Source organism: Panthera uncia, chromosome B1, assembly GCF_023721935.1.
Source record: "Panthera uncia isolate 11264 chromosome B1, Puncia_PCG_1.0, whole genome shotgun sequence".
Lineage (NCBI taxonomy): Eukaryota > Metazoa > Chordata > Mammalia > Carnivora > Felidae > Panthera > Panthera uncia.
Genome location: NC_064811.1, coordinates 182,187,424 through 182,259,512, shown reverse-complemented (window position 1 = coordinate 182,259,512; position 72,089 = coordinate 182,187,424). Strand labels below are relative to the sequence as shown.

General features: G+C 37.2%; 1 long non-coding RNA gene across 1 annotated transcript; it reads left to right on the top strand.

Moving 5' to 3' along the window:
* Window positions 1–22,417: 22,417 nt before the first annotated feature.
* On the top strand, window positions 22,418–66,296 carry LOC125923443 (uncharacterized). The gene is made up of 4 exons (XR_007458041.1): window positions 22,418–22,520; window positions 26,910–27,067; window positions 62,926–63,008; window positions 66,027–66,296. It is a non-coding gene; the product is annotated as an uncharacterized LOC125923443 (long non-coding RNA).
* The last annotated feature ends 5,793 nt before the right edge of the window (window positions 66,297–72,089 follow it).

The window sequence follows — 72,089 nt, the reverse complement described above, 5'->3', positions numbered from 1 at the left end:
CCTACTCCCCTTTAGTCATTTTTCCTACCCCCCCCCCAGCTCCCTCCCCTCTGGCAAGCATCAGTTTGTTCTCTGTATTTATAGGTCTAATTCTGCTTTTTGTTTGTTCATTTGTTTTGTTTTGTTCTTTAGAGTCTACATATAAATGAAATCATATGGCATTTGTCTTTCTTAATCTAACTTATTTCACTTAGCATAATACCTTCCAGCTCCATCCTTGTTGTTGAAAATGATATGATCTCATCCTTTCTCATGGCTGCATAATATTCCTGTGTGTGTGTGTGTGTGTGTGTGTGTGTGTGTGTGTACACAGATCACGGCTTCCTTACTATTCATTATTAATGGACACTTAGTTGGGTTCCATATCCTTGCTTTTGTAAATACTACAATAAGCAAAGCGTTGCATATATAGTTTTGAATTAGTGTCTTCATTTTCTTTGGGTAAATACCTAGTAGTACAATTATTGGGTCATATGGTATTTCTATTTTTATTTTTTTGAGGAACCTCCATACCGTTTTCCACAATGGCTGCACCAGTTTACATTCCCATCAACAGTGTATCAAGGTTCCTTTTTTTCCACATCCTCACTAACACTTGTTATTTTTTGTCCTTTTGATTTTAGCCATCCCGACAGGTGTAATGTGATATCTCATTGTGATTTTTATTTGCATTTTCTTGATAATTGGTGACATTGAGCATCTTTTCATGTGTCTTTTGGCCTGTTTATGTGTCTGTATGTCTCCTTTGAAGAAATGTCTATTCAGGTCCTCTGGTCTTTTTTAAATTGGATTATTTGTTATTTTTGGTGTTGAGTTGTAGAATTTTGGATGTTAACCCTTAGTGGATATATCATTTCACCATGTATTAATTCGAATCCTGTGTTTGTACTAAAACACAATTTATTTTTAATCTCCATGCTATTCCTTCAACTGTCTCCAGTTTCTTGATGAAATCTGACCCATTTGTCAAGACCTACCTTAAATGATATCCCTTTTATAATGTTTATTTATTTGAAAAGAAAGAGAAACAGAGTATTATTCGGGCATGGGCAGAGAGAAAGGGAGACATGGAATCCAAAGCAGACTCCAGGCTCTGAGATGTCAGCACAGAGCCTGACGCAGGGCTCGAACTCACGAACCATGAAATCATGACATGAGCTGGTCAGAGGCTTAACTGACTGAGCCATCCAGGCACCCCAATGATATCCCTTTTATAAAGACTTCCCAAAATTCATTCTAAATCAGTCACTCCCTACTGGGCGCTAGAATTTTACTTATGCTTTTATTTCATTGTGTTATTATATCATAACTTATAACATATATCTTTAAAAACTGTGAACATCCTCACGATATGAATTGAACTGTATCTTACTCATTTATACCTATCCTGAAATTGTTACTCAAAAAAGTCTGCACACATTATAAGCAAATACATAAATAGACAACTCTGATTTCCTTGCAATTAAGAAAGTTAATCCTTCTTTGGCAAAGATAATAACTGCCTCACATTTTTCAATGTACTTGTGGAAATCTCTTATTAACTATGTTTTTGTAAAAATAGAGCATTATTAGGTGAGGGATTTATACATTTTGATGTATAATTACATATATAGTCACTTATATTTTATCAAATGACCTTTATTTTCAAATAATTCTTTAAGAGAAAATTAATTTTTAAATCTCTAATAAATATTACAGTGTCCTTGGGCTGAAACCACTAATGAAATTAAGTTCAAAGGTATTACTTGTGACCCTAAAGACTAAGAAGATCTAATAAAATGTAAGGAGTACATAATTTAAGAGAGTCCACTTCAAATTGTAGACAAGAGTTAACTATGTTATCACAAACTTTTATATCAATAGCACTATGATAAAATGAAAAATTTGGAATATTTGTGAATAAGGCATAAATGAGCAGTTTCAGTTTGGAATGTGTAGTCTGTTAAAAGTACTGGTTCTGCTTAATATATTTGGTGATAAAATTTTTTAAAATTCTGCATAATTTAGAAAGTAAATTCAGTGTACGTGCAACAGTATTTTCCTTTGAGACAATCTGTAATGGGAGAAATTCCACTGGCAAGTCTCATGCAACATTAAGTCACAGGGAACATTCTAAAAAGTTACAGTTTTTAAAGCAGCCATTGGGGCTACATTGTCATAATTAAACTTCTTAGGCAGTTTTGCCAACATCTTCAGTGTTCCTTTTTCATAGTAGTATTTGTCATTTATAAAAAGGAATTTCACCCTTTCTTTCCTGTGATATAGTTGGTCAAGGTTCATGGTCAAAATAGATTGCTCCCAGAATTACTGCAAGTGGTCTTTGGACAGCAGCAGAGTTATACGGTAGACTTATTTATTTATCGTATATATCGCTCTACCCATCTTGAAGGAGAAATGCATGTGCTGGTCTCAATTTTGATGAATGAGGTGTGGTGCACAGATGGAGAGAAGGTGAGTATCTCCCAAAGCCAGACCTCGGAGGCTCATAAATTATTTATAAAATACTTCAGTGTGCTGCAGCAGCAGTGGTCAGGGCTGGTTTCTAATATGGTCACAAGAGCTCTTTAATCACACCCTTCGCCTCAACAGAAAAAGACTGGCATTTAACAGAGAACTATAAGCCAAGAATGGGATACAGTATGACTATGAGGGTAAATCTCCATTTAGAACAGGAGTCGCTTATCATTTACAGACCTTGAGAGTTGACGGCCAATTTGATGCACCTACACAGTAAGAGCAATGACATCTGAAATTTATCTTGTATTTTCTCCATAATATCCTGAAAATAGTTTTAATCTATTGCCAGCCCTTTATAGATCTTTATAACAACAAGTAGAAAATGGGCATACACTATTTCTATGTTCCATATCAGAAAACGATCACCATTTTCCTGGGTCAAAAATATGTAAGTTAAAAATTTTTGGTGCCAGGCCAGTAGTTAGAATTTACCAGTAACATCTTAAAAGTTAAAAAATACAGTGAGAGACTAAGAAATTGGCTAAGAAATTGAGACTTAAAGTACTCTAGTATCTAGAGGTCTTCTGATCCGAATCCGCAGATAGATGTAAATAATCAGATTATTATTTATATTCCCTAATTTATTTAAAAACTTAATTCCTTTATAAAATAAGGAAAATATCAGTGTGGTCATGCCATAGTTGATAGAATATTTAGGCTTCCCCACAGCAAGTGCAGGAAACAAATGAAATAATCATTTGCTGATTACAGGCTGATTCAACTGCTCAGATTGTTGATGGTGGAGTCCAGTTTCAGGCAAGCACTGCATTCCTTCTTGTTTAGATTCTACCTTAAAAGGTTCATTTGAGTGAAAGCATAGGTAAAAATTTCATCAATAAACATACAGTTTATTGCTTAATGGTTCCAACAACCATTAAGAGAGGTTTGATTAGCTGTGCAATCTCTGCCCAAGGGAAGGTTTGAAGTTTTCTCCTAAAATGACCACAAGGAGTAGGAGTCCCCAGGAGTCAAGAGAACACAGTCAACTCTGTACACACTAGTAAGTTGTAGGTGGAGTCAGGGAGCAAAGAGTTAAAATTGCCTTCTCTGGGGATCTGTCTTTGAAGTTCAAGGTCTGGTGCAATACAAATGGCCTGAGGCTGCCTCCTCCAGAAAAATCCTGCAACTCTAATGTCTCAGAAACAGTTAAGGTTCCAGGGTTGCCTGGGCACAGTGCAGCCTGCAGTTGATTTGGGGGGAAAAAAGGTATTAATTATGTCAGCTTCTGGAGGGCAAGGATCTTGTCTGTTTGTCATATGTGTAGGACACTGTCCTGGCATTTTTGTGACTGAGGAAATATTTATTTAATGGATAAAGGAATAAAGGAAAGCAATTTGTATGTTGCTGCTTTTCAAATATGCCCAAATGACTGGTTGATTTTCTAGCTAATTCTAGCTAATTTTCTCATTGATATTATTGAGCTCATTAATAATTTAGCATCCCAAGCTCCTAAGCTTTAAGAACATATATTTGTAATATTGCTTATCTTTAAAACAGGGATTAATAAAGTACTCTTCATTTCTTTAATTAAAAATTCAGTCCCTAAACATTTGATGTTTTTCTGTAATTGGTCCATTTCCCTAAAAATTTACTTCCCACTAGCGTAGCACAGTGATTCTCAAACAGGGCAGTTTAGCTATGTCTGGATACATTTTCACTGTCACAGCTTGGGAAGAGAGTGTCCTCAGCATCTAGTGGGCGGAGGCCAGGGGCCCTGCGACACAGCTCCAGGACACAGGACGCCCCCACCACAGAGTCCTTCAGCACGAAATGTCAGGAGTGCTTTGGTCGGGCAGGAGTGCTTTGGTCGGGCAGAACTAGAAATGAAAGGAAGTGGAAGCCTACTCATTTTCTAGGGCTGCTGTAGCATGTTACCACAAACTGGGTGGCTCAAAGCAACAGAATTTACTCTCTCACAGTTGTGCATCAAGGTGTGGGAAGAGCTGTCCTCCTTCCAGCACATAATCCTCTCTTGCCTCTTCCAGTGTCTGCTCGCTCCCGGTGTTTCTTGGCTTCTTTGGCTTGTGACTGCATTACTCACAGGTTCTGATTTCTGTATCTGAGGTTTAAGTGTCTGGGCCTTTGGTGACGTGAGATAAGGTTGTTTGCATGCAACCTTGGATCCACAGATTCCTCCAGACTATGTAGTCCAAGCAGATATGACCTCTCCCGCACTCGGGAGCAGTGTCCTGTTAAAGATTGTGCAGAGCTTCTCTTGGCTCCTTGGATGAGGTTCAGAAGCTAGGGGATCTATTGCACATTTCTCCATCTGAGATTATCTCTCACTTATTTCTTCCTTTAAACACTTACCTATTTCCTCTAGGTTAGACTTTGCAAATAAGGTAGTGAGAAGGCTTACTTATTTCATGAAGTTTCCTTCCAAAGAAGCAGTCTTTGAATTTTTTTAAATTAATGCTATTATTTTGCTTTAGTCATTAAGTTCTTTAATTTTTCTTCTTTTTTTCCTTAGTTTCTTCTATAGTTTGATATTTCAAACATTTTTTTCTTATTTATGATAGTCTGATTAAAGCTAAGACATTTGTTGAGTGTAGGTTTGCAAATATCTTACAGATATTTTATACAGTTGTTTATATTATAGTTCTTTTAAAGATATTCTGTAACTGTATACTTTTTGACTTTATTGATATAAGAAAGCTTTTCAAAAAAGTTATTTGCGTTATTGGAGTTTTTTTTTTTTTTAACCTCAGTGCATTTTATTTAGAGAATATTGTTTATATTTTTGTTTGTTTTTTGTTTTTTATTCTTTTGAAGTCATTATAGTTCTTGTGGTCTGAAATATGGTCCCCTTCTCTCTCTTTTTAATGGAGATGCAGTATTCTGTATTTTTAAGATGCCAAGTTTGGTATCTGTCAATTAAGAGAACTAATTATCTTATTTAGGTTTTCATAGCCTATTTTTTGCTTTCTTTGGCAGTCAGTCTGATACAAGTGATTTAATTTCTCCTGGTAGCATGCTTTTGTGTCTTGTATACTACATATATTTTGTGTTAAGGATCCTGATGCTGTGTTATTTAATCTCTAGAATAACTGGTATACTTTCATTGTGAATCGCACACTTATTTTTTTCTCTCATTTTGTTACTTCTCTGCTCTTCTACAGTTATTAAAAATAAGAGAATAAGTGGCCCCAGTCAAATCACACACCTTTCTTATTAGTAATATCACAGCTATATTGATATCATTTGTAGTGCTTCTATGCTTCTCCTGTCACATTTCCCACATTCAACTTCTCCCCCAGTCAGAGAGATCCAGTGCTCATTGCCAGGCCCTTGGCTGCAAATTCACATGTCATGTCAACATGTGGTTCACTGATGTTTGTCCTATAGTAGATGTCTTAAGCAGTTCCCATGGAAACAATGTTATGTTTAAGCATTCAAAATCATTGTTGCCTTTATACTTAAATAAAACTATGGCTTAGTAAAAAACTATTCCTCCATTGCACTTTCTCATATAAGAGTTTTGTGGGTCTCACTTCTACTGGTGTTGAATGCTGCCCCACCTCCCACTTCTGTGAAGACAGATTCAAGATGGCAGTCAGGCTCACCAGACACAAATAGGTTTTAATCTGATACTGCATTTACGTAGCTTTATAGAAGGATACAAGACAGGGGACCCAGCTGGCACAGAAACTATCTCATTGGCAAACACAGCATTGCTTTTTGCCGTCGCCTCCATATAGGCCATGTGTGGTGGGCACAAACAAAAGTGAAGGTTCTTGGGGGCATTTCGATACTGGGAAGCCACTACCTTAATTTCCCATCAGTCTTTTAAATTTTTAAAAGTTTGTTTGTTTGTTTGTTTATTTATTTATTTATTTATTTATTTTTGAAATAGAGAAAGCATGCGAGCAGGGGAGGGATAGAGAGAATGGGAGAGAGAGAATCTCAAGCAGGGCCTACACTCTCAGCACAGATCCCGACACGGGGCTTAGACCCACAAAGCATGAGATCATGACCTGAAAACAACAGTCAGCCGCTTAACTGACTGAGCCACCCAGGTGCCCCTTCATCAGTCTTTTAAACTGTTACAGACACAAAAGCACAAGCTGCTGCCAGTTAATAGCTCCCTTGTTTCTGGGACAAAGGAACATGGAAGATGAGTAAGACATTGCACATTTATTTTAAATATGTAATTTCCAAGTGTGCCTGGTAGTTTTCTTGCTGTTTAAGAATTGATCCCAAAACTTAGTAGCTTGAAACAAAAACCATACATTTACTCAGGGGTCTGCTGAATAGTTCCAGTGGTCTGGGCTGGGTTGTCTAATTCTAACCACACTGGCTCATGGGTCTGTGATCAGCTGGCTCTTTGGTGGAACACTGGCTAGTTCCGGATAGCCTACCCACGGGCCTGGTGGTCAGCTTCCTCTGGGCTCAGGCATGATGATGACAGGGCCATGAGTCTCATCACCGAGAAGGCAGAAGAGACCTCACTCACTTGGTAGCTCAGAGTCCTAATTGCAAGGAAAGAGGACTGGTTCACTGAACAAGCAAGCATTCTAGACTCTGCTTGTGTCACATTTACTAACATCCTGTTGGTTAAAGCAAGTCACGTGGCTCAGCCAAGACTCAAGAGTGGAAGGACACCTCAAAATCACCACACCAAGGAAACAGTAATGCGACAAGACATACCTGGAGACCGTTCCCAGAAGTGACATTTTATGACTGCTATGGAGATGCTGAAGACCACTTGATTCTCACCCTACCCTCTTCCCGCCACACAATGAAACACTATTTTCTTGCCTAGCTACCCAGGGGATTCTTTTCTTAACTTAAAGGTTTACCAATTTTACTAGGATATGTCTTGGTGTGGATCATTCCCAGTTTACTTGGGACACGGTGTTCACTTTTACTATTTTATGCAGATCTTGTATTCCAAGACCATCTTCATTTACTGTATCCTTAAACATGCGTTTGTTCCCTGATTTCTTTTTCTTTAAGATGAGGTTTAGGCTGAATCCCTTTTTCTCCTAATTCCCACTTATTTTCTCTCTAATCTTTTTATTTATTTTGTATTTTTTATTTTTACTTCCCTTAGTTCTGTTTTCATGCCCCTTACTATATTGTCTGCAATGTCTATTTTCCCTTAAGCTACTTCCAATATTGCCATCATTTGTGAGATTTTTTTAGTTTTTCTTCCACTTTTCTCCTGAGTTAACTCCTTCAGATTTCATCCTCTGTTTTCTTTCTTTTTTTTTTTTAAGTTTACCTATTTATTTTGAGAGAGAAAGTAAGCGAGGGAGGAGCAGAGAGAGAGGGAGACAGAGAGAATCCCAAACAGGCTTTGCACTATCCAGACAGAGCCTGACATGGGGCTTGATTTCACAAAATGTGAAATCATGACCTGAGCCGAAATCAGGAGTCTGACACCTCACTGACTGAGCCACCTAGGTGCCCCTCATCATCTACTTTCTTACCGACTTTTCAGTGAGCTTACATATTCCATCCTTTTGCCTTTTTTGGCTCCATGAGATGACTGATTCTTTAGGTGGTATTTTTTATTACTGTTGTTAACCAATGGCAAAATATTTGGTTACAAGTTTCAGCTACATTTCAGTGATCATATATATATTTTTTCCTGGTGAACTTTCTTTACCTGCTGTATTTTGCTTCTGTTCTCTATCTGTTATGGGTGAGAATCTGCATTGTGTGAATGGAGATCTCATCCTTTGGATCCCCTTGGAGATTTACATGGGGATGTGTGCTCTGAGTAAAGGCAGCCAGCAGAAAAGTAGCAAGCACAAAGCTTGCCAGGAGAGCCTGGCAGTTTCCAGAGGTGGAACAGTAGGCCCCTAAGTTGTTTTGGGATTGAATATTATTTGGTCTCTCTGGGCTGGGAGGAACTCCAACATACAAACAGGGCTTTTGCAGTCATTTGGGAGATGCCTCCCGCAGGTTGGGAGGGGGAGTTTGTGATCCTACCAGGTTTATACCAGACCCTTCATGACAGCCTTTTTCCGTCTGGTCTGGAATGGCTGCTCCTGCAATGCAAATGCATTATAAATGAGTCTAAGGGTTTCCCTGGGGCAGGGGTGGAAGAGGAGAGCACGTGTTCTGCACCTGTGGATTTTGGTGTGTCAGCCCCAAGGTCTTGGAAGCTACAAGGTCAGGATGTTGTGCCTCCAGGCTTATAATGTGTAGCTTACTTATCACCGTCCTTGCCTCCAGCTCCCGTCTCCTTCATTCCCTTTCAGGGACTCGGGACTCTGTGTTCCTTCCGCTGCTCACGTCTAGCTTCTACCTAACACATCTGTTACACACTTTTAAAAATAAATCCTTTATAATTAGTTCTGGTTACTCATTTTGGAATATGTTTCGTTTTTCCTGGATCAGCTCTTCATCGTAGGTGGAAGAAGATATTTTACAGGGAGGTTAAAGCCATGATTGATTTTAGTTTTAGTTTTATTAAGTTTATTTTTAATCTTCTGCTTATTTTTTATTGGGGTATACTTGACGTATAATACTGTGTAAGTTCCAGGTAGGTTGGAGGCATGATGAGGATGTGGAAGAGCCGCCGAGTCGTGTCTGACGTGAGGCAGCTGTGCCTGTCCTGCAGCTCCGAAGCCTGGCTGTGTGTTTGGTCACAAGGCGGGTTGCTTGGTCCTCCTCCTCCCTCAGGGATCGTCCCCTTCCTCTAAATTTATATATGTAGATGTGATTGCATGTTTAACCCTATCTCTGCTTCTGGAATTTCACCCAGGACCAGCAAATATCGGTCGCTGGTCCATGCTTGCCATTCCACTGTTTAAAGCAAGGAATTCACATTTTGCCTTTAGGATGGACACATGGGAAAGCTATTCTTTGCCGGCCCCGACTTTGGCTCTCTGCTTCCGCCCACAAGCAGCCCTGGCCAATTTGCACTGCACTTACCGCCCTAGTTCTATTTTATGTTTTGGTTTTTCACCACACTGTTGTTTTTGATTGAAATGGACTTTTCCTCTGTTTTTAATTCTGTGGGTTGTTTTGGGGGAAATGTTATCTATATCTTGTCTTCAAATTACATATATACCCCTTGTCTTTTTTTCTCCCTACTTTGTGAGAGGTTTCTCAACTGCTTCCAATTCTTTTTTTTTTTTTTTTTAAGGTATCTGGGGATGTTGTCAGAATTGTATTTTCTAGGAGCACATCTCATTCTGATTGCTCTTTTTGTTCCTTTTCGTTGTGTGCCCATGTATGCGTGTATGACATATGATACACATAGAGAAAGGTACACAAAATTTAAGTGTACAGTTTCACAGGTAGTAGTAAAGCCGACAGCAGTAAGCACACAAGTGAAGAAATGAAGCACTGACACACTTACACAGACCCCAATGTTTTCCTCCCCATCAGAACACCCCTTACACTCACTAGGCAACTACTTTTCTTTCCTTTTTTTCTTTTTTTGCAGTTCTAATTGTTTTATCTCAAAAAAGAGGCCGTATTTTCACATTTATGTATCACTTTTGTCCTTTGAATTTTAACAGTACTTGTTCAGAGTGTTTGTTGTATGAAGTAATTGATTTCTCCTAATGACATTTGACAATTTTCTACAAGAAGGGAAAATAAATTACCTTTTTGTTTTCTTTGAAATATCTGTTTTATCTTTTTAAAAAATCTTATTTTTGTAAAGAACCATAAACAGAAGCCAGATCATTGGAAATAATCTGGCTGTCGTGTTCCTTCTTGTGGAAATAAAAACAAGCAAAGCTTTAAAAAAAAAAAAGAATAAAGTTAAAATCTTTACATTGGAGTTTTTTTTTTATTTTTTTAAATATTTATTTTTGAGAGAGAGAAACAGTGTGAGTGGGGGAGGGGCAGAGAGAGAGGGAGACAGAATCTGAAGTAGACTCCAGGCTCAGAGCTGTCAGCACAGAGCCCAACACGGGGCTTGAACCCATGAACCTCATGGCGTGAGCTGAGGTCGCACACTTAACTGAGTCACCCAAGTGCTCCTGCATTGGTTAGTAAAGTAAGGCCTGTTGGTTTTGAATTCAGCAATGGTTTTGCAAAGGTAAGTTTCATTGGTTTTGGAAATTTACATTAGGTTGTGTACACTGGGATCTCCTCACTTGCAAATGACCTAGCCTAGTTCACTTATCCTAGTCCACTTCCTAGTGGATTCTAGTGTATACATGAAAGATTCTTACATTTGAAAGGCACTGCAACAGTCAGGTAAGCCAGTCCTCTTGTGTTCCAGATGAGGAAGCAAAGAGCCAGAGGGGGTTAGGTACTCACCAAGGCCTTACAAATGCAAAGACTTCCAATCCCCTGACTCATGGTGCTGCACTCATCCGGCTTCCCAAGTCAGTGTCTGTCACACTTGCTCACCTCTGCATTTTTAATCACCTGCCAAGTATAAATATAGCTAAAGTTGACAAGTCCAAATTTGAACTATTTTATTTAATTTTGTGTATGTGTTTAAATCTTGATTCATGTCTTCCATCCATTTTATTATTTATTTTATTTTAATTTAATTTTATTTTATTTATATTCTCCAATTAGTTAACATACAGTGTAGTCTTGGCTTTAGGAGTAGAACCCAGTGATTCATCACATATAACACCCAGTGCTCATCCCAACAAGTGCCCTCGTTAATGTCCATCACCCGTTTAGCCCATGCCACCACCTACCATCCCCCCAGTAACCCTCAGTTTGTTCTCTGTATTTGAGTCTCTTAGGGTTTGTCTCCCTCTCTGTTTTTATCTTATGTTTCCCTCCCTTTCCCTATGATCATCTGTTAAGTTTCTTAGATTCCACGCGAGTGAAATGTCTTTCTCTGACTGACTTATTTCACTTAGCATAATACACTCTAGTTCCATCCATTTTGGGCAACTACTTTTCTGCCCTTAGTGTAATCATTTCTCAATTTTGTTTCTAATTTTAGTGCCTATGTGCATTACTTAATGATTTTCTCTCCTTCATATCTTTTCTTGTTGTGGGTTTGTCTTGTATCTTTAAGGATCTTAGAAACAGTTTATAATAAAAAAAACAAATTTTTGTTTCTGCAGTATCTCTTTTTCTGCTGGGTTCCTTTCATCTATTTGATTTTGTTCCTTTTCTATTACACATTTGTCTCACATGTCAACTGATCCTTAGCTTTCCATTCATAAATAAGCATTATGCACTAGAAAATGTTTGGAAGTTCAGTATGTGAGTGGGCTTGTGGGCAAGTGGATCCTTAGTAAAATGATCTTTTTCTTGTTGGGCATCATTGAACTCCAGTGTCCAGAGTAGAACCTCCCCCTTAGGGGTTATGTCTGACTGAAGCCTTCTAGGGACAGAGCAGGAAGGTGCTTACTTCCATTATGTAAAATGTATATTCTCACTTAATTTCCTAATTTTAGCCTCATATTTCACCCAGTCCACCATGACACCTGGTGTTCTGATGAGGCCTCTTCTGTTAAAATTTTCCAGAAATGGAAACCTTGCTCTTGCCTGGAGACCTGAGTGTATGACTTCTTTGCATCTAGACTTTCAACCAATCCCCAATTTTTAGCTTCACGTCTTCTGACCTACCAGGTGACTCCAAGTTACAACATTTTCTAAGATTCTTTGGGTGAATCATACTTCTTCTCTTCTGAAACTTAAATTTCAGTTTTCTTTATTTTACTAAATCAATTACCACCCGTCCGTTAAATTCATAAAAAATATTCACCTTCTTATCTCCTATTACCACTTCTCCATTCTTTTTTGTGCTTGTGGGTTTATACATATTTAATTTCCTTGCTCTCCTTTTAGTTGATTTTCTTGAGGGAGAGCAGATAACATATATACTCAAACTACGATATTTAACCAGAATCTGAGCAGGGATAGTTCAAAGAAAATTTCATGTAAGATTTTCCCTTTTTCTTCCATCCTTTTTCTAGAGGCTCTTTAATATTTTTATTATTTATAACTTGTGTATGTGTGTGTATGCACTAAGATGGAATATTAAAATTTTTCCAGTTCCAGAGTAGTAATATTGACCTATTATTTTAGTAGTCAGACCAAACTTTAACATTAAACTATGTTTGGAAGATATAACGATGCTCTTTTAAATGAATCAATAGAGAATATATTTCCGCTGGTAGATATGATATTTTGCAGATGATATATTGTAGAATAGATACCTTCAACAAAAAAATGACAAACTTGTAGAGTTCAGTTACTTTTATACACTTTTCTCTTAATCTAATAAACTCAGTTTATTAAGATTTTGGGATTTACCGATTACTAGTCTGTCCTTTCCTCCCAAAGCATTTGTTACACTGCCTCATTTTATTGTTTTCAATTAATGAAGTCCAACTCTAAAACCACCATTTCCTCAGGTGTTCGCCTCCAGTACTATCCTCCCCACTGTCATCTTCATTCTGTCTGTTCAACTTCTCTTTTCAGGGCCATCCCAAGTTAAGGTTATTAACCTCACATCATGCTTCCCCTTGCCCGCTCATTTTGTCTGGCTTGGGTAATTCCAGTGTAAATTGTTTTGGTCACAAAACCAACTCCTTGCTCAAAGCATACCTTCAATCTGCTTTTTGTAGTAAGCAGTCCATCCTGGAAGGCATTTTGGAATCTTTCTGTGTCTGATGACACCTGCCTCTGCCATATCAGAACACTGCCTGCAGCTCTTGATCTGAATTGCAGTGAGGCTAGCAAGAATAGTTTTCTTGGGTCACCTGGGTGGCTCAGTTGGTTAAGCATCTGACTTCAGCTCAGGTCAGATCTCGTGGTCTGTGGGTTTGAGCCCGCATCGGGCTCTGTGCTGATAGCTCAGAGCCTGGTTCAGATTCTCTCTCTCTCTGCCTTTCTCTCTCTCTCTCTCTCTCTCTCTCTCTCTCTCTGCCCCTCCCTCACTCTCTCTCTCTCTCTCTCTCAAAAATAAATAAACATTAAAAAATTGTTTAAAAACTTAAAAAGCAAAAGAGTGGTTTTCTCTTCTTTGATTGCCCATGTCTCTTAATTATTTTAAAGGTGAAAGAGAATGGTAGGTCTTAAAGTACAGAAATAATTTTTCTCTAGTTTGATTTTAAAATATTAGTTCTGGGTGCTTTAGGACCATTTAGCTGGAAATATTGCTTCTAATTAGAGTGTATTTCCCCCACCATAAACAGCCTAGAGAACTCCTTAGGGAGATGATCTGTTGTGGAAAGAGTGTATTTTTTGAAATCAGATTGTTGTGGGATTAAAATGGGCCCCATCTCTCACCAGCTGTGATAAAGTAAGAAACTGTCTTTACTTATTTATCTGTACGACATGGATCCTATCTCCAAGCGTTGTTGAAAGGATTAAATGAGGCTATGTACTTAAAGTCCCTGATATGATAAGAAGCACTTCATAAATAGTGGCCATTTTATCATCTGTGTACATACTGAAGTTTTCTAGGATATTCTGGGATTATATCCTCTATAATTCAGTACTGCTTTCCTATATTTAGTCTGATAACACTTCCCTGGGATGCTGAAAAAAGATTTCAGGACTGCCCGAACCCTGCTTAGATACTTTTCAGCTGTTATGGCTCTTAATAAAGAAGAAGCAGCTTATATTTTTAAAAAGAATTAGCTCATTTATTTTTCCAGTTTACTCTCCCTGAGGGAAGAGCCCACAAATCTTCCCTCATCTACAGCTCCAATAACCACGTGATAGATCAGTATGTCTAAGTCTAGGAGGGGGGCTAGGGATTCGGCAGAAATCAGGGCTTCCTGTTTTCCTGTGTTCCCAGACATCAATCATCATATAAAATCTTTTTTTTTTTAATTGAAGTATAGTTAACATACAGTGTTAATTGCTGGTGTACAATATAATGATTCAACAATTCTATACATCTCCCGTGCTCATCTAGGTAAGTATACTCTTGATCTCCTTTATCTTTTTCTCCCATCTCCTCATCCATCTCTCATCCTGCAACTGCCAGTTTGTTCTGCTTTTCATTGTCTGGGTTTTTTTTGTTGTTTATCTTTTTTTTTTTCTTTTTTGTTCATTTTGTGTCTTAAAGTCCACAGATGAGTGAAGATGAGAAGATGAAATTATATAGTATTTGTGTTTTTCTGACTTATTTTACTCAGCATTATACCCTCTAGGTCCATCCATGTTGTTGAAAATGACATGATCTCATTGTTTTTTATGGCTAAATAATATTCCATTGTATATATCTATACCACACCTTCTTTAACATTTTTTAATGTTTGTTTGTTTATTTAGAAAGAGAGAGAGAGTGCAAAACAGGGCAGGGGCAGAGAGACTGGGAGAGAGAGAATCCCAAGCAAGCTCTGGCAATGTCAGTGCAGAGCCAGACACGGGGCTCGATCTCGCGAATTGTGACATCATGACCTGAGCCAAAATCAAGAGTTAGATGCTTAACTGACTGAATCACCAGGTGCTCCATACCACATCTTTAATCATATATCTATGAGGGGACACTTGGGTTACTTCTACATCTTGGCTAGTATAAATAATGCTGCAAATACATAGAAGTTCATATATCTTTTCGGATTAGTGTTTTTGTTTTCTTTGATTAAATATTCATTAGTGGAATTACTGGAACATGTGGTAATTTTAATTTTTTCAGGAACCTCCATACTGCTTCCCACAGTGGCTGCACCAATCTGCGTTCCCACTGACAGTGCACCAGGGTTCCCTTTTCTCCACATTGTCACCCACACTTGTTATTTCTTGTCTTTTTGATTTTAGCCACTCTGACAGTGAGGGGCTATCTCGTTGTTTTGATTTGCATTTCCCTGATGATTAGTGATGTTGAGCATTTATTAATGTGTCTGTTGGCCATCTGTGGTCTTCTTTGGGGAAATGTTTTTTTCAGGTCCTCTGCCCATTTTTTAATCTATTATTTGTGGGGTTTTTTTGGTATTGAGTTGCATAATTTCTTTACATATTTTGGATATTAAACTCTTATTATTGGATATATAATTTGTAAATGTCTTCTCCCATTCAGTAGGTTACTTTGTTATGTAGTTGATGGTTTCCCTTGCTGTACATAAACTTTTTATTTTGGTATAGTCCTAATAGTTTAATTTTGCATTTGTTTTCCTTATCTGAGGAGATATACCTAGGAAAATGTTAGTATGGTTCACATCAAAGAAATAACTACCTGTGTTTTCTTCTAGGAGTTTTATGGTTTCACGTCTCGCTTTTAGGTCTTTAATCTGTATTGAGTTTATTTTTGTGTATGATGTAAGAAATTGTTCCAATTTCATTTCTTGTTTTGGTAGTTCACTTTTCCCAGCACCATTTGTTGAAGAGAATGCCTTTTTCTCCATTATACAGTTTGTCTCCTTTGTTATTAATTAATTGACCATATAAGTGTGGGTTATTTTGGAGCTCCCTATTCTCTTCCATTGATTAATGTGTCTGTTTTTGTGCCAGTACCATACTGTTTAAACCACAAAATTTTAGTAATTTATCTTTAAATATGGTATTGTGATACCTCTAGCTTTGTTCTTCTTTTTCAAGGTTCCTTTGACTGGTATTTTATGATTTCATACAAATTTTAGAATTATTTGTTCTAGTTCTGTGAAAAATATTGTTGGTATTTCAGTGAGTAAAGCACACGATCTGTAGACTGCCTTGGACAGTGTGGACATTTTACAAATACTTGTTCTTTCAATCCGTTAGCATGGAATATCTTTCCATTTGTTAGTATCATCTTCCATTTCCTTCATCAGTGTTTCATAGTTTTCAGAGTACAGGTCTTTCACATCCTTGTTTAAGTTTGTCCCAATTATTTTATTTTGGGTGCAGTTGTAAATAAGATTATTTTCTTAATTTCTCTTTGTGCTAATTTGTTATTATGTGTAGAAATACAACAGATTTCTATATATTCATTTTGTATCCTGTGACTTTACTGAATTCATTTATCAAGTTCAGTAGCTTTTTGGTGGATTCTTCAGGGTTTACTGTATAGAGTATCATGTCATCTGCAAATAGTGAAAGTTTTACTTCTTCCTTAGCAATTTGGATGCCTTTTATTTCATTTTATTTTTCTTATCGCTTCAGCTAGGACTTCTAGTACTCTGCTGAATAAAACTGGTGAGACTGGACATCTTTGTATTGTTCCTGATCTTAGAAGAAAAGTTCTCAGTGTTTTTACCATTGAGTACAATGTTAGCTGTGGGTTTTTCATACATGGTATTTGTCATATTGAGGTATACTCCCTCTGAACCTACTTTGTTGATAGTTTTTATCATAAATGGATGGCCTACTTTGTCAAATGCTTTCTCTGCATCTACTGATCATAGGGTTTTCATCTCTTCTTTTGTTAATGTGATGTATCAAGCTGATTGATTTGTGAATATTGAACCATCCTTGCATCCCTGGAATGAGTCCCACTTGATGTGGGAATAATTTTTTGAAATATATTGTTGGATTCAGTTTGCTAATATTTTGTTGAAGAATTTTGCATCTTTGTTTATCAGAGATAATGGCCTGTAATTTTTTCTTTTGTATATTTTTATCTGGTTTTAGGATCAAGGTAGATTCCTTGTAGAAGGAATTTGAAATCTTTCTTACCTTTTGTATTTTTTGGAATGGTTTGAAAAGATTGGGTATTACCTGTTCATTAAATGTTTGGTAGAATTCACCTGTGAAGCTCTGCCATTAATTGGTCTGTTCAGATTTTCTGTTTCTTCCTGATTCAGTTTTGGAAGTTTGCATGTTTCAAGGAATTTATCTATTTTTTCTAGGTTGTCCAATTTGTTGGCATGTAATATTTCATAATATTCCCTTAAAATCCTTTGTATTTCTGTTGTGTTCAGTGTTATTTCTTCTGCTTCATTTCTGATTTTATTTGAGTCCTCTCTCCTTTTTTGTTTAGTCTGGATAAAGACTTCTCATTTTTGTTGATCTTTTCAAGAACTAGCTCTTTGTTTCATTGATCTGTTCTATTCTGGGCTTTTTTTTTCCCTCCATTTTATTTATTTTTGCCCTAATCTTTATTATGTCATTTCTTCTACTACCTCTGAGCTATGTTTTTTTTTTCTTTTTATAGCCCTTTTAGGTGTTTGGTTACGTTATTTATTTGAGATTTTGCTTGCTTCCTGAGGTAGTCCTGTATTGCTATAATCATCCTTCTTAGAACAGATTTTGCTGCATCCCAAAGATTTTGGACCAGTGTTTTTATTTTCATTTGTTTTGTGATTTCCTTGTTGATTTCTTACCCAACCCATTTATTGTTTAGTAGTATGTTATTTAGCCTTCCCATACTTGTGTTGTTTCCAGATTTTTCTTGTAATTTATTCCTAGTTTCAAACTGTTGTGGTTTAAAAAGATGCATGATATGATTTCAGTCTTTTTAAACTTAGACTTATTTTGTGGCCTAACATGTGATCTATTCTGGAGAATGTTCCGTGTGCACTTGAAAAGAATGTGTACTCTGCTGTTTTTGGATAGAATGTTCTGAATATATTTGTTAGGTCCATCAAGTTCAATATGTCATTCAAACAAGCTTCCTTGTTGATTTTCTGTCTGGATGATAGATGCATCATGGATGTATTGATGTAAATGTGGTATTATAGTCTGCTATCACTGTATTACTGTGATTTTCTACCTTTATATCTGTTAATAGTTGCTCTATGTATTTAGGCATTCCCATACAGGTTGTGTAAATATTTATAATTGTTATATCCTCTTGTTGGATTATTCCCTTTATCATTACATGGTATCTTTCTTTGTTTCTTGTTACAATGTCTGTTTAAAATTCTATTTTGTCTGACATAAGTATTGCTACTCTAGCTTTCTTTTTACTTTCATTTGCATGGTAAATGTTTTTCCACCCCTTCATTTTCAGTCTGCATGTGTCTTTAGGTCTGATTTGAGACTTCGAGTCATCATATAGATCAGTCTTGCTTTTTTATCCAATCAGCCACCCTATGTCTTTTGACTGGAGCATTTACTCCATTTACATTCAAAGTAATGATCGATAGGTATGGGCTTGTTCCTTTTTTGTTATTTATGTTATATGGTTGTTTTTGTAGTTCCTATTGTTCCTTTCTTCTCTTGCTCTCTTCCCTTGTGGATGGCTTTTTTTTTTAGTGATATGCCAGGATTTTTTCTCTTCATTTTTTGTGTATCTATTACAGGTTTTTTATTTGTGGTTACTGGTAGGTTCATATATAATGTGTTATGCATATGGCAGTCTATATTAAGTGAATAGTCCCTTAAATTTGAACCCATTATGAAAACCCTAAATTTTTACTCTCCCATGACTTTTATGTATTTGTCATCTTTGTATCTTTTTATTTTTATAAATTCCTTAACTGATTTTTATGGATGTAATTGATTTTACTCCTTTTGTGCTTTAGCCTTTATACTATATACTAGGTGTATAAATAATATACCTGTTTATTATGTGTGAATTTATCTTTCAAATGTTTCCTTTTCATAATTTTCTTACTCTTAATTATGGTTTTATCTTTCCACTGAAAGAATTCCCTTTAATGATTTCTTGTAAGGCTGGTTTAATGGTGACAAACTGCTTCTTCAACTTTTGTTTGGTGAATTCTTTATTTCTTCCTATACTCTGAATGACAGCCTTGGTGGGTAGAATATTCTTGGTTGCAGTATTTTTGGTTTTGTTTTTGACTTCTAGTACTATGAATATATTATGCCACTGCCTTCCTACAAAGTGTCTTCTGTGAAATCAACTCATAGCATTATGGGGCTGTGAAACTGTTTTATTTTCTTTTGCTTTTAAAATTCTCTATCACAGGGGCGCCTGAGTGGCTCAGTCGGTTAAGCATCCGACTTCGGCTTAGGTCATGATCTCCCGGTCCGTGAGTTCGAGCCCCGCGTCAGGCTCTGTGCTGACAGCTCAGAGCCTGGAGCCTGTTTCAGATTCTGTGTCTCCCTCTCTCTCTGACCCTCCCCCATTCATGCTGTCTCTCCCTGTCTCAAAAATATATAAATGTTAAAAAAAAAATTAAAAAAATAAAATAAAATTCTCTATCATTACATTTTGTCATTTTAATTAAAATAATATTACATAATTATTCTGTATTTTGCTGTGAAAATCCTTGGGCTGATTTTGTTGGGGATTCCCTTTGCTTTCTGGATCTGGATGTCTGTATCATTGTCCAGATTAGAAGTTTTCAGTGATTATTTCTTCAAACAAATTTTACTCCCTCTTCTCACTGTCTTCTCCTTCTGGAATCCAAATAATGCAAACATTATTATGTGCGATGATGTTGCTGATTTCCCTTTAACCTATTCTCACTTTTTATTATTCTTTTTTCTTTTTGCTATTCAGCCTGCTTATTTTCCGTTATTCTGTCTTCCAGCTCACTGATATGTTCTTCTGCCTCCTATAATTTGCTATTTATTCCCTCTAGTATCTTTTTTTTATACAGTTCCGTTATTGAGGTATTCATCTCTGATTTTTTCTGCATTTGCATCTCTTTGCTGAAGATCTCACTGAGATCCTCAACTCTTTTATCAAGTCCAGTGAGTCTCTTTATGACCATTACTTTGAATTCTTTACCAGGCATATTGTTTTTTTTTTTTGTTTTTTTTTTTCTGTTTCATTTAGCAGTTGTGCTGTGCTTTTATCCTTTTCTTTTACTGGGGACATTTTCCTCTATCTCCTCTTTTTGTCTGAGTCTGTGTTTATGTATTAGCAAAGTCACCTACATCTCCTGATCTTCAAAGTATTGGTTTATGAAGAAGTCCTGTGATGCTCTATTGCATAATGTCCCCTGTTCACCAGAACCACACCCTTCAGCTATGTCTGCTATGTGTGTTGTGTGCACCCCATTGTTGTTGATGAGCCACGATTGTGTTTTGTCCTGTAGCCTGGAATGGCCCACTTTGTTTGTTGCTGGTGCACCGAGCAGGGTTTGGTCCCTGTGCTGTTAAGGGGCCAGTCTGGGGCTGCTGCGGTATGACAGTAGGTAGTGTCAGCGGTCACAGCAGATGCCAGCCCCAGGCCAGTCTGCCCAAGCTGCAGTCATACCAAGCTGTTGGTGCTCTCCCAGCCTTGTCTCCTGAGAGGTTTTTATTGGTAGGCGGAGCCAGCAGTCAGACCAGACCTTGCACCCTTTTTTTTCTGCTGGAGCTTCAGTCACCCCACCCTTCAGGGCTCTCTTTCCGTGCTTTCCCCTAAGAGTGGGTGGGACCAGCAGTCAGACCAAATGCCTACCCCCACTCTACCTGTTGGGGCTTCAGTTGCACTGGTATATGTTGTTATCTTTCCCTCTCTCCAGGGCAGTTGTCACTAGAGTGATGGCAATCCCTGCTGGGCTGCTTGCAGGGGGAGATGGGCCTAAGCCACTTTGGAGTGACTTCTGCCAAGTGGACTAGGTTGGATGGAGTAGATCTGAAGGAGAATGCAGGGGTGGTGTGTACAGTGTTAGCAAGTTAGGTGGAGGGTGTTTGCGCCATTCCTGCAGGTGTCCAGCTGTCTGGGATAGGGGGTGGGGGAGAGGTGCCTGCCTGCTCTTTTGTTCTTAGACAGGTTTTCTCAACATCTGTAATCCCACCATGCGTTCTGAGATTAGTAAATAAACCTCCTTCACGTATACCCCAAGTGCTTTTCTCAAACTGCTGCTTCGATGCTGTATCTTCCAGGGGGTTGGTTGTCATGATGTCTTTAACAGTGTGAACTCAGTTTCTTATTGCCCTCTGACTCTTCCAGGCTAAGCCCACTGATTTTTAAAGTATCTGGGGTTAAGCCCCACTAATTGTCAAAACTCATAAAGTGAAGCCCTGATGATTTTCAAACTAAATACTCTGGGGACTCATCTTCCCAGAGCAGGTTCTCTGTGCCGGGGATGCCTGGTGTGGGGTCTGCTCCTTTCCCTTTCCATGCTTGTGGTGCCCCTCCCATTTGAGGTCTCACTGGGAGTTTGGTTCCTGACTGTCTCTGCCCCTCCTACTATTTTCTCTGTGGTCTCCTGTCTGTGATTAACTGTGGGAAGTCTGTTCTGCCGGTCTTCAGATCATCTTCTGGGTTAGTTTCACTGAGGTAGTGTTCTCCAGGTGTTTGTGAGATGAGGTGAGCTTAGGCTCATCCTACTCCGCCATCTTCCCAGAAGTCCTTATATACAGTCTTGAAGTTTTTCAGTTTAGCGCTGAATATTGGGTTCTGGCTTATCAGCCAGATCATATTTCACTAAAAGGTTACATCTTCTGATTTCGGTATCTAGGACATCAAGTGAAATCTGCAAATCCCTGTTCAGAATGTAATAAAAGTGAAGATGATCTTTTCCCAAATGGATCATCATGATGATCATAGTATTTGGAGAATGAAAGATAGAAATAAAAGCAATTAGCTGATGTGTATGTGTGTTGTATAATTGAACATTAGGTATGTCATTTTTCAAAAAAGACTCTCATTTCTGAAAATTTTTTTCTCCCTCAAGATTGAAAGAGGAATAGCTCATTTCCCTTCAGGATATAATCTGTATTTGGTATTTTAAAATAATAATACCTTTTCAAAAAAAGTTGTGTGTGGAATTTTTTGTTTTGTTTTGTTTTGTTTTTAGTTTCTCAGAGAAAAGTCTGTGCTCTGGAATTAGATTAACCAATACTATTTTTGGTCACATCCTTATATTTGTCTGTGGTACATCTGTGTTTTTATAAAATACATATTTGGGGCGCCTGGGTGGCTCAGTCGGTTAAGCGTCCGACTTTAGCTCAGGTCATGATCTCGCAGTCCGTGAGTTCGAGCCCCGTGTCGGGCTCTGGGCTGACGGCTCAGAGCCTGGAGCCTGCTTCCAATTCTGTGTCTCCCTCTCTCTCTGCCCCTCCCCCATTCATGCTCTGTCTCTCTCTGTCTCAAAAATAAATAAACGTTAAAAAATAAAAAAATAAAAAAAATATATTTAAAAGGGAAAATACATTTACTTAAGAACCTAAACTGTCTTTGCCAAGTTGAACACTTGCTGTGTTCTCATTAAATGTTTTCCTAATTTCTTTTAGGGGTCTTCGATATTTCGTATACTTGTCCCTAGAATACACAGACTTGTCCAACTTGTCTGTCCAGACAAGTCCAGATTGTTATATTTTTCACAGTTGTGGTCATTGTGGTACGTATTTGCCTCCCTGTCTTCTTCAAAACTGCTGCCTAGATCTTGGCTATAGTGTAAGATTTATTGTCTTTGGGCTGCCTCTGCTTCTGAGCTGCTGACGCCCATTAATCAGTTTGACTTACTGACCCTGGTGCTATCTGGAACTCTGTGCTTATATTAGATAGGTTGTGGCTGGAGTCCATCCATTATATTTCCAGGCTCTAACTTCTCTGTACGATCCCAGCTTAATCATGCAAATATCACTCACATATTATAGAACCCCCTTGTATCCCTTATAGGGATACAACCCCTTCACTTAGCTCTGAGGGGTTCTATAAGGGAAAGTTCCACATGGGCTTGGATTATACACCTGATAATTCAGAGCTAAATCTTTAAAAGCTTCAGATGTCATTTACAATCTGTAGGCACTGCAGAACTGTATATTTTAAATAGAGACATATCCTCTGATGGTCTTCTTAAATCATGGAAAGCTAAAACAATGAAACCCAAGTTCAGTGTATCTTTGCCTTAGATAAAAAAAAAAAAAAAAACAGTCAGATTTGCATGGTTGCAATTCACCTCATTCACCTATGGTGCATTGATTCTGACATCTAATTAAATTGATCAGCCACAATGATCACTAAGGCAATTGTTTGCCAAGCATCACTGGCAAAACAAATTTAGCTTATACTTGTGATGTACTCCATTGTTTCTATCCAGAAGTGGAAACAAATAAGGAACAGGAAATTGAACATAATTTGAATTAGGAAACTGAACACAATTCTGTATCATAATTTGTACGTGTATAATAACCACTGTGCATTTTCTTGTTTCTTACTTTGTGAGTCTCCATAATATTAATTTCAGGAGGCTTGCCATTTTCACAGTTAATTCAATTTTGCCAATGTTTTCCTTCAAAAAAATGTGATATTCAATTTAATCGTCTTTAAGAAAAGACTAGAATGGTCTTTCAACTTCTAACATATGTTTTTGTTAAAATCAGTCTTTATTAAAGCAAATATCATTTAAACATTCTTTTGCAAACATTTAATTCAAATAGTTTAAATAATGTATATTTAGTTTGAATATTTCATAACAATACATCAATACTTTCACTCAGATTCTGATAACATATGTAAAAAATATTCTTCAAAACAATAATGAAACTCCAGAAAAAGCTGTCAGTAGAACTAAGGATGACTTTTTTGGCTTCAAGTTTAATATAGAAACTAGATCCAATGGTGAAATCCAAATAATTAGCAGAAATTAAAATAAAATGGAGGGTCTTAATTTTTCTCAAGACTTTTTTTAAAAGTCATTAGTAAAACAGTAAGTTTATTCATGGGCATTTGTATTCTGTCCTTGTGTGAGTTAAGAAAATATGTGTGGGGGCATGTGATATATATTTTTTTTCTAACGTCAGGGTAGTCAAGATATGCTTTTTTATTCAGAAACATATACAATAATTGTCACAAAAAATAGTCACTCTCATTCATCAAAATTGTCTTCATGTGGCAGGAGAATGTTTATGCATCTCTTCTATAGTCTTTCTTCCTTTTTTCCTTCAATAGGAAGGGGTCTTTGTTAGAAAGAGTGAAGGGGCCAGCCAAAGCTTCGTGGTATAGCATGCATAATTCCCAAGACAAATCTTATGGGTGAAAAAGTGTCTATTTCTTCTATAGCTGTATGTAATTTTTATTTTGAGAATCTCATTTCATTAGGTAGCAGACACATTCATTCATTAAGAGTTTTCTCTGACACTTTGGGTATCCTCTTTCTCCAGGGTGAAACCTAGATTCTTGGAAGCATTCTCTATGTCAAGTCTATGATGTGAAGGAACCTCTTGTCCTTTGTCATGATCATCCCTGCACATTGTTGTCTGCAGAGCTATGCATCTTCTCATTTGGATTCCCTGACTACCACTGAACCCTCTCTTCTCTGCCTGTATAGCTCCTTCAGCTGTTTCTTCGTCCCTTGTTGGTAAACAGAAGTATTTGGCTATTTAGCCAGTCCTCTAGAAGCCTTAGGCCACCACATACAGATCCCCATGAACTTTGGGTGAGAGAGCTTTAACACAGAATACGGACATCTTACTTTGTAATTTCTGGGGTATCAGACGGGCTGCTCTTTCTCTGGACTCAACTGATGATTAGAGGACCCCTCTGATCTCATATTTACCAAATTTAACTGGGATTTCTATTATATTACTAGGAAGTATGTCCTTTCATGGTAAGCAGAGGAGTAGAAACAATTAAGGGGAAGATGGAGGCGGTGGGAAAGAGCTGGGTCAGAGAATGGCAGGGAGCAGTGGCAGTGTCCCATAGACATGACTCCCCATGCTCATTCATGGGGGACTAGTCTCTATGGGCAAACAGTCTTCTTGAGGGGAAAAGTAGGGTCATGTTTTATAGCATCTTCAGGACTCAAAGGTTTTTGTGTGTGTGTGTGATTTGTCTTAATTTCTTTTCCTTTGAAAATTTATACCCTTCCCAAACCAGCCAGTATAACTAAAGAAACTGAGTATACATGTGTGTATACAGACACATATACATATACATATATAAATATGTAAATATGCTGAACTCTTCTTTCCAAATTAGCTATTTTTAAAGTAGCTGATTCTAAAAAATAGGTCAAAATTCATAAAATTCTATATATTATGTATTGTTTCTATAGACTTATTACCCTTGACATCTTCAAGCTTCCTGTCTACCCTTATTCTAGTTTCAAACTCATACACATATACACATAGGTTCTAGTCACCCTGATTACTTCGTGTTATCTCCTATATCAAGGACTTCTGTCTAGAAAATTCTTCCCTTCTACTCATAGTCAGTGCTTCACTTGGGCCATTTCTATTCATCTTTGGATCTTCATTATGGGTGATATGCTCAGGAAGTTTCCTTATCCTTAAGTTTAAGCTAAGAAACCCTTACATGTGTGTGCCCATAGTATCCAATAGCAGTTTATACTTTATTGTCATAACATGTATAGCATTGCCTGTAACTGTCCAGGTTCTCAAAAAGTCTAAGCTCTAAGGGAAGGTTTTATGTTTATTTTGTTCACTGTTCTAATCTTGTGCTCAGCACAGGGCTTGACAGATGGTATAATTTTTGAAAAATAAATATTGAGTATAGGTGAGTCAATGCAAAAATCAGAATCAAAGAGTCTAAGCAAGTCCTAAGGAAAGTTATATTAGAATAGGTGATCTAATGACATCAAGAAACTGGCCTCAGAGAATGGAAGTGTCCAGGTCTTAGAAATGAAGGACAACTTCTATTTTGTTGTTTACTGAATAGAATATAGTCAACTAAAGGTTGTATTGGTGGCTTAAAATACTTATTAAATCTAGGCCATATAGAAGATGACTTTACAGACAAGTAGTGATTTGACTGGCACCAGTTCAGTTTATCACATGTAAGTAGTTTGGCATAACATAAAAATTATATAAAGAGGATGAAAGCATTTAATAATTTGGTAATTATAAAAGAGACAGTGAAAACAGTGTAAAAATAGTTTTACTACAGTAAACACAATAAACATTTCAGTAACAACCAAGTGAACCAAGAGAAACCTTGTCTAAAAGATGAGAAAGGAAATTGAATGTCCACAATGAATGAAACTTCAAGTAAAATAAAAGAATGAAACGAATGCTTAATTAGCCCTTCATATAATTTCATCCCCATCCAAGTTGTGCAAATAATCATTTATTATCCTGTTGTCGCAGATAAGGAGGAAAGGTGCCAAGAATTTATTGCAACTAGAAATGGTATAACAAAAACCATGATGACTTATTGCATTCTTATCAAGTACCAGTCCTCACGTTAAGGGGTTTACAGTCATTATCTAGTATTAGCCTACTAATAATTCAATAATCTAGAACAAGGTTTTAATAAGGCTATTAACTGCCTACAAATACAGCATAAACTTTTATTATAATGTTAACTTTCCTGTCTAAAGTTTTTAATTCTTTGAAACAGTTGTTTTGGTTTTTAAAAAGCATAATATAAACAAAAGAGCCTATGTACAATTAAAGTAATAAGTGTGAAAAATGTGGTATCATTTGAAAAATATCAGTTTTTCTTTTCCTTCTCAAGTATATTACTTCCTTCCCAATTGCCCCAAGGGATCAGTCAGACTCAAGAGAGATCATGATTTATTACAGAAGGCATGCCAAATTAAAAAGTTAGATATAATTTAACATCTCACATGCAAAATAAGATTTTGGAGCAAAATGAGACTTACAAGCTGGACTCTGGGAAGGAATTTTCTACACTTCTTTAGTTCTCCTTTGGCTAAGTGTAATTCTGAATGATTGCAGTCATGGAGATAATAGAGTTATTTCTCAGTATAGAAAAGCATTTTCCACTATGAGGGTCAAGTCTTAGGTTTGTTGTCTTTACATAGAAGGAATGTATGATCAAGAAGAGTGGGGAAAAGCAAACTCCTTTCTAATCTTGGAGGATGGAGAAGAGAAGAGAAACAGGAAATGAGATGGAAGGAGGAAAGATGTCAGGCAAGGAGGTGTCTCCATGTCTCTTCCTGAGACTCCAGCCCACGTAAAGGTGGGCAAGAGGAGGGTCGGGTAAGCTGAGGGAATGCAAAGGGCAGAGGAGCATCAGTAGGTTTAAGACTTTTGAGGATTTGCTCTTTAGGGTTTCAGCATCATGTGAGATGGGCCACATAGTTAAAAAGAGGATCTGTTGACCCTACAGGGAATGCCTACATTACCTTTGAAGCCTACATCATGGATATGTGTAGAAACTGGTTTAAATGATTTATGTGGAAGTATCCATTTAATCTTCAAAAAAAATTATGAACTTGGGGAACACATTTTTTTAATGTTTTTGTTTGTTTTTGAGAAAGAGACCGAGTGTAAGAGGGGGAGGGGCAGAGAGAGAGGGAGATACAGAATCAGAAGGAGGCTCTAGGCTCCCAGCTGTCAGCACAGAGTCTGACGCGGGGCTTGAACCTACAAATTGGAGATCATGACCTGAGCTGAAGTCGGATGCTCAACAGACTGAGCCACCCAGGTGCCCCAGGAAGACATTTTTTATAAAGAGGAAACTTGCCTTAGTTCACACCACTAAGAGGAGAAACAGGAATTACAACCTATGCCATTTGGAGCTAGAATTTGTACATTTAATCACTGTGCTGCATGAATGGAAACTAAGTTGTCACCCCAGAATGTTAACAAAGAGACTCTTTTTCTATTTATTTTTATTTTTATTCCAGTATACAATATACTGATGCAACAATTCTGTGTATTCCTCACTGCTCATCATGATGAGTGTACCCTTAATCACCTTTACCTATTTCACCTATCTCCCCTCTGGTAACCATCCATTTGTTCTCTATAGTTCAGAGTCTTTTGTTTGGTTTGAAAGGATATATGCACCCCTGTTTATTTCAGCATTATTTACAAGAGCCAAATTATGCAAGCAGCCCAAGTGCCCATCAATATATGAATGGATAAAGAAGATGTGGATACACACACGCACGCACACACACATACACACAGTTACAGTGGAATATTATTCAGCCACAAAAAAATAAATTCTTGCCATTTGCAACAAAATAGATGAATCTAGGGAGTATAATGCTAAGAAAGATGAGTTAGAGAAAGACAAAATACCATATGATTTCACTCATGGAATTTAATAAATAAAACACAAGGACTGTCGAAATTATTAGATCTAATCTCAGTTTCAACCAATTTAGACATTTAGTTTTTTTAGTGCTCCCTCATGAATAGGACCTTATTGGGAGTGTAAAATGAATTATAAAACAATAATAGAAAAATGAAATTCCTGTATAAACATGTTTCCTTCACATATACACAGGTGTATATACATACACACACACATATACACATATATATTCATACACACACATTCACATATGCCTTCAACTTCTTTTTCCCTAGAACTCTTAGAATTATCTATTTTTCTATTTCTTGAGCAGCTGTTAGCATGGGCTCCTGAGTCACCAAGCACGACTCTATTCAATACAAATTAAACCTCAGAATAAGTATTGAGTCTACCTGCCTTGTGTAATGGTGTCCTGGAAGAGTTCAGTGATGCAATTCATCCCCTAAATATTTATTAAGCATCCTTCATGGGAAGGCACATTTCAGACTTTGGGATATATAATCAACATACATTGCAATGTAAGGAAAACACACAATAAACACAATATAAATTATAGAGAATTTTAGAGGGTATGAGTGTGATTGGAAGAATATAGTAAAAGGTAAGGAGGATAGGAATTACACATTTGGGATTTCAATTTCAAATAGAGTGCTCATTTAAAATAATATTTTAGAGTATTGCAAATTAGATAATCTGGGACAGTAACATATATCTGGAATTAAAATAGATAGCTGTAAAATCCAAAATGTATGGGGAATATTTTCTAACTTTTAAGTTATAGCAAAGTCACTAAAATATCTTATTTTCATGAAGGATTGGGCAAGAGGATCATTTTAAATTGAAATATAGTTAACATATAGTATTATATTTTTTGCCTCATTATATATATTTTATTTCCATTAGTAGTTGTGTAATTTAATATATTACATGCTAACTTAGCCATTTTCTTTGAGGCAGAGAAAGAAGCTGATAAACATTCCAGTCCTCACATGACAATGAATAACCTTTTATCAAGGCTGCATCACTTCAAGGGCTCTCACTCTTTAATCAGGGCAAGTAGACTTAAGGAATACATATATGAAGGAGAGTTCCTTTCTTACATTCAATTATGCATTATATATCTTAACATGAGGATAATGGGATCACCATGGATATTTGAGGACCATAACAACCTTGGGTCTCCACAGAGTCCATGATCACTTGAACATACAGTATTATATTAGTTTCAAGTGTATAATAATTATAATTCTACAATTCTATACATTACTCGGTGCTCATCACAATAAGTATACTCTTAATCCCCTTTATCTATTTTAACCATCCCCCTACCTGCCTATCCTCTGTCAGCCACTAGTTTGTCCTCTGTATTTAAGAGTCTGTTTTTTTGTTTGCTTTTTATTTGTCCATTTGCTTTATTTCCTAAATTCCACATATGAATGAAATCATATAGTATTTGTGTTTCTCTAACTTATTTCACTTAGCATTATACCCTATAAATCCTTCTATGTTGTTGCAAATAACAAGATCTCATTCTTTTTCGTGTGTGATTAAGATTGCATTTTATATATGTTTATACCACAGCTTCTTTATCCATGTATGGTGGACACTTGGGTTGCTTCCATATTGGCTGTTGTAAATAATGCTGCATTAAACATTGGGGTGCATATATCTTTTTGGATTACTATTCTTGTTTTTAGAGGCAGATACTCAGTAGTGGAATTACTGGATCATATAGTAATTCTATTTTTAATTCTGAGGGACCTTCAAACTGTTTTCTACAGAGGCTGCACCAATTTGCATTCCCACTGACAGTGCACAAGGGTTTGTTTTTCTCCACATCCTCATCAACACTTGTTATATCCTGTGTTTTTATTTTAGCCATTCTGAGATATATGAGGTGATATCTCATTGTTGTTTTAATTTCCATGATGATGAATGACAGCATCTTTTCATGTTTCTCTTGGCCATCTGTACGTCTTTGTAAAATGTCACTCAGGTCCTCTGAATTTTTATTTAGATTGTATTTTTGGTGTTGAATTGTAGGAGTTCTTTATATATTTTGAAAAATAGCCCCTTATCAGATACACAATTTGCAAATATCTTCTCCCATTCAGTAGGTTGACTTTTTTGTTGATGGCTTCCTCTGCTTGCCTAAGCTTTTTATTTCAGTGTAGTCCCACTAGTTTAATTTTGCTTTTGTCTCCCTTGCCTGAAGAGACATATCTAGAAAAATACTTGTATGGCTTGTGTCAAGTAAATCACTGCCTATGTTTTTTCCAGGAATTTAATGGTTTTAAGTCTCATACTTAGATCTTTAATCTGTGCTGAGTTTATTTTAGTGTATGGTATAAGAGAGTGATCCTATTTGATTGTTTTACAGGTGCTTTCCAGTTTTCCCAGCATCATTTGTTGAAGAGCCTGTATTTTTCCTATTGTATATTTTTACCTCCTTTGTCTTACATCAATTGACTGTATAATTTGGGTTTATTTCTGAGATGTCTAACCCTTTGATCAGTGTGTCTGTTTTTGTGCGAGGACCATATTGTTTTGATTACTATAGTTTTGTAATTGATCTTGCAATCTGGGATTGTGATACCTCCAGCTTTGTTCTTTCTCAAGATTTCTTTGGCTCTTTGGGGCTTTTGTGGTTACTTACAAGTTGTAGGATTATTCTAGTTTTGTGAAAGATGTTTTTGGTACTTTGATAAGGATGGCACTAAATCTGTGAATTGCTTTTGGTAGTATGGACGTTTAAATAATATTCGTTCTTCCAGTCCATGAGCATGGGATATCTTTCCACTTGATTGCATCTTCAGTTTCTTTCACCAGTGTTTTATAGATTTTAGCATACTGGTCTTTCACCTCCTTGCCTAAGTTTATTCCTAGTTCTTTTTTTCTTTTTGGTGCAATTATAAGTGGAATTTTTAAATTTCTCTTTCCAGAACTTTTTCATTAGTGTGTAGAAATACAACTGATTTCTGTGTATTTATTTTGTAACCTGTGACCTAAATTAATTCATTTATCAGCTCTTTGATAGCTTTTTGACAGAGTATGTAGGGTTTTCTACACACAGTGTCATGTTATCTGCAAACAGTGAAAAAGTAATTTGGTTGCCTTTTATTTCTCTTTCTTGTCCGATTGCTGTGACTAAGACTTTCAGTACTCTGTTGAATAAGAGTGGAGACAGTGGACATCTTGTCCTTCCTGATCTTAGGGGAAAAGTTCTCAAAAAGTTTGTCACCATTGAGTACAATGTTAGCCTTGAGTTCTTCATATATAGTCTTCATTATGTTGAGGTATGTTTCCTTTAAAACTACTTTGTTGAGAGTTTTTATCATGAATGGATGTCATATTTTGGCAAATGATTTCTCTCTACCTAGTGATATGATCATCTAGTTTTTATCCCTTCTCTTATTAATGTGATATATACACTGATTGATTTGCAAATATCAAACCATCCTTGCATCTCTGGAATAAATCCTACTTGATTGTGATGAATGATTTTTTAAATGTATTGCTGGATTTGTTTCACTAATATTTTGTTGAGGATTTTTGCATCTGTGTTCACTAGAGATATTTTTCTATAGTTTTCTTTTTTTGTAATGTCTTTATCTTGTTTTGGCATGAGAGTAATGCTAGTCTCATAGAATGAGCTTGAAATTTTCCATCCTCTTCTAATTTTGAGGATGGTTTGAGAATAGGTATTAACTCTTCTTGAAATGTTTGGAAGAAATCACCTGTGAAGCCATCTGGTCCTGATCTTTTGTGTGTTGGGAGTTTTTACATTACTGATTCAATTTTATTGCTAGTAATTGGTCTGTTCATATATTTTTTTCTGATTCAGTTTTGGGAGATATTTCTAGGAATTATTTCTTCTAAGTTGTCCAATTTCTTGGCTTATAATTTTTCATGATATTCTTTTATAATCCTGTGGTATATTTTATTTCTGTGATGTAATTTCTTCTCTTCATTTCTGATTTTATTTATTTGGGTATTCTTTCTTATTTTTTTTGTTGAGTGTGGCTAAAGTCTTCTCAGTTTTGTTGATCTTTTCAAAGAACTAACTCCTGGTTTCGTTGATCGATTCTACTCTTTTCTTTTTCTTTCTTTTTTATTCTCCGTCTCTTTATTTCTTCTCTGGTCTTTATTATAATTTTTTTTCCTTCTTCTGGCTTCAGGGTTTGTTTCTTTTTTATTTTTTTCTAGACCCTTCAGGTTTAAATTTAGGTTATCTGAGATTTTTCTTGCATCTTGAGGTTGGCCAGTATTTCTATAATCTTAGAAAAAGCTTTTGCTGCATCTCAAAGGTTTTGGGCCATTGTTTTCACTTTGATTTGGCTCAGTGTGTTTTTAGATTTCCTCTTTGATTTCTTGGCTGGCCCATTCATTGGTTAGTAACATGTTACTTAGTCTCCACATATTTGTGTTCTTTACAAATTTTTTCCTGTGATTAATTTCTAGTTTCATACTGTTGTGGTCTGAAAATATGCATGATATTATTTCAGTGTTTTTGAGTATATTGAGACTGTTTTGTGACCTAACATGTGGTCGATTCTAGAGAATGTTTCATGTGCACTTGAAAAGTATGTATTCCATTGTCTTGTTGAATGTTCCTTTTATCATTATGTGGTGTCCTTCATTGCTCTTGTAGTGTTTGTTTTGCAGTCTGTTTCGTTCAATGCAAGTATTGCTACCCCAGCTTACTTTTTGCCTTCATTTATATGGTAAATGTTTTTGCCCCCTTCACTTTTAATCTGCATATGTCTTTAGGTCTGAAGTGAGTCTCTTGTAGCCAGCATATAGATAGGTCTTGTATTTTTTTTTTTTTCTATTTAGTCACCTTATATTTTCTCATGGAGCATTTAATCCATTTACATTCAAAGTAATTATTGATAGGAATTTGTTTTATGGTTGTTTTTCTGTTTCCTGTTCGTTCCTTTCTTCTCTTGGCTCTCTTCCCTTGTGGTTTGACTTTCTTTAGTGATAATGATTGGATATTATTCTCTTTATTTTTTGTGTATCTATTAATAGCTTTTTGATTTGTGGTTACCATTAGGCTCATATATAATATCTTAGGCATATAGCAATCTATATTAAGTTGAGAGTGGCTTAAGTTTTAATCCATTCTAAAAGCACTGAATGTTTACTCTTTCCACCCCACATTTTATGTATATGATGTCATGTCTTATGTCTTTTTGTGAATCCCTTGACTTTTTTTTTTTTAGATATAATTGATTTTACTGCTTTTGTGTGTTAATATTCATACTGGTTTTATAAGTGATTAATCTACTTCTTTCATTATGTTTATATTCACCTGTAAATTTTTTTCCATTCCTAATTTTTCCTTTTCCTAACTTTCTGCTTGATTATGACCTTTATTTGCACTGAAGAAATTTCCTTAACATTTCTTGTAAGGCTGGTGTAGTGATGATGAACTCCTTTAACTTCTGTTTGTCAGGGAAATTCTTTTTTATCTCTTTCTATTCTAATGGTAGCCTTGCTGGGTAGAGCATTCTTTGTTGCAAGTTTCTTTTTTTCCTTTCAGAACTTTGAAAATATCATGCAACTCTCTTCTGGCCTGCGAAGTTTCTGCTGAAAAATCAAGTGATTGACTCATACGGTTTCCCATGTACATAATTGTTCTCTTTTATAGCTTTTAAGATTCTCTTTTCATCACTATGTTTTGCCATGTTAATTATTATAAGTCTTGATGTGGACCTGCTTTAATTAATTTTGTTGGGGGATCTTTGTACCTCCTGGATAGACATCTATTTCTTTCTTTAGGGAAGTTTTCAACTGTTTTTCCTTCAAATAACTTTTTGCCTCCTATTCTCTTCTCCTTTTGGGACTCCTTATGATGTGAATGTTACTATGCATGATGATGTAATTGAGTTCCCTTAATCTATTGTCATTTTTAATTTTATTTTTTTCTTTTTGTTCAGCTTGATTGCTTTCCATACTCTACCAGCTTGCTGACCCATTCTTCTGTGCCCTCTAATCTGCTGTTGATTCCCTTTATTATATTTTTAATTTCAGTTATGGAGTTCTTCAATCTGAGTAGGTTGTTTTTTATATTTCTCATCTCTTTGTTGAAGATCTCACTGAAATCCTCCACTGTTTTCTCAAGTCTGGTGAGTATCTTTATCAGGCATATTGCTTATCTCTGTTTTAGAGCTCTTTTGCTTTATTTTGCCCTGTTCTTTCATTTTGGGATATTCTTCTGTCTCCCCATTTTGTATTAACTCTCGGTATGTGCTTCTGTGTGGTAGGAAAATCAGTTAAATCTCCTGATTTTGAAAGTATGGTTTCATGAAGTGTTCCTGTGGTTCCTTAATAACACAGTATCTCCTGTTCACCAGAATCAGGCACTTCAAGCATACGTCCTATGTTGGTTGTCTGTGTCCGAGTTGTGGCTGAGCCTCATTTGCCTTCAGTCCAGTTGGCTCCCATTGGCCCACTTTGCCTGTTGTTGGTGCACCAGGAGGGTTTTGTCTCTGTGCTGAAATGGGATCTGCCTGGGGCTGTCATGGGCTAGTAGTTTGGTAATATCAGCAATCAGACCAGATACCTGCCCCTTCCCCTATTTTATCTGCAGTAGGACCAATATGCAGGGTGTTCTCCCATGCCTTGTTTCTGGAGAGACTTCCTTGGTGAGTGGGGCTGGCAGTCAGACGAGATGCCTTTTGCCATTCCATTTGCTGAGGCTACAGTTGAACTGATCGGCAGGGTACTTTCTCTGCACTGCCAGCTGTAAGGTTTGGCTGCTGGAACTGCAGGTGCATTAGTGTGTGGTCACCTTCTCCTCTTACCAGGGCAGGAGTTATTTTGGAGTGGTGAAAGCTGGGGCTGCTTGCAGGGTGTGTTGGGGCAGGAGCTGCTTTGGAGGAATGCCTGCCAAGCAGGGTAGGTTGGATGAGGCAAGTACACAGGAGCATGCCATAGCAGGCTATGTGGTTGCAGCAAGATAGGTGGAGAATGTTCACATAGGTTTCTGCAAGTGTCTAGCTATCTAGACTAGCGTATGGGGAGAGAAATGACACCTGCCATCTCTTTTGATCTTGGAGAAGTCTTCTAAACATCAGTTCATGTTCTGAGATTAATAAATCTTAGGCAAAAGGATGTTTAAGTCTTCAAAAATACATCTTAGCTCAGTAGAAATGAGAAAGTGATGCATACAGATATTGATAAAGAGTGCTAAAGAAACCAGGACCTGAGCCAGTGCTTCGGCAAGGCTCCAGTATGTTCACACCTCCCTGTATCCATATGTGTTGGTAGTGCCTTCTCCTACAGAGTCTGTGGTTGGTAACTGATTACTTTAATAAATATGATATGAGCAAATAAGATGAATGCAGAAACTGTAGAAGTGCTTGTGCATTAATGCTACTTTATTAGTGCTCTTAGACCCCTGAGACCACCAAGCAAATAAGTCCAGACTAGGCCTCTGGAGTATGATAGACACCCAACTTACAGTCATCGACCAACTCAAATATCTGAGAGGCCAGGCTGTCTCCGCTGACCCTCAAGCTGACCACAGTTATCACAGATGCTCAGATGACTGTACCTGAGACCAGTACCTTCCAGCAGAGTCTAGCTCATGTTTCCTACCCATAGAATAATGAGCTAAATAAATGGTTGTATAAAACCAGTCAGTTTGAGACAGTGTTACAAAGCACAAGCCAACTGACACTTATTTAACCACTTCAATGCTGATAGCCTGTTAGCATATTTTAGCCAGGAATTACTTAACCTCAGTAAGCTTTTAGAATTTCCTCAGTTTGGAAATATTTCATAAAAACAAGCTGGTTGCTATGTAAAGAAAATTACATATCCTTATGCATACATTTTTTGGTTGTTGTTACCTAGGTAGACAACCAGTAAATACAATCAAAGTCTTAGGAATATTTACAAGTTATAGGTAGACATTTATCAAATTTTCATTATTATGTCTAGGCACATTCTTTGCCCACCACATCCTATATAGTAGTTACCTGCTAAGTGCACATCTATGCAATGCATTTGTCAACTCAGAAGAACAAGGCCAGCAGTTATGCTTGATTATACAGAATAAATACATAGTGTGAAAATTGAAATTAGACATGCTTATTAGAAAATGTGATGATTATTTCTATTCCAGGACCAAATTAAATAAAACGCCTTATTGATCTGGATTGAATTTCAATTTGCTAAGGTTGGTGCCAGCCAACTCCTGTCCTGCAATGTCTGAATAGAAATGCTTGCAAGTCCAATAACCTATTCATCACAGGTGATAAAAAAAAAAGTCAATAAATTACTTTTTACTACAGGAGAAATTTCTGCTTTATATGCCAACAAAGAGTTGAAATGCCAGAAGCAGTTGAGGACTAAATTACTAAACACTTATTTTATCACATCAGAACGTTAATGCCACTGCTTGATTACAACAAGCAATCCAATTGCATGAATTTGGACTCTAAGGCACCCAGGCTTTTATATTCATTAGAAAAGTTATTGATTCTGGAAAGTTACCACTAATAAAACTACACTATTTTCTCAGGCATGTTATATAGGCACCGACAGATTATTTGATCAATGATATTGAGCAAAGGCAAAGTACTCATTGCCTCTAATCTCTTTTCCCTCCCTTCTAAATTATACATTGGTCTCAACGGCAGCTTGATGAGTAAACATGGACCCTATGTGAGCCCAGAATGTACCACTCTGTGTACAACAGAAGGTTCTTATTTGGCCTCACACAGCTATATATGATTTTTGATAGTAAAACTGGAGTGTTTTGATTAAAATATAATAAAAACCTAAAGTTAAAAAGGACAATAAAATAATATGAAATTATATTAGTAAAAATTGTACATTTATACACAAGAATAATTTTGTTATGATTTGGTTTTAGCAAAATCATATATAAGTTATGCACTTGCATTTATCAGCTGCTTGAATGTCAGTGGAAAAATACTTCCTTTTTTTCTATTTTCCTATATTTTTTTATTTTAGAGGGAGAGGGGCAGAGGGATAAAGAGAGAGACAGAACCTTAAGCAGGCTCCACATTGCACAGAGCCTGACATGGGGCTTGATCCCATGACCCTGGGATCATGACCTGAACCGAAATCAAGAGACACTCAACCAACTGAGCTACGAAGGTGCCCCTGAAAAGTTACTGTTTCATCAGTTAAAGAATACTAGGGACTTCTATGAATGCTAGAACTCCTAGGAAAATGGTGAGGTAGGAGGATCCTAGGTTCACCTTATCCCACGGACGGACCTAGAGTATAGCCACATCAAGAACAGTAGGAGGGGGGAGATGGGGCAGGGAACCAAACTCCTAGTGAGACTAACCACAAACAGAAGGGGCACCATAAGCAAGCAGAGGGTAGAAGAGCAGAACCCAACCAGGTATCCTAGGCACGGGGGACCTGCACTGGGAAGACAAGTCCCTACAATATTTGGCTTTCAAAACTAGCAAGGCTTAATTCCAGTACTTGAAAATTCAGTGGGCTTAGCTCTGGGAGCACTGAAAGCAGTAAGAAATTGAAATTGCCCTTAAAGAGCCAGTATAGCAAACAACCCCTTGGAGAAACAGCATAGAAGCAGCAGTTTCAAAAGCACCTGGGGTGTACATGAAGATTTTTTTTTCCATTCCCCAAATTATTTAATTCTATTGGATTTTCTCCTCAGCCTATAAGGGTCTTCAAACCTTGATCATCTTAAGGAAAAACAACAACAACAAGCAAATAATACATTTCCAAAACCCTTAACTTGCACTCCACTATATTCTTCCTTCAAGCTATCACATCATATTTCTTCCCTTTTAGCAAAACATCTGAGTAGAATTGCCATTCAGGCAGCTAACTTTGTCAGCCTCTGGACATCAACTTAGCATGCTATATTCTTTTTTCTTGGAGGAGGGGGTTGGGGAGGGAATTATTTTTTCCCATTTTATTGAGAAGTCATTCATATACATTACTATATAAATTTAAAGTGTACAGCATGATGGCTTTACCTATACTGTGAAATTAGTACCTTAATAGGTTCAGTTTCATCCATCATCTTTTCTAGATAGAACTAAAAAAATTTTTTTCTCCTTCTGATGAGAACACTTAGGATCTAGTCTCTTAAAAACTTTCCTCTGTATCATACAGCAATATTAACTATAGTCATCATGTTGTACATTATATTCCTAGCATGTATTTATCTTATAATGGGAAGTTTGTACATTTTGACCACCGTCCTTCGATTACCCCTCTCCCCACCTCCGGCAGCCACAAATCTGATCTCTTTTTCTATAAATTTGTTTTCTTTTAGTTTTTTATTAGATTCCACATGTGAGATAATACAGTATTTGTCTTTCTCTGATTTAGAAAAAGGTCTTCAAAATCCAACCATGTTGTCACAAATGGTAGGATTTCTCCTTATTTATATGTGTTTATATGTATTTATATGTGTGTACATATATATATGTACATATATAATAGGTTTTAAATTTTAATTCCAGTAAGCAGTGTTATATTAGTTATTAGTTTAGGGTGTACAATATAGTAATTCAATTCTATCATTATTCAGTGCTCATTATGATAAGTATACTCTTATTCTGCTTCACCTATTTCACCCATCCTGCCCGATATGCTTTATTTTAAGTAAGTACCCCCAGTTAAAGTCATTATTTTTTTTTCAACAAGAACATTTTTTTCACTTGAAACATACTTCAGAATACAGGGTTCTAAAAGATATATATATATATATGTGTGTGTGTGTGTGTATATATATATATATGGCATTCCATCCAAAACAAATAGAATGCACATTTTTTTCATGTATACACAGAAGAATCGCCTGGTTAGATCACATGAAAAGAGGCATAACAAATATTACAAATTTAAGATACATGAAGACTTATTTACTAACCTCAGAATGTGCATTGGATGGGCAGGGATCTTTAGGAGAGAGTTTTCAAAGAACAAAAGATCTGGCAGGTGTCATTTCTTCCCTCTAAACCCCCATGACAGCTAGACACCTGCAGGAACTTGCACAAGCATCTTCCACCTGACTTGCTAACACCACAAACTCTGACCCCACATTCTCCTGCAGATTTGCCCCATCCAATCCCCCCACCACTCCTAGGCAGGAGTCCCTCCAAAGCAGCTTCTATACCATCTCATCCTACAAGCAGCCTTAGCCAGGACTGCCACCACGCCAAAGTGATTCCTGCTTTGGGCACAGGGAAAGATAATGACACACAGAAGTGCAACAGCAGCACCAACAGTGCAGAGTGCCCCGTCAATCAGTGCATCTGCAGCCCAAACAGATTGGCCGGGGACAGGTACGTAATCTGACTTCCTGCACCACCCACCAACAAAAACCTCTCAGGGAATAGATAGGGAGAATAGCTCTGCAGTTTGGAGTCACTGCATCTCCCATAAATTGGACGCAGGATATGGTTTGTCTGTAGGACCATCCCACTGATGAAAACCCCTCAGGGCACAACATAGGGAGAGAGTCCTGTGGTTTGGTGTGATCGCAGCCTCAGGAAATGTACTGAGGGCAGACACCCTGTCTAAATGCTGATACTGCTCAACTATAAGTCCATGGGGCTGTAGACTGGCTCCTTAAAAGCCCTGGGACCAAAAACCTGGCCCATAACAGGCAAAGTAGGCCATTGTAGCTGAATGGGCTTAAGGCAAACAAGACCCAACCAGAAAAGCAGGGCACATGCAACCTGCATATGACACATCCATACAATGCCTGGTTCAAATGAACAGAGGACATTGCACTACAAGGCACCACATGAACACTTCTTCAGAAGGCTGCTACTTTCAAGATCAGGAGACATAGCTGATTTCCTAACACATAGAAACACTGAAAGTTTTTCAAAATGAGGAGATAGGAATATTCCCCAAATTAAAGAACAGGACAAAATCAAGCAAAAGAGCTAAATGAAACAGAAATAAGCAATGTGCCTGATAATTCAAAATAACAGTCATAAAAATATTCACTGAACTTGAGAAAACAGTGGAGAATCTCAGTGAGACCTTCAACAAAGAGATGGAAAATGTGAACAAGATCCTACCCACGTTGAAGAACTCAAAAACTGAAATTAAAAATATACTAGAAGCAATCAATAGCAGATCAGAGCACATAGAAGAATGGGTCAGCAAGCTGGAAGACAGAGTGATGGAAAGCAACCAAGCTGAACGGAAAAAAGGAGAAAAAAAATTTAAAAAAATGACAAGAGCTTAAGGGAACTCAACGATATCAGCAAGCATAGTAAAATTTGCATAGTAGGGATCCCAGAATAGTGAGAATAGGGGACAGAAAAACTATTTGAAGAAATAATAGCTGAAAACTCCTCTACTCTGAGTAAGACATACACCCAAATCTAGGAGGCACAGAGAACTCCCAGCAGTATCAACCCAGGGAGGTCCACACCAATATATAATAATTAAAATGGTAAAATGTAGTGATAGGGAATTTTAAAAGAAAAGAAAATAGTTACATACAAGGGAAATTCCATGAGTCTGTCACTTGATTTTTCAGCAGAAACTCTGCAGGCCAGAAGGGAATGGCATGATATATTCAAAGTGCAAAAAGGAAAAAAATAATGCAAACAAGTACACTCACCCATTTATATTATCACTCTGAATAGAAGGAGAGACAGAGTTTCCAAAAAATTAAAAGAGTTCATCACCATTAAACCAGCCTTACAAGAAATGTTAAGTAAATTCTTTCAGTAAAAATGATGGCCCTAATCAGGAATAAGAAAATTAAGAAAGGAAAAAATTCACAGGTAATTACAAACACAATAAAAGAGGTAGATTAATCACTTATAAAACCAGTACAGAAATTAAAGCATAGAGAAGTAAAATCAATGATAAAAATCAGAGGATTCACAGAATAAAATGATGTAAAATATAACATCATATACATAACACATGGGGATAGGGGAGTAAAAAATTTAGTGCTTTTAGAATGGATTCAGACTAAGCCACTATCAGCTTGATATAGACTGCTATATGCCTAAGATGTTGTATATGAGCCTGATGGCAACCACAGATCAAAAAGCTATAATAGATACACAAAAAATAAAGAGAAAAAAATATGTCAGTAAGGAAAGCAATCAAACCCTAAAGGAATAGAGTAAGAAAGGAACTAAGAGGGAATAGAAAAACAACCATTAAACAAGTAACAAAATGATAATGAGCATATACTATCAATAATTAATTTGAATGTAAGTGGATTAAATGCTCCATGGAAAAACATAGGGTGCCTGAATGGGGGTGGGGGGGAGCAAGACTTATCTATATGCTGTCTACAAGAAATTCACTCCAGACCTAAAGACACATGCAGATTAGAAGTGAAGGGCAGAATACATTTAACATGGAAGCAAAAAGAAAACTAGGGTAGAAATACTTCATCAAACAAAATAGACTTTAAAACGAAGACTGTAACAATAGAGAAAGAAGGACACTGCATAATGCTAAAGGGAACAATCTAACAAGAGGATCTAACAATTGTAGATATTTATGGACCCTGCATGGGAGTGCCTAAATACATAAAACAACTATTAACAGACATAAAGGAAGAAATTGGCAGTAATACCATAATAGTAGTGTACTGTAATACCCCACTATCAATGGATAGATCATCCAGACAGAAAATAGATAAAGCAGCAATGGCTTTTAATGATACATTGGACTATACTGACCTAACAAATATATTCAGGACAGTTCAAAAATAGTGGAATACACATATTTTTCAAGTGTGCATGGAACATTCTCCAGAATAGACCACATTAGGCCACAAAACAAGTCTCAACATATTCAAAAAGGCTGAAATTATACCATGCATATTTTCAGACTAGAAGACAAATTAGAAATCAGTCACAACAGGGGCACCTGGGTGGCTCAGGTGGTTAAGTGTCTAGTGTCAGCTCAGGTCATGATCTCACATTTCATGAGTTCGAGCCCTGTGTATGGCTCTGTGCTGACAGCTTAGAGCCTGGAGCCTGCTTTGGATTTTCTGTCTCCCTCTCTCTCTCTCTCTGCCCCTCCTCCACTCATGCTCTGTCTCTCAAGAATGAATAAATATTTAAAAAAAATCAACCCACAAAGAAATCAATCACGAGAAATAACTCCCAAAGAATATAAATACATGGAGGCTAAATAACTTGCTAGTAAACAATGGATTAACCAAGAAATCAAAGAGGAAATCAAAAAATACATTGAGGCAAATAAAAAAGAAAACACAAAGCTCCAAAATCTTTGAGATGCAGAAAAAGCTCTTCTAAAATTTTAGCAATATGGGCCTACCTCAAGAAGTGAAAAAATCTAAACAATCTAACCTTAAACCTAAAAGTCCTATACAAAGAAGAAAAAAACATAACCCAAAGCCAGTAGAAAGAAGGGAGTGATAATAATTAGAGCAGAGATAGATGAAATGGAAATAAAAAACAATAAAATAGATCAATGAAACCAGGAGCTGTTTCTTTAAAAAGATCAACAATATTGAGAAAACTCTGGTCAGACTCAACAAAAGAAGAAGAGAGAGGACTCAAAAAAATCAGAAATAAAGGAGAAGAAATAAACTGACACCATGGAAATCCAAAGATTATAAGAGAATACTAGGAAAAAAGTATAAATTGGACCATCTAAAACATGGATAAATTTCTGGACACACATAATCTTCCAAAACTGAATCTGGAAGAAATAAAAAATTTGAACAAACCAATTACCAGCAATGAAAAACTCCCTACAAACAATAGTCCAAGACGAGATGGCTTCACAGGTTAATTCCTCCAAATATTTGAAGAAGAGTTAATATCTATTCATCTCAATCTATTCCACCCCCCCAAAAAAGAAGACAGCTTCCTAATCCATTCTTTGAGGTCAGTTTTAATCCCAATGCCAAAACCAGATAAAGACACTACAAAAACAAAACAAAACAAAAAAACTACAGACCATTATCTCTAATGAATGTAGATGCAAAAATCTTTAACAAAATATTAGGAAATCCCAATCAAAAGTATTAAAATAATTTACCATGATTAAGTGGCATTTATTTCAGAGATTCAAGGGTGGTTCAATATTGCAGATAAATCAATGTCATACATCACATTCAGAAGAGGAAGGATAGGGGCACCTGGGTGGCTCAGTTAAGTGTCTGACTTCTGCTCAGGTCATGATCTCACAGTTCTTGGATTCTAGCCCTGCATCAGGCTCTGGGTGGACAGCTTGGACCTGGAGCCTGTTTCAGATTCTGTATCTCCCTCTCTCTCTGCCTCTCCTCTGCTTGCACATGGTCTGTCTCTCAAAAATAAAAAAATAAAAAATAAAGAGGAAAGATAAAAACCACGTGATCATCCCAATAGATACAGAGTAAACATTTGACAAAGTACAACATGTATACATGGAAGAACTCTCAACAAAGTATGTTTAAAGAGAATATACCTCAAAATAATAAAGACCATGTATGAAAAACCCACAGCTAACAGTAGGCTTTTTGGTAAAAAATAATTGAAAGACAACGAGGTCCACTCTCAGCAGTTTTATTCAACATAATACTGGAAGTCCTAGCCACAGCAGTCAGACAAGAAAAAGAAATTAAAAAAATCCAAATTCATAGGGAAAAACTAAAACTTTCACTATTTGCAGATGACATGATGCTTTATGTATAAAACCCTAAAGATGCCACCAAAAAGCTACCAGAACTGATAAATTCAGTAAAGTCAAAGGCTAAAAAGCTAATGTACATAAATCTGTTGTATTTCTATACACTGATAACAAAGTAGCAGAAAGAGGAATTGAGAAAACAATCCCATTTTCAGTCACAACAAAAAGAAAAAATATAAACTTAACCAAGTTAACTATAAAGGTCACCAAGGAGGTGAAAGACCTGTACTCTGAAAACTATGAAACACTGATGAAAGAAATTATAGATGACACAAAGAAATGGAAAGATATTTCATGCTCATAAATTGGAAGAATACTGTAAAATGTCCATACTAGGATTTAATGCCATCCTTATCAAAGTACCAAAAATATTTTTAACAGAAGTAGAATAAATATCCTAAAATTTATACAGAACCATAAAAGATGAATAGCCAAAGCAATCTTGAGAAAGAAGACTATAACTGGCACTATCACAACCCCATGTTTCAAGATATACTACAAAACTGTAGTAATCAAAACAATATAGCATTAGCAGAAAAGAGACAGACACATTTCTAGAGAGCCCATAAATAAACCTACACTTACATGGTTATTAATCTGTGACAAAGGATGTGAGAATATACAATGGGAGAAAGAGAGCTGTTAAACAAATGGTGATGGGAAAACTGGATAGCTACATGTAAAAGAATGAAATTGGACCTAAATGTGAGACCTGAAACCATAAAACTCCTAGGGGGAAAAAAAAACATAAGCAATCATTTCTTTGATATCAGCAATAGAAACATTTTTAAAAGATATCTCTAAGAAAGCAAAATTATATTATGGACAACACCAAAATAAAACGGTTTTATTTTTTTATTATTTTTTTTTAAAATTTTTTTTTTCAACGTTTTTTATTTATTTTTGGCACAGAGAGAGACAGAGCATGAACGGGGGAGGGGCAGAGAGAGAGGGAGACACAGAATCGGAAACAGGCTCCAGGCTCTGAGCCATCAGCCCAGAGCCCGACGCGGGGCTCGAACTCACGGACCGCGAGATCGTGACCTGGCTGAAGTCGGACGCTTAGCCGACTGTGCCACCCAGGCGCCCCTAAAACGGTTTTAAACAAGGAAGGAAATCATCAACAAAATGACAAAGTAACCTACTGAATAGGAGAAGAAATTTACAAATGATATATCCTAGAAAGGGTTGTTATACAAAATAAACAACTTTTATAAGTCAACACATATACACACAAAATAATCCAATGGGCAGAGGACCTGAATAGACATTTTTCTAAAGAAACATATAGATCTCCAACAGACAGATGAAAAGATGCTCAACCCAATTCTAAGGGAAAGTGAAAATCAAAACAATGAGTTACTGTCACCTCACACCTGTCAGAATGGCTAAAATAAAAAACACAAGGTATATAAGCATTGTTGGTGAGGACATGGAGAAAATGTAACTCTTATGCACTGATGGTGGAAATGTAAACTGAAGTAACTACTGTAGGAAACAGTAAGAAGACTTCTCAAAAAATTAAAAATAGAATTACACATCATACAGTAATTCCACTATTTACCCAAAGAAAATAAAAACATTAATTCAAAAAATATCACCCCTATTTTTATTGTAGCATTATTTACAGTAGACAAATATGCAAACAATCCAAATGTCCTTTGGTAGATGAATGGATAAAGAAGTGGTTGTATATAAAATGGAAACAGTGAAATCTTGTCATTTGCAACAACACGGCTGGATACAGAAAGTATAATGCTAAGTGAAATAAGTCAGCCAGAGAAAGACAAATACCATATGATTTCATTGATATGGGTGAGTTAAGAAACAAATGAACAAGAAATTAGAGACAAAGAAAAAAATTATCTCTTAAATATAGTGAGGAAATTTGGTGGTTACCAGGGAGTAGGTGAACTGGAGTGGGTGAGATAAAGGGGATTAAGAGGTACAAACTTCCCGTTACAAAATAAGTCAGGGAGATAAAAAGAATAGCACAGGGAATATAGTCAGTAAGATTATAAAAATACTTTGGTGACAGATGATGATTACACTTGCTCTGGTGAGCACTGAGTCATGTATAGAATTGTTGAATCACTATATTATACATCAGAGACTCCTAGCACTGTATGTTAATTACACTTGAATTAAAAAATTTAAATTAATATTAACATAAGGATAGTGTGATACAGTAGATATAATGAATGGAAGTCCCCTAAAAAATCAATATGGATAGCTTAATTACTTTTTATATTTTTTTTAGAAAATATGGTTTTAGTTATTCTGTGGTTATTTTCATTTTATTTAAATATTAGAATCACCTTGCCAATTTCCGCAAAAATCCCATTTTAATTGGCATTTCATTGAATCTATAGATGAATTTGAGTAAAAATAATATAAAAATACTGAATTTTCAAAATCAGTGAACAAGGACATACCTCATCAATATTTACCACTTTCTGTTCTCTGTCATGTTTGTAGTTTCCACTATGAAAATTTTTCCGCATATTTTGTTGAATTTATCTATAAATATTATAATTTTTTGATGCTTTTATACAGGGTATGTTTAAAATTTTTATTTTGTAATTATTTGTTGCTCATATATATAAATGCAATTGATTTTTGTACATTGGGAATGTGTCCTGCAGTCTTGCTACATTCACTCACTAGTTTTAATAGACTTTTTCTAGATTTCTTAGAACTTTTTATGTGCATGAAAAAATTTAAGGTATATATTCTTCAGAAAATCAGTTAAGAAAATGAAAAATCAAACCACCTACTGAGAGACAATGTTTGTAACATGTATCTGACACAGGACTTATATCCAAAAGGTATAATGCATTTTTACAACTACTTAACAACCACCACCACCATGATTATAGTAATAAAAAGAACACTTGCAAATAGGCTAATGTTTTAAACAGATGCATAATGATGTAAGATATATGAACCACAAGCAGATGAAAAGCTGTTCAACATTATTAGTTATCAGAGAAATGCAAATTAAAATCTCAGAGATATCAGTACACACACATTGACTGAAATTAAAAATCCTAAAATCACAAGATTTTGCAAGGTTGTAGAGTTGTCAGAACTCCTAAACGTTGCTGATGAATTTGTAAATTGTACAAACACTTTGGGGAGCACTTCAACAACTTCATACTTTTATTTATTTATTTATTCATTTATTTATTTATTTATGTTAACATTTATTTATTTTTGAGACAGAGAGAGACAGAACATGAATGGGGGAGGGTCAGAGAGAGGGAGACACAGAATCTGAAACAGGCTCCAGGTTCTGAGCTTTCAGCACAGAGCCTGACGCGGGGCTTGAACTCATGGACCGTGAGATCATGACCTGAGCCGAAGTTGGACGCTTTGACCGACTGAGCCACCCAGGCGCCCCAACAACTTCATACTTTTAAACCAAAGGAAATGGAAATGCACGCCCACTAAAATACTTATATAGAAATGTTCACACCAGCTTTGTTCATAGTAGCCCCACAATGTCCCTCAAGTCATGGGCACGAAAAAACAAATCATGATATATGCACGCAACGAAATAGTCAATGTAAAGGAACAAAGTATTGATAGTTGCGATGACATGGATCTTAGGTTGTTTCAGATGTCTTTTCTAAGTAGATGGATTTTTCCTAATTCAGTAAAACAATCTTTGCTAGAAAAATGGATATTTCATTCAGCATGTTTATTTCAATGTTTGGTGTAATAACAGTCATTTTAAATTCTATGTTTTGGTAGTATTTAAAAACGTTGACTCTTTAACTTTTTGTGTGTGTGTAACGTTTATTTATTTTTGAGAGAGAGACAGAGTGCCAGCTGGGGAGGGGCAGAGAGAGGGGGGACAGAGAATCTGAAGCAGCTCCAGGCTCTGAGCTGTCAGCACAGAGCCCAACGCGGGGCTTGAACTCACGAACCATGAGATCATGACCTGAGCTGAAGTCAGACGCTTAACCAACTGAGCCACCCAGGTGCCCCCAAAAAACAGACTCTTGAGGCAGACTGCTTAGGTTTGAATCTTGCCTTCTCTTATAGATAATCATTTTCTCTCTCATTGCCTAAGGTTTGTACCTGTAAAATGATATAATAATAATAGGTGCCTCAAAAGATTATTGTATTAAATGAATTGGTATGGTAAAGCATGTTTCAAGCATTGGCAAATCAAAGTACTATTTAAGGTTAGGTTTTAAATATTACTGAACTTTCCCTGTGTCCCAGTTTTCATGTTTCTTGTTTCATGTTTCATATATTCCTTCTCTGGATCCTTATTAGTGATTAAAGTTTTTAATTTTCATCTCCTTAACTGTTAGGAAGCTATGTCTTGCATTATAATATTTTAATAGTTAGATTTACAATTTGAGCTTTTATATATATATATATATATATATAAATTCTAAAGTTAATAAATATTTTTACCTCTCTTTTAATTCAAAGACCTAAAATAATTTATTTCCCATCACCCTTCTCAGAGCACATTTACAATTGTCAGATTTTTAAAATTTCTAGCTTGTGTTAGAACCTACAAATAAACATTATTTAAGATTTTATGAAATAAAAAAACCATATAGATTTATCCTTATATTTCTTATTCTCCCTTCTTTGATGGATTTTAGACCTTCTTTATGGGACCATTTTCCTTCCTTTTTGACAGAATTTATTTTGTTGAGGGTTTTTTTTTTCAGTTTTAAACATTATTGTGTTCATCCTTTTTTCTTTTTTTTAATTTTTAATTTAATTTTTTTAAAGTTACATCCAAATTAGCGTGTAGTGTAACAATGATTTCAGGAGTAGATTCCTTAGTGCCCCTTACCCATTTAGCCATCCCCCCTCCTAACACCCCCTCCATTAACCCTCTGTTTGTTCTCCATATTTATGAGTCTCTTATGTTTTGTCCCCCTCCCTGTTTTTATATTGTTTTTGTTTCTCTTCCCTTGCGTTCATCTGTTTTGTCTCTTAAAGTCCTGTTGGGAGTTTTTTAGAAGCCAGCTTACTCAGTTTTCTTCATGTCTATTTTGTTTTCATTTTTGAAAAATACTTTAGCTGTGTAGACAGTCTAGATTGACTATTATTTTCTCTGAAAACATTAAGGACTTTTCACTGTAATCTGTTGAGAAGCAAGCTGTCAGTCTAAATTGTACCTCAGTATTTGTACTTCCTTCTTTCAGGTACATGTGAGCATGACAGTCCCAACTCCACTTAATATTACAATTTCCAGCTTGTATATTGAAGCTACATAAACAATAAAGATTCAGGCTCCAAACCAATGACAGGGCAGTGGATGTCAGATTAACAGGGGAAATCTATTTTTCCTCCACTGTCATTCAAGTTGAGACAGCAGTGAAGTGGATTGATTTTCCATTTCCCAGTGTTCTGGATTTATGTAGGTGGTCTCAGATAGGAAACTGGGGATTACAGGGATCTCTTTCGGGATACCTTATGGTCCGAGAAGACATACTGGTTCCCTGGTCACTTTTCTCCTTTTCTTCCTGCTTAGCTCCTGCTGATAGTCTTTCTTGATGTTCATCTATTGCTTTAGAAGTTATGTGTTTATTTCTGTGTCCCAGTGGAGCAGTTTTATTTGTTGTGTAGCATGATTCTAGTCACCCAATTCCTCATTTCATCCATTCCATTTCAGTTTATTAGGTTTAAAGGAAAAATATTAACAAATACGCATATGGGGTTGGTCTTAGAAACCATGTCTATCTTGGGAGTTAGTGTATCAATTACGTAGCATAAAACATAGCACATCATAATTTCTTTGTCTTAAAAGTGTTCTTAAAAAACCAAAATCCCCATATTCATCCCCTGTATGAGGCAAAACAATGCAAAATTATTTAAATATCATCTTTTCCTTATTTCTCGGAATGTTGTTCAGTGTTTGACTTTATCTACACTTACTGCTTTATTAGCTATACCTCTTTGGCTTTTGTGTTGTTGTTGTTGTTGTTGTTTTTTAATAGGTTTTGCCTCTGGGTTTACAATATACATCTTTAATACAGTCTACCTTTAAATAATACCTTACCACCTCCCATATAAGACTCTTACAACAGTATGTTTAACTCTCTCCTTCCCAACTTTAACTTACCACAGAGTACCTTCAAAATAGTTTCACTGACAACCCATAGTAACTTAAGAACCCTGGAACAGCAGGCTTCCATTCCCCCTCTGGGTTTTAGTATTGCCATACATTTTACCTCTGCGTATGTTATATATTTTGCAGTAGTTTATTCTTGTCTTTAACAATGAATTTTAGGTACGTCTGGCTGGCTCATTTGGTTGTGACCGACTCTTGATTTCAGCCCAGGTCATAATCCCAGGTCCTGCAATGAGCCCCTCATCTGGCTCCATGCTGAGTATGGAGCCTGGTTAAGATTTTCTCTCTCTCTTTCTGTCTTTCCTCTGCATGTTGTCTCTCAAAAGTTAAAAAAATACTAATTTTTTAAATGAGGAAGGTATTTTACATTTACCTCCCTAGTAACATCCTGGTACTTTTTTTCCTGTACGTAAATACAGGTTTTTGTTTGGTATAATTTTTCTTGATCCCAAAGAGCTCTTGTATTGTTCTTTTAGTGCAGGTCTGCTAGTCACAAATTATTTCAGCTTTTGTTCTTGAAAAAGGTCTTTACTTCACCATCGTTTTTGAAGGATGGTTTTTCTGTTTGCTGCTTCCGTAGTTCCAGGTTGACCTTTTTTTTTTTTTTAATGTTGTTTCATTATCTTTTGTCTGGCTTTATTTCTGTTGAGAAATCTCAGTCTTTGTTCCTCCGTGTGTATTTTGTCTTTTTTTCTTTTTTTTTTTCTCCAGTAGCTTTAAAGTTTTTCTATTACTGATTTACAAAAATTTCACTATGTGGAGAATTATGGTATTTTTCTGTTGGTTTGTCCTGATTTTAGTCTGCTGAGTTTGTTGGATTAGGGAATTTATGATTTTCATTAAACCAATGAAATATTCAGTCATCATTTGGTAAATATTTTTCTTCCTTCCCAATTTTTTTTTCCCTCTGGGATCCCAATGACATGTATGTTATATGATTTCTGTTTTCTCACTATTCTCTGAGTGGCTATTTTAAGTCTCCTCGCATCACATGATTTCGTTTTTAATAGTCTCTGTTGTGATATCTTCACATTTATTGTTTTTTCCATAGTTTTTAATGTTCTCTTAAACCTAGTTAGTGAATTTTCCAATTAGATATTATATTCTTTAGCTCTAGAGGTTCCATTTGTTTTGTTTTGTTTTTCAATAGTTTCCATTTTTCTTTTTCACTTACCATGTTTTTTTTTAATTCTTAGAGCACATTTGAAATATCTATCTTGGGGCGCCTGGGTGGCTCAGTCGGTTAAGCGTCCGACTTCGGCTCAGGTAATGATCTCACACAGCTTGTGAGTTCAAGCCCCACATCGGGCTCTGTGCTGACAGCTTGTAGCCTGGAGCCTGCTTTGGATTCTGGGTCTCCCTCTCTCTCTGCCCCTCCCCTGCTCATACTCTGTCTCCCTCTCTCTCTCAAAAATAGATAAACATTAAAAAAATACCTATCTTAAGGCTCTTATCCATCATCTCTGTTTTTTCTGTATCTGTTTCTATTGACTGATTTTATCCTAATTATAAGTCATATTTTTTTACCTGCCTAGCAATTTTGATTGAATGCTCTGATTTATTAATGTTATACTACTTAGTGTATGAGTTTTGTTGTCTTTAAAGTATTGACATTATTTTAGCAACTATTTAAATTACATGTAGATCAGCTTGTTTGAAAGCTAGTTTTCAAATTTTCTTAGGTTTAGATCTTCATCTCCTAGTATTTCATCAATAACTATGGTAAGTTGCATGGCAGAGAGGCTTTGCAGATGTAATTAATGTTATTAATCAGTTGACCTTTAGATAGTAAGATTATTCTAGATATTCTAGGTGACCTCGAGCTAATCACATGAGCCTTTAAAAGATGAAGCAGAAGAGAATGTAAGATTATAAGTACAAGAAAGATTGAACATGCCATTATTGGCCTTGAATATGAAGGAAGCCACAAGCTGACCATTGTGAGAGGCCTCCAGAAGCTGAGAATAATCCGCATCCACTAGTCAGCACAGGAGCAGAGACCTCCTTCCTACAATGTGGAAATGAAATCTGCTAACAATCTCAATGAGCCTGGAAGCAGATTTTTCCCCCAGAACCTCCAGACAAGAGTGCAGATGAGTGGGCCGTCTTGTGAGACCATAAGCGGAAAACCTAGTTAACGCACACTATGCCCCAACTTGTGATCCATAGAAACTATAAGAAATGGGCATTGTGTTATGCTCTTAAATTCGTGGTAATTTATTACGGCAGCAATAGAAAACTATACTCTCAGCGACAAGTCGTTTCAACACGTGTGGTGAATCTTTTACCGTCACCATGGTAAAAACAACACACCTACTCACATGCACATGCAGAGATACGTGCAATCTCAGAGCTCTCAATTTGTGGTTGTTTAGAATAGGCTCTTTCTCTGCTTTTCGTGCCTTTGATTCTCAGCATTGTTACTGAGACTTGCTATTAGTTTGTATCATTTTACATTAATCCTCTTTACTGTATGTCACCCTCAGCATTTTCCTGTATTACTTTTTTTTCTCTTTTCCCCACTTCTTTCTCTTTCTGTGTATGTGATGCTTCTCACAGTCCCTTGGTTTTCTGTTAATATAATAACATAATTATATACACAGCTAATTAATTAACTCATGTGTATTTTTGTCTCAGTCAAGAAAATACATTGCATTTTGTGAGGTGTTTGTATTTTCATTGCATACTTAACCGCAGAGTGACATGTGGATGCTTCTCTAATGTTGGATAACTTAACAGAAAAAAAATCACTAGTGGTGCATGATGCTTGAGAATGAAGAAAAATTGGCTTCTGAGAAGCTTAATTATTACCATATTTGGTTTTTAGAATTAGATTTGATATGGTTTTTATTTTATTACCATCAAGAGAAAGGTTAACACCAACACTCATAATTTAAATGTGGTTTTAAGTGCTTTGTTAACAGAGGGATTATAATGCATCAGTCTGCATGTTTATGTGAATTGAAAATTTTCTTTTTTTCTTTTTTTATGTAGCCTGCTTTATTTTGTAATTACGAATATAAGCCATAAGTTTAAGAGTCACTATAGATTCCATTCTGTCTTTCACATCTAAGGACTGGTCCATCCCTGGGAGAGTTCATGTTTTCCTAGATCTTTACTATTGACCCCAAGGAAGAAAAATAGATTTGATTATTAAGAGCTATATGTTAACTGCTATACAAAAAAAGAAAATTAACCATATACACTTTACAGAGATCTAACTTGCCCTTTGGAGGAAAATGTTTCTCCTTTTACTGGCATTTGCTGACTAGACACTTGATGGGAGTATCACAGGAAGCATGCTGACCTCAAATGGTTGGTTGAAGGGTCCCTTTCAGACATGGGCATCTCTCGTTCTGTGATCAACCTCACTGCTTACACAGCTGTGAAGAGCTGCCTTTCAAGAGCACCTTGAGTGCTCTCAGAACATGTTTGTTCATTTGTGGATTCTTACACTGGCACAGTCCTTTATGAGGAGAAGGGCCTCAGGAAATAGTTTTGAATAAACTGAATAAACTTTTTAGGCATTTTCACTGATTTGTTGTTTAAAGCATATTTTGAACCTGTTGGGTAAATTTGGCATACAGGAACACTTTGACATTTTAACAGAATCTGATCTGCAGATTCAGTTGACAACTTGAAATAATTGTCACTACTTTTTTTTTTAATTTTAGGAGGAACAACACCTTTGTTTTCACAAAAGGAAACTTTGAACTATAATGCAATTAATGTAGGATTGAGGCTTTTGCTTCTGATTTATTTGAAACCTGTGTTAGTTTGGCTAGAGTTTGTGGTTGGAGCAAATCGTCAACTAATGTAGTGCGAATGAGCTTATCAAATGTAACTCCATGAAATAAAATATTTTATTAAAACTAGATGAAGTCAGAGACATTTGATGTTTTCATTCTCTAAAGAAAGAAAGTCTGTTGAAATCCATGGACCTAAAATGTAGTCTCTTAAGTTATCAAAAAAGCCTATTTTAATACAGCTTGGAAATATTTTATCTACCCAATATTTTTTCTTTTATGAGACTAACTCTGCAGAGAGTCATCTTCTTTTATGAAAATAACTCAGGAAAAGTCATTTTTCCTTCCTGTCAACATTTAAATGTTGGTAGCCCCATCTTTATTGAGTTACATTCAGCTGGTTGTGTTTATGAAGCTAATCTATAAGGTTAAAAAAAAGAAGAGAATATAGGAATAGTACTAAAAGCTAATATATAAGGTTAAAAAAAAGAGAATATAGGAATAGTATTTAAAACATTTCAAATGTCTTACTAGTTAGAAACTAAATCTATTAATATTGTTCCCAGAAATTCATTATTGCATTGGATTCCTCTCATCTGAGCATAGCTTAGATGTATTATTAAGATATCGGGTGAGAAAATTCTCAGTAGTTAATTTATTCTAATTAATAAAGGCCTGTATTCTAAATGTGTTTATTGGTAGGGCTCCCCAGGCTCTGATTCAGTAATTTCATTCAACAATCGTATATTAAATGACTATTGTCTGTCAAGCCCTTTTCTGAATATTAAGGGAACAATAAAAAATTCAAATTCATACCCTCAGAGAAGCTATATTGTAAGGAAGGATATAGGCAATGTACAGACATATAGTAATGTCAGGTAGTGATAACTTTGAAAAGAACAACAAACAGACATTAGGGATAGGAACAGGTAGAGGCAAGTAAAGAGACATGGGCATGGCCAGGGAAGACCTGTCTAAGGAGGTGCTATTTGAGTAGACAACTAGACATGGGGGAGAGAGCCTGCACACTCCTGAAGAGAGAGGGTCCGGGGGAGGAGCAGCAGCTTGTCAGGCAAGATGGTGTGTCTGAGGATGAGGGAGGAGAGGCCAGCATGGCTAATGCTGAGGGAGAACATGGGAAGAGGGAGATGAGGTCAGCAAGGAAGCCAGGCATTTCTAAGCCATCCTTCCTATAGAGTAAGCTTCCAAAACTTATAAAGAAATTAAGTCATGCGCTCATTTCAAACCCATCAGCGAACTTCACTGCTGTCATCTTAAGACCCAAAGACCTCAGCACAGCACATAAGGTTGTTCCTTTCATTAACTTTACTTTACAATTTCCTGACCCAACCTCTCCCTTTTCCTTTAATTCAGTATTGCAGATACACCAAACTAATTATACCTTCAAATGTGGTGCTTTCTTAGTTCAGAGTGCCCTACATCCCCTCTTATTGTTATTACACACTGTTCATTATATTCTTATGAGAAGCTTCTCTAATTTTCCAAGTCTAAGTTAGATGCCCTCCTATGATGACCCAAACCATGTGCACTCACCTATTATAGAAGTATCTCATTGTCCTATAATTGCCTATTGACTTTTGTATTTCCTCCATTGGACAATATGTACCCTAAAGCCAGAGACTTTTTTCCCTATAATTTTATCATCAGGACATAGTATAGTACATGGTTCATACTAGGAGCTTGATAAATGATAGAACATTACATGAGTAAATGAAAATTGTTACACAGCAGAGAATAAAGTTCCTACAAAAACTATGTAGAATAAAAAGAGCACAAAGTTTGGGGAGCACCACTATTTAAGGAATGGGGAGGAACAAAAAACATGAGGAAAAATACAAAAGGAATAAAGATGTAAGGAGAATGTGCAGTGTACTGAATTGCAGTGGTCCAGGAAAAATAGAATTTTGAGAAATGCATGATCAGTAATGTTAAATGGATATAAAAGTCAAGAATAATGACTTTAAAATGTCCAATAGATTTGACAATTAAACAGATATTAATGATTTTATGCGAGGAGTTTCAGTATGTTCATGGATCCAGAAGACAGACCATGGAGTACTGTACGGGACCATGGAGTAGTAAATGGGACAGAGGAGTTGGGTGACAGCACAGCTTTGCTGTAACATGGAAGGAAACTTTTTGTGTTCTTCGTTATCCTACTCATTGCCTTCTGTGGATGGTGAATTCTGGGAACTAATTGATGTTTAATTCCCTGAGTGGCTAGGTCATGACTTTTGAACATTCAGGACAATAATGATGGATGTTGCAAATTTGGATGAGCTTGCAGAAGAGACCAGAGAAAGGAAGACATGTGGAAAGACTCCAGAGGGGGAGAGTTCCCAAGTAAGAGTAGTTTGAAAGACTAGATCAAAGGAAGGTTCACTGGGTGATGGGTGGCACTTTGCAATGGATCCTGAAACAGAGAGATTGAGAAGAGATACCTATCCATGGTGGCTGTGAAATTACACCTCACAGGTTTCTAACTAGAGACAGAGTTACTGACCTAGAGCCTGGCTCATGAGCTTTGAAATCCATCTTGTGTTTGTGCTGTGGATGCACATGCCGTGGATTGCTCTCAGCCACTGCTCGAGGGCAGCAGCAGGGACACTAACCAGCCTGTTCCTGGGAGACGTGAGCTCCTCATGGCCGACTGTGGCTCAGGGTCTCCCCAGTGGTTTTGATGCAACTTGCTGAGGCTGGACAACAGTCTTAAGATGCTTTCCACAGCCTTCCCTGAGCACTTTATCATTTTCCCTCAATTTTACCTTACCTTTACCATTTTCCCTCAATTTTACTGTAATAAAATCCTTGCATACTTAATCCTGCATTAATAGTTGCTTTCCAGAGGACTCAGACTAACAGGTGAATAGTCTGTGACACTGCCTTTCCAATTCATGTTTCTTCAAAAGATATTTAATATAATGTCAGTTTATCACTAAAGCTCATTGAAACAGGTTCTTCTTTGTCAGGGAGTGATAAAGTGAAATGATGACAACTGTTCAGGAATGCCATAGGTTAAGGATAGAAGCTGCTCACAGCACAGAGTCACATGTAGATTATGCAGTGATATGAAGTCCTCCATATAAGTAAAACTAGGAGTATCAAAGTGATGCTTCTTAAGCTGAAGATGCAATTATGTCATCCAGGAATCTTATTTTATATCTCAAAAGAAATGATGTGTTCCTGATTGTGAAATATCCTAAAAAGTAGAAGGCATATAATAATATAGTAATAGAACAAAATAATACCATATAGGATTCAGCCTCAAAGATATTACATACTAGAACCACAGGGCAATTTTGTGACCACTTACTATCATCTCCTAATTATATATATAAGAAATGAACAAAGGGTAGATGCCTTGCTCCAGGTGTTGCAGGCTGCAGTCACTAAGCCAGAAACAGAAGCCATTTCTCCTCCTGTATCTGACAGATAACTAGGGTCTAGTGCTCTTTGGAAAACACTAGAGAGAGAAACTGTTGCCCATTGAGATTCCACAAGATCAAATATACAAACAAATACGACTGGATCAGGAATAAAGAACTACATTCACATATATTTCCCATTTAAATAATAATATACATTATTGATCAAAGGATAACTATATGCCTTGCCCTTACTATACAAGGACTCAGGAATTCCTCGAACAACTCACAAGAGGTAAATAATATTCTATAAAAATGAATCATCCAAGATTACATAGTACCCAAGGTTACATAGTACCCAAGGTTACACAGGTAAGCCCTCTTCCTCTTAACTTCAACATGGGGACTGGCTAATGAATCTGAGGTATTTTTTGAACTTACCTAATTTTCTATCTGAAAACCTACCTAAATTGACTTTAGATACTTATGCATACTTATTTTTTCATATAATTTGTTTTATCACAGAAAAAAAAGTAACAGATGCATTTAATGGTTTTGAAAACATTTAAACAGGTGGACCTCAAAATCTATGAAATGAGCATATTGCTGTTGTTTACTCTCGTTTCCCTTTTTTCTGTTTTTTTCCAAAAAACTCAAGTGCCAAGTCCTATGAAAACTTAAAAAAAAGTGGGATTTGTTTTGTTATGTTTCTTAATATAAAAAAATTTTAAAGCATTGATTTATGCAGTGACCAAAATAATAATTCTAAACAATAAAAGCACATGTTACGAACTCTGGACAAGATGTGGCAATGTACTGGACCGCCTTGCAAATAAGCTGCTTTTGTTCAAATCAAGTATAAAAATTAGTTTTAAAGCTTCATTTTAATATACATTTCTGATATGAGCATTACCAGTAAATATTATTTGTAACTGTTTTCTTTCTGCAACTCTCCTGGTTATATATTTTATTGAAGCATTCACTGTTATCAAGAGAAGAAAGAGTTCAATAAACCATGTGTTCAGAAATGCATGGCCATAGGCCAAGAAGTTAAGTAAACTAATCTGGTTTTCCCATATTTCCTTGTGCTATAGCCTTAATTTTAAAACTCTATTGTTATTCACAATTTATGAGATGGTTAACTCTATGCACGTTCTGTAGCAAGGTAGACCAGAATCTTCTCATCCTGCATCTCTTATAATGTCACCTGTACTTTTACCTCTTCAGCCATAGATATCTAGGGTAATAAACAAGGTGATTGAAAAGATGAGGAAAGAGCTTAGAGAGATAATATTGTCCTGAAAGTTTGTGTTATCATTTTTGGCCAAAATCAACAAGAGGAAGTTTCTGTGCCTGGTAGATGTGTCCCTGTAAGTTTTGACAGAAAGAGCAGATGGCTGTCAGTCTTGTGACATGAGGTTGGAAGCCATTTCTACTAGGTTTAATAAGGGATGACCCACATGACACTGAATGGGCCTTCTGAGATGGAGGAAAAGAGAAAAAAGTGCAACTCCGTGGTGACAGCCAAGAGGCAGAGAGACTGAGGGAGGAAGTGTGAATTGTGGGAGAAAGAAGGCAGGAGCCAATCCACTAGACCTGCTACAGAATAGATAACTTAAGGAAATTCAGGAAAAGGCATTTTGAACTATTTTCTGGATTCTGTGGTGTATTTGATTTTATAATAGATATATGTTTTCCTTCCTGGTATGGGATTCTACCTTCCTTTTTAAAGGTTATGCCCATGAAAGTGTTTCAGAATTGAGACACGAGTTATTTTAAACATAAATGACTTTTCTAAAACCTCATATAATTGAGTAGGACAGGAATTTAGATACCACATCCAACCTTTGGAAAAAACTTATACTCAAAGAAGTGAAGAGATTTCCCCAAATTTGTAATGTCAATATTAGTGAATACAGGACAGGAACACATCTGATCTCCAATTTGTTTTCTTACTGCCATAAGTTGTCTTGTTTCGGGCTGCTGTAACAGAACACCATGGCCTGGGTGGCTTATGAACAACAGCAGTTTGCTTCTCATGGTTCTGGAGGCTAGAAAACTAGAGATCAAGGGGCTAGTATGTTTGGTGTCTGGTGAGAATCCACTTCCTGGTTCATGCATCACTATCTCGCTGTGTCTTCACATCGTGGAAGAGGAGGGAGTTCTGGGGCTCCGTTTAATAAATCCTGTTCAAGAAGGCTCTACTCTCATGACCTAATCATTTGCCAAAGGCCCACATCTGAATACCATCATACTGGGGATTAAGATTGCAGCATAGGAATTTTGGGGGGATACAAACATTGAGTTCATAATAGAAGGTAATTTTTTTTTCTTTGATGAAACCAACCAGTTAAAGTAAAACTACCAAACAAGCAAACAAAAAAACCTAGTTTCAAAGGGGATCCACGCACTACTTTAAATAATGGAGTAAGGAAAAATAAGACAAGAAGCCAATGAGTCCTCCAGCTGCCTTAGAGAGTTGACACAGTTGGCAAACACAGGTGGAAATACAGGTGGCATGTGAGAATTTAGGGATAGAGTATTCTATCTGGATAGAGTGTCAGAGGGAAAGGGGGAGAGAGAGAGACAGAAGTAATGACCACAAAAATCAGGAAAGCCTCTAGCAGGTGATATGAGTAGGGCTATTTGGGAAAGAGATAAATGCCAACCAGGCTTCCTATAGAGCTGTCTACACATAGAATGTTCTATGCAAAACACTGGGATGGTTACTGGTCTGGCGTTTTGCTCCAGTACTCCCTTTTTATGCTGTTTTCTGTATCACAGGGGCAGAATATCTACACACTCCCTTTTCCAGACTCCCCTAGGGCAGATTTCTAGTAAGTTGCTGATAACGGGAGACACTGGCAATAGATTGAGAGGTGGGAAGAAGGGCAGACCCTTATTTTCAGCCAGCACGTGGCAATGCACTTGGCCAGTGACGAGTGCCAGCCTGGGTTTCTGCATTAGCAGCACTGGAGGCTCCAGCAGCTTTGTTAGCCCAGTGCTCCTGGGCTCTGACTCCTGCAGTGTCACAAGGAGTGTGGGCTCCTGGGTCCATCAGCAGTGGCTCTGGAGGGACTCCAGCATCCACAGCAGCACAGCCATGAGGACATGGGGTCACACCATCTCCCTTTTGTGTCCTTAGCCCCGGGAGTAGTAATGGCATCCTGCAGTTACTAATAGCAGTAAATTATGCAGTTACCACTGTCTAGGGGAATTTCATCCATTCTTTCTTTCTTCTTTTTGTTGATACATTTTTTTGGTTACTTTTATAACCAGTTTTCTAATCGAATCGGTTTGAAATACGTGGAGTTGGTTTTCTTTTCCTAACTGGACATGGGTAGTCACAAGCAATGTATAATACTCCTACATCCTGCTCAAAAATAATACAGGAAAGTTTTAAATTATTCACCAAGTGTTGTGCTGTTTCTGGGACAATGACAATATACAAAGACTAGTTTATGCCAAGCCCTGGAATCCGCCAGCTTATTTTTTTTAATATGCTGATTTCTGTAGACTATGTAAACAGTGAATGCAAATATTACTCTTATGATTAAGTAACTATGCACTTTCATATTAGAGCTCATTGTGTTACTTTCTTAGTGCAAGTTATTTCTGTAAAGAACTTATGTATATATGTATATACTGTGCAGTATAGCAGATCAGCTCCAGATAGGTTGACAGCAATATACCACATGAACATAAGGACTTCCCTAAATATGTTTACTTGAGCCAAACGTACGCTGCAATTGAACAAGGTTGGACATTTGCTAAGATATATGGAGCACAGAGGGGTTTATCTTTATTTGCTGAGTACTAGAGGAGGGCCCAGTGAGGGACACAGAGAGATGGTAAGAGGTATACAACTGTCATTTGGTTGGGGGGTGGTGAGCAAGAACCAGCATTGAGCAGAGTGGTTCCCTGGAAAGGATCAAGGGAGACTTGTGAAAGGACACACAAACCAACCAACCAAAAAAACCCCAAAAAACAACAAACAAGCGAGGTGAAGGAAAGCCAGGGGCCCTGTTCAGTTTATCTGTGTGACTCAGCATAGACAAGTAGGTATGTAAAGGCATGGTAAGAGTTATTTTTTGGCATTGATGATGATTTTGAATACAGACATACTATGATTATGACGATCTGTTCAAAGATTATGCTGTGAGAAAAAAACACCAATTTTCATGTTCTCTCTCAATGGGAGGTTAAGAAAACTCAGGATATTCCCCCATTTACCTTTTGGTTGATTGAACAATTGAAGAGCAATGAGTATAAAACCTAGTATCTAAATCCTTCATAGCCATAATGATATTTTAAATCTCACTTGGATAAATTTTCATCCCAAACTGTATTCTGTTGCTTCATAGGAATGTATTAAAAGCATTGCAAAGATTAATGAAAATAATGAAGCGTATTTAACTTGAATATACATGTTTCATATTATCATCTCTTGGAAGTCTTATTTCTGAAAACAAACAAAAGGTCCTAGGAGACAACTGTGGTTGATAGCACATTTTGAGCTACTCCACTGTTCCAGGACTCTGCAGAAGGCAAGGTGAAGGGATGGTGGAAAGAGATCCTGTGGTATGGGAAACAGGTACATTTGAGAAGTTCAGAGAACCTTCTCTTAACTGCTCCTGCATGTTCCCTTCTTCCAAGCCTCCTTTCTCATGTCGAGTCCTTCTCTCAGGTCTGTATCTCTCTATTGGAAGGATAGGAAAGAATTTAGGTTGTTACCATCAACCTTTTAAAAGAAAAGGTAAGCAATTCAGACAGCAAAATGGAGTTTATTCAGAAATAGCAGAGGAATTGCAATTCAAGACAAGCAGACTATGGCGAACCATTGGCAAGTCCAGAGAACAGAGGAGGAGCTTGTCCTTTTATAGAGGAAAGGAGGAAGTTGGGGGAGGGGGGCAGTTGTTTGAACAAAAGTTCACTGGAGGAAAATAGGAGTTTGAAGTGGTGACGGTTTTTCATTGGCCGCCAGGGAGTGCAGCTTGCTGCTGCCAAGTGGATAGGAAGTCTTCCTTCTTCCTGCTGAACTGTGCAAGCTGCGATGAGTGATACCTGCGTGAGAGCCCTCCCTTCACGGGTCCCTGCTTCCAAGTTGAAGTTAGGTTTCCTTATACATTTTCACATTAGTAGTCTATCCAGGGATAACTAGCTTGCTTTGTTCCTCAAAGTTTCGGGCCTTAATCCGTAAGCATAGGTGAATGGTAAGCAAAGGCCACAGAGGATAATCCACCTGTGTCTTTCTTACTTACCATCTCAGCACACACCTAAGACATTTCTTGGTGCACTCCTCTTGCACACGCTGAGTAGACTTGGAAAGGAAATTTCAAAGGAGCGACTCATGAAGCAGTTCCCGCTTGGGTGGTAGAAAGCAGACACGGGCTTTTTACTATTTTTGCCTTGGAAGAAGTCCAAGACTTCTTCACTTGTTCAGTGTTTTCAGGCATCTGGCCCACGTGGTGCTGACGGCAACTTCCTCTACTGGCCCTGATGTAAGGCTTTCTCTAGGTAGCATTTTCTGCAGCCTTTGTGCAGAGCACAATGGCTCTGAGCATTGTGCTCTTAGAAAGAGAGTCGTTACCGTCACCATGTTTACCCACTTGAATACTATCTCTGTCTCTTTCTTGTTGAAAGTGGGGTTAGAGGTTAATGAAGGACATTGTGATCTTTAACTCCAGGGTGACTATGTTATCCCCTTGTCTGTGGATGAACACCTCCACACCTCCTAGGCTGCATCCCTTACTTCCTATGTCTCACTATTCCCAAATATTCTAAGAATAGAAAGGTCTTTACAACCTTGACTCTGTGTGATATGAGATAAGGGGTGATGGTCTGTGTAAAGCATACATATATTTTCTTTTTCAGGGGGTATCTCGACCCCAGTCTTGTCCTCCGAATCAATAGTACAGTGCCTCAAAAAGCCCTCAGAACCACGTCTGCCTGCCAAGGTAATACAGAATATGTCTTCCATTTGTTATTCAGATAGTCAGTTCTTCTTGCAGTTGCTATTTACTGATTCCCATCTGTTAGAGGTTTTCCTTGTACCCAATGGCAGTTGAAACAGATTGTGAATGTAACAGAAAATGTTTTCTTGGCACAGAAAAGGAGTATTTGTTTTAATTGACAAGGTGTAACATTTATGAGATAAAAATGAATTTTAGCCATCTCATTTATTTTACTTCAGTCTATTCAAGACAATTATTGGCATTTAGGTATATATAGAGTAACCTTAGGAAATTTTGGAAAAGAGAGAAAAAGAACTCTCAGGAAACTCATTTCAAGCTTGCTGATTTGAAAACTTTCAGGGAAGTAGCAGATTTGGAGAATGGGGAGGGAGACTTAGGGTGGTAGAGGAAATTCTTAGTGTCTTATGTGCTGCTATAATTATCTAGTTTTTTTTAGAAAATAAAGGAGTGTTATTATTTTAGAAAAGCAATTTCCCCTGCTCGGCAATGATAAATAAATCATTTTATTACAAATGAGCCTGAAGTCAATGCTTTCAAATGAGAAAAAAAAATCAATCCCCTATTTCTCCTTAAGAATGATCATTTATTTGATGAGTATCTTTCATCTGATAATGATTTTTTAAATCTTATTTCTTGGTACCCTCATGAGTAGTAGAATATATTGAACAGTAAAATGCTAAGCAATTTTTGAGGTTAGGCACTTATCCCAGTTAATAAGTGAACTGAGGGTACCAGATTCATACTGGATTAGACTATTTTAAAGGATATTAGGAAGATGCCCCCCACCAAAAAGTATTTTTAAAAAGTAAAGTTGAAATGTAGTAAAAAGAATTAAAGTTGAAATTAACTATTCTTATCAATGGAAAGGCCTTGTATTTTTCCCAAAGGAAATAAAGTGATTTCAACCTTATGAGATCATTTTATTAGAAAGAAAAAAGGAACACAAGGGAACATGGTTCTATCCCATTTGTAACCCAGTGAGGCTCATTAAATCATTATATGATGCTAAAATGAGAAAGAAGTATCTATAACGCATCCTGCTTTTCAATTTTGGAAAACATTTGGTACAATTTGAAAGAACCCAAGGCAAAGGTACTATGGTACAGGAAGCATGATTTTGATAGATACTAGTATTTTTAAGCCCCAAGGGACCCATCAAATGTCCTTTGAGAGTCAGAGTATGAGAAAACACCTACTATATATTCTGTCTTCATGTAGCAGTGTTATCCAACCATTTCCCTGCCTCCTTGAAACCTTTGTCTTCATCTGACAGACCATTTGCCCAGAGCTGTTAACCTACTTTTCTAATTGGTTTAGGAGTGAGGGTGCCAAAGAGGAGCATGAGGATGTAGGACCGCAGGAACCCTCTGAGAAGTGTCCCCTCAGTAATCACTACCTTTCCTGACTAAGCAGACAAATGCCCCTGTGCGTGCATGCTTGCAAATTTCCAAAAGCAAGATTTCTTATACTAAAATAACTTTTCCTAAATGGCATATACAAATACAGGATTTTCCCCCTGTCACTTTGATTAATGCTGTTTGGATTCTCATAAACCACCTAATAATTGACAAAGGGGGAGGGGGAGTCAGAATGTCTACTGGGATGACCCTGCACATTCCAGACCTGGCTTCACGGGGTGCTGGCATTCAGAAAATGTTCTTTAATCTGTTTCCCATTGACCTTTCAAATCCTGTTAATTGCTTGTACAGTAGGCATTAAAAGTCAAGCCTGGCAAAACCAAGAAAGCTGAAAGTTTTCATTCAAAGGATGAAACAAATGACAGGAACCATGTCAAATGTGGGCCAGGTGGGAAACATGGGACATTGGCTAGGAGACTGTTCAGTAGAGAGGAAATGGACTCATTCAGGTTGACCCCAAGGGGAACTCAGGAGACAGTAGTCGTCTCTGGGAGAAATTACTGGGACCCTTGACACCTCAAATCTGTTACAAAGATAAACTATCAATTCATGGAAATACTTTCAAGAAGATTCAAATATCAGATGGTATTGGGTTATTTTGTACTTATTTCTAACTTCAAGCTTCTGTATCCTATTCTGAAATTACTGTTTACTTCAAAACTTATCTTTAACATTCTATTAAAAATTTTGACATGAGTTTGAATTTCAGTTTATAAGGAAAAATCAGGCATGAGTGATTTTTTAAAAAAATCACATATCCTAATCCCTGGTACTTGCCACATAACATTTATAATGTTCCTTCCTATAAATTGGTTCAATATTCCCTATCATTAAAGGGAGAATTAGTGAATGTTTTACCAAATTATTTTGGGCTTAGAGTCTGTTCTGCCAAATTTCAAAATTTGGACAAAATTGACTTTGGCCATAGAAAGTAGATAGCTATTGGGGCACCAGGGTGGCTCAGTCGGTTAAGCATCTGACTTCGGCTCAGGTCATGATCTCATGGTTCATGAGTTCGAGCCCCACATCGGGCTCTGTGCTGACAGCTCGTAGCCTGGAGCCTGCTTCAGATTGTGTGTCTCCTCCTCTCTCTGTCCCTCCCCCAAGAGAGCTTTGTCCCTCTCTCTCTCCCACTCTGTCAAACAAATAAATAAATAAAACAATAACTCTGACCCCACATCCCCACTCTGACCTCACTCACCACAACACTGCAGCACCTGGGGATTGTGAATCGGCACACTCAGGCGTGCCCTGCTTCCCTCCCTTGTGCCAAAAGATCAGGAGCCACTGAGCCACAAGGAAGATGGCTTTATTCCTGTGGAGGGAGGAGACTCTCCTCTTTGGGAGGAGAATCTAAACACTCAGACAGAAGCAGGTTATTGAAATGGAGCTCCAGAAAATTATAGCTTTCCAGATGCTACTCTGTGGAGGCTTTGCTGTGCATCCTCATTAATAATTAGTGGGTAATAGAAGAAAACCATCTGGGCACTGAGACCTATGATCTATGAAAGGTGCTGTGGAAAAGCAAACTGTGATATAGGGATTTGAACTGCCTGTGCCCCTTTCTTCCACCCCCATCCAGGCAAAAGCAGATACAAAAGAAGAGAAGTCACATGGCGTTATCTCCAAAAGACTCTGCTTATCTTGAATACTTGAAAAACAGAATGAGTCTTGATGAGGAAGAATTACAGTCTTAGCATATTCAGGACGCCCTGGCTACCTCAGTAAGGCATGTTGAATAGGGCATCTGGTGAGAGATGGTGAATCCTTGAAGCAGCCACTGTTCATCTTGCTCCCACCACATGGAAGCCACTATAATAGACATTCAGACAAATAAAGAGGAAGATCGATATGAAAATCTCTGTCTGCAGTGAGTTTCTTTCTTTTCCAATTAGGTAGAGGAGAGAGCAATGTAAGGCAGTAAGTGTAAGAAAGAAAGATAAAAGTTATGCTCTGATACAGGCAAAACAACAAGCAGTGGAAGATCAAAGAAGGGAGGTTAATTTCGAATAAGGGTAATGGTGGAAACTTCAGTGAGAACCTGCCGTCTGAGAGAGATCTTGCAAGGTGATGTGGAAGAAAAGAGGTAAAGATAGAATAAGGGAGAGCATGAGCAAAGGATGAGTTAGGAGTTTTCTTAACATTTTAAGGAAAAGTTCAGTCCTCTTTTGTGCTAGAACACAGAAGAGAGACAGAAGGATCTGGAAAGAAACTTAGAAAGGTAGAGTTAGGGCAAATTATACACGACCACAAGATCTGGAAAATAAGGCTAGGACTTTCAACATTATACCACAAGCAAGACAAAGCTAATATGGTTTTGTATGCGTGTGTGTGCTGGAAGTTTAGCTTAGCTACCTGATGGTATTGCTGCCTCCGCATTCATTTTATTTGGCCAAGCAGGCTGCGGTGACCTTAACCTGATACTAGCCCCTCAAGCACATGACCTAAATAGCAGCTCTCAGAGTCACCAGGTAGAGAGAGAGGTAGTGAGGGCCAGATGGAGACCACACTAAGGAACACGAGGATTTGAGCCTAAGCAACCAGGCGTGTTGTTACTGTGATAGGCTAAGTAGGGATTAGTGAGGACAATGGTAATGTGACTACCACAGAGAAAGTCAATATTAGGTAAAGCAGAGCCACTGAGATATGAACTCAAGAGAGAAAGGGTGACGCTGAACTTGAGTTTGGGGAAGGACAAAATGGCAGTACCATCAGTTGCAAAACCAAACCCCGTGAAAGAGCAGGATCAAAGAGGAAGGTGATCTTTGAACAGGCCCATTCCCCTTACAGCGTTTAACTTCATGCTACAGGATCACCGTCGCTGGAGCCCTCCCTCAGAGTGAAGGGGCACAGCGGCATGGAGTCTGTATACTCCAGTGTATTACGTAAATCTCAAAGAACTAGAGAGAACTGTTATTAAAGAGAAGGAAGGAAGACTGATAGGAAATTTTTAAAAGGAATAGCAAAGTTATAGGTAGGAAAGTTATAAAAATGAACTTGAGTGATTTAAAACTGGTTAAAACCAGCATGCTGAAAATTTTGTTACTAAAAATTTTAAATGAGACCATATTGAGTAGATCTCTCCAAAGCAGAACAAGAGAACCACTAATCTCCCTTCTGATTACATGATTATATAATTTTATGAGAGCAGGTTAACTTTTGCTTTAAATATAATTGCTGGGTAATAGGAGTATGAACCAAATACGGAGAATTTGAAATAAAAAAGCGTCTGTATTCCCAACTCCACAAAATCTGTGCCAACTGATTATAGATAATAAAATATTTTATGTATGTATTTAAAAGAAGATAATTAATAGATGTAACAACTATTGTCAAATTAGCCAAATTTATACTCTTGGTTTCCAATTTTCACTTCTCTCCAGAAAGTAGAATTATTCTTAGCAGTTAGTAACATAAGTCTCAAAGGATATATGAAGTCTTTACTTTGATTTATAAGCTTCAGTGTTAATTAAACTAATGCCAACTATGCCAACAGTCTGCAGATCCTCTGACAAACAGCAATGTAAATGACAGACCTGGCTCATGCACAAATAGATGGAGGCTTGCCTGATTTTTAAAAGGTATTTCACAGATTTGGCCATATAATACTTAATCTATAACTGCTCATTTTATCTTGGAAAATGCTGTCTATAAAATCCTGGAGAGAAATCACCCTGGAGTACAGGCTGGCTTTATATGGAATAAGCCAATTGTTCCTGAGAAAAAGTGCTATTGAGGATGAAGCCCAGACATTACAGAAGCAACCTGAGTTCCATCAACTCTTCCTCCCATCCTCCCATGCATGTGCCCCTATACACTTCAGTCGTTTTTTAGCAGTGGCTTTTCAATGAACTCCATCCCAACTTGTGCATCCCTCCTCTTACAGGGACCTACATATCAGGGCAGTTTCATAATTGCCTTTTGCTCCAGCTAACTCTTAAACACGATCATATATGCCAATTCTTGAATTTACTTATTTTTTTTTTAAGATTTATTTCATTTTTGAGAGAGAGAGACTGCAAGCAGGAAAGGAGTAGAGAAAAAGGGGATCAGAAGATCTGAAGCAGGCTCTGTGCTGATAGCAGTGACCCTGATGCAGGGCTCAAACTCACGAGTCGTGAGATCATGACTTGAGCTAAAGTCAGCCGCTCAACAGACTGAGCCACCCAGGTATCCCTTGATTTTACTTTTTAAATAGCCTCCTACCGGGGTGCCTGGGTGGCTCAGTCCATTAAGCTTCTGACTCCTGATTTTGGCTCAGGTCATGATTTCACAGTCATGAGATTGAGCCCCGTGTTGAGCTCCACACTGGCTATGGAGCCTGCTTAAGATTCTCTCTCTTCCCCTCTCTCTCCCCCTGCCCCACTCATGCAGGTGTGCTCTCTCAAAAATAAATAGCCTCTTTTCTCACCATGTCAGCAGTTATATTCAATATTATATTAATGATTCTAAAAACAGGTTTAGAAAAAAGTATATGCTACATTTTGGGTGGCACAGTGGGGATTTAGTCAAGAAAACTTGTATTGGTTCCTGGGTGTGCTACTTCCTAGAGGTGTAATTAAATCTATTCCATCAACCCATCTCTTTATTTTATTATTGCATTATATTTTCCAACTAATAGATATGAACAGAAGTATAAAATAGTAAAGTTAATATAAATACTAATGAACCCTCAAAACTAAGAGTTGGTTCCTCAAACATATCACAAAATTGACAAACCTTTAGCTACAGTGATGAAAAGAGAGAGAGGGAGAGGAGACTCAAATAACTGAAGTCAAAAGATTTTAGGGACTTCTGGGGAAGATGACCTAATAGTAGGAGGACCCTAAGCTCATCTTGTCCATAGATACAACTAAATAACAGCCATATCGGGGTAAATAACCCAGAAAATGCCCCAAAGACTGGCAGAACAGACTCTCCACATCTACATGTAGAGAAGAGGCCACATCAGAGAGGATAGGAAAGGCAGAGACATAGGCTCTAAAGGGATCCACCAGATGGTCCACAGGAGGGAGGGACACCACAGGTTTAGAAACGAGGAAGTAACAGACCCTCACCTCACGCACTGGGAGCCCACGTGGGAAAGACAAATCCCGATAACATTTGGACCTGAAAACCAGAGGGGGGAGTTTCATGAGTTCTTACAGTCATCGAGGCTCAAAGCCCGGAACTTTAAAAATCACTGGTCTCACAGGACAGCTGGTAGGGCAAGAGGAAACTGAGTCCCAGCCTTTAAAAAGATAGCACAACAAACAGCCTGTGGAGATGCAGCATAGAAGCACCAGTTTGAAAATCACCCGGGGTATATGGGAAGGAGATATGTTCACTAATCTCAGAGCATGTACTGGAGGGGCAGGAATCACTGGGAGACTTCTCCAGGAACAAAGGAACTGGTAGGCACCATTTCCCTCCCGCGCCGCGCAGCCTACATGCACAGACACTTAGAGGAACCACCATGGTGCCAGCACTTGCCACCTGGCTTGCTGACAGTGTACCCCACTGCCATGTTTTCTTGCAGCTGCCCCCCTTCCAGCCAGGCCTCAGATCCAGGTCCCTAATCACAGCTGACCTGCACAAACCTTCTAATACCATGTGTCCCAGCCCACCTGCTTTTGTGGATCTTCCTTCTACAATCCAGCCTGCCTTGATCCCCTGTGGCTTCAGGTCTCCCCCCTGCTGATGTGGACCTTCCTGACACTGACTGACCCTGTGCTCTCCTGCAGTTTGGAACTACTGAATCTCTGGCAAATGTCTGCTCTGACTCAGTGTAAGCACAAGGTGGCCCCAGACTGGTCCACTGAAAACACAAGGACCAAACCCTATGACAACAGCCAACACATCTGATATGCAAGGTTCTGGTGAACAGGAGACATTGCATTGCAGGGTACTACAGGACCTTTTCTTTACTTTTTTTTTGTAACTTTTAATGTTTATTTATTTTCAAGAGAGACACACACACACGGAATCCAAAGTAGGCTCCATGCTCTGAGCTGTCAGCACAGAGCCCGATGCGGGACCCAAGCCCACAAACTGTAAGATCATGACCTAAGCCAAAGTCAGACACTTAACTGACTGAGCCACCCAGTGCCCCGAAAGGCCACTACTTTAAAAAAAAATTTTTTTTAACATTTATTCATTCTTGAGAGACAGGCAGAGCATGAGTGGGGGAGGGGCAGAGAGAAAGAGAGAGACACAGAATCCAAAGCAGGCTCCAGGCTCTAAGCTGTCAGCACAAAGGCAGATGCGGGGCTCCAACCACGAAGTGTGAGATCATAACCTGAGCCAAAGTCGGATGCTTAAGTGACTGAGCCACCCAGGCGCCTCCACTACTTTTAAAGGCAGGAGATGTAGCTGACTTTCCTTATACATACAAACAGACACAGAGAATTAGAAAATAATGAGGAGACAGAGGAATACATCCCAAATGAGAGAACAGCACAAAATCACAGCAAGAGACCTAAACAGAGATAAGTATACTCTGATAGAAAAAGTAATGCTCATAAAAATATTCACTGAACTTGAGAAAAGAGCTGAAGACCTCAGTGAGAGGTTTACCAAAAATATAGAAAACATAAAAAGAACCAATCATAAATGAATAACTCAGTAACTGAAATTAAAAATACACTAGATGTATTTTTATGCCTGGGTGGCTCAGTCCGTTAAGCATCTGACTCCTAATTTCAGGTCAGGTCATGATCTCACAGTTTTGAGATTTGAGCCCAGCAATGGGGCTCCATGCTGGATGTGGAGGCTGCTTAACATTATCTTTCTCCCTCTTCTTTTTCCCCTCCTCTGCTCACATGTGCATACACATGCACTCTCAAAAAAAACCAAAACAAACAAAACAAAAAAACAAAAAACCCACACTGAAATAAAAATACACTAGATGGAAGAAGAACAGATCAGTGACTTAGAGGACAGAGTAATGGAAACAAGCTGAACAGGAGAGAGAAAAAAGTAATTAAAAATGAAAAGACTTAGGGAACTCAGGGACACCATCAAGCATAGTTAACATTCACATTAGAGCGATACTAGAAGAAGAGAGGAAAGGGAGCAGAAAGTTTATTTGAAGAAATTATAGCTGAAGACTTCCTGAATCTGGGGAAGGAAAGAAAGAAACAGATGCAGAAGGCACAGAATGCCTCCCAAAAAAATCAACCCAAGGAGGTCCATCCCGAGATACATAGTAACTAAAATGGAAAAAAGTAGTGATAAAGAGAGAACTTTAAAAGCAGCAAGTGAAAAGAAAATAGCTACATACCAGGGAAACTCGATAAGGCTATAGGCTGATTTTTAGCAGAAACTTTGCCAGCCAGAAAGCAGTGGCATGATATATTCAAAATGCTGAAAGAAAAAAACCTGCAGCCAAGAATACTCTATCCAAGAAGAAAATCATTCAGAATAGAGAGAAAGAGTTTCATAGATAAACAAAAGTTAAAGGAATTTGTGACCACTAGGCCAGCCCTACAAGAAATGTTAAGGGGATTCTTTGAGTGGAAAGCAAAGACAATAAGCAGGAGTAAAAAAATTAGGAAGCACAAAAGCAGTAAAAATAAGTATATCTATAAAAATTAGTCGAGGGATTTACAAAATAAAAAGACATATAGTATGACACCATATGCCTAAAACATGGAGGGGAGAAGAG